The sequence below is a fragment of the Ailuropoda melanoleuca genome, chromosome 18, assembly GCF_002007445.2.
Source record: "Ailuropoda melanoleuca isolate Jingjing chromosome 18, ASM200744v2, whole genome shotgun sequence".
In the NCBI taxonomy this organism is placed as follows: domain Eukaryota; kingdom Metazoa; phylum Chordata; class Mammalia; order Carnivora; family Ursidae; genus Ailuropoda; species Ailuropoda melanoleuca.
In genome coordinates this window covers 24,561,749-24,633,837 of record NC_048235.1, presented here as the reverse complement: position 1 = coordinate 24,633,837, position 72,089 = coordinate 24,561,749, and the positions used below count along the sequence as shown (strand labels likewise).

Here is a 72,089-nt window from a genome sequence, read left to right as displayed (position 1 = left end):
GAGGACGACTCAGGTTTCCTGACTTATATTTCTGTATCCCTTCCATCACACAGCACATAAGATACTATTGTGGCAGAAACGACTTCTTTCCTTATTATTAGGCAGAAAATTTCAGCTGAGAAACAGATGACTGGTTGGGGAAGTTTGCCTATTGAAGGCACGAGGAAATCAAATGATTAATCAAAAATAGACAGTAGCTCTTTTCTTTGACTGCAAGGAGAATGAAAATTGCAAGGGGAAAGCCAGCTTAAGAATTAATTCCTACAAGTGACTCCATTATACTTTGCTGTGGTGTGCTAGCCTGAAGGGTACCCTATTCCTCACCACCTGTGTGACTTAGAGCAAGGCAGTTAACTTCTCTGGGCCTTGGTAGCTCTTGTCCCCTCTGAGAACACAGCAGGGGCACTGTGTGGGCCATTGGGCACCATGATGAGCTGTTGTCTTTTCCAGATAGCACCCAAAATCAGTCCGTCCCTCTTTCCCTCCCTCCTTCCCTCCCTCCTCCCTGCCTTCCTCTCCCCTCCCTTCTTCCCTTGTCTCAGTACTTCTTATAGAGCCAGAACATCCTTAATCTTATATTATGTGGGAGTTTTGGTAGGTATTTTGTGCATTGAGTAATTGTTTTCCCAGCTGGACATTAATGGCGGGGGGACGGCTGTGTCTTTTTGTATCTTTAGCAGGTGTTTTCCTTTTCCTCATCTTCTAAGTGTCATCTTCCAAGGTGCAGGAACCCAGACCCTACAAAGACTCTACCTCTGGAATTTCCAGAAGCCCTGGGTGGTCTCATATGTGCTTCCATATAATCTCTTCAGCCCTCCTTTTCTCCTTTCTTTGCTCCAGACCTCCCTAGATGGTACCACGTCCATTCGGCACCATCCTACCTGCCCAGCATCACTGGCGTCTCTACCGGGCACTGCCACGCCCTCTGTTGCTGCTCCTAATTAGCTGCAGAAATTGACTAGAGTAGCTGTCTATATGTTCTTCCTTTCTTGGATGCGTGTGTGTGTGTGTGTGTGTGTGTGTGTGTGTGTGTGTGTGACTGTGTATTAGTGTGCTTTTACAATCCCCCTCCCAACTACTTACTCAGTCCCCAGGCTACTGGATATCTAGATGGGATTGTGCCTGCACTACACAAGAAATAAACATCACGCAGAGGGGGAGGCCCTAACCAGAGAGTCTTCGAGTCTTCCCTTTTGAGGAGAGAGCGAGTGCATTTTCATGGGGATGAGAATGCTAGGTAGGCCCATACTGTGGTTGCTGCTGTTATCTAAATATTTAATTATTGCAAAAAAGGGTGTCTTCTCGTGGCAGTCTCAGCTTTCCAGTAGTAAGAGAGGGCAAGCTGCATTGTGCCATCACATGTCTGTTTTGGTTTGCACCTTGTTGCCTATGGTACACGCACCAAAGCACGTCACAGACCAAGCTCAGAGTCAAGAGGTGGAGAAATATTCTCCGCCTCTTGAGAAAGAGTTGCAAAGTCAGTTCCAAGGGTACAGCAATGGAAAGAATTGTGAATGTTCTTGCAAACAACCATGGAGAGGCACGACATCAGGAAACTCGACCTTTCCCCAAATCCCTGGCTGACTTCTATCAAAGTCAGAACTTCTATCTTGGTCAGAACTTTGCTTTGTCATATGGTCATCCGTAACAGCAAGGAAAGCTGTGAATGTAGTTTATGTGGGCTGTTCCTCCTCCTGGAACAAAACTGTAGTTCTCTGAGCAACAAAGGGTGAGAGAATGGGAATTGGGTTGGTGTGAAATAAGAAGATATATCTATATATGTATCTGCCTCTGGTTCTTGCTAATATTTGGTCTTTGACCCTGATTCCTGACACAGAGTTCCTAAAACCTTGCAATTTCCTGAGTGAGAGGAGTGTCACACAGAGATCTTAAATCCCTTGGCATTTATTTCCTGGGTGAGACGAATGTCTTTTGTTCAAATGAGGCAACTCTTGGTAAGCTCCTACATGGGGTCTGGCCCCTAGAAAGACCAAGGCACGATTAGAAGGTTGGCACTTTCAGCCCTGTCTCCCGTCTTGCGGAGAGGGGAGAGGGGTTTGGAAAATGAATTAATAATCAATCATGCCTACATGATGGAGCAGACATAAAAATCCCCTAAGTACAGAGTTTGGAGAGCTTCCGAGATGGGTTTGACGTGGAGATGGGTTTGATGAACGCATCTGGGTGTTGGGAGGGTGCTGCACCCCAACTCCATGAGGACAGGAGCTCCTGCACTCGGGACACTTCCAGCTCCATCCTATAGACTACTTCATCTGGCCGCTCATTTGTCTCCTTTGTCATATTCTTTATTATATAATAAAGCAGTGAACATTCAGGGTTTCCTTGAGTAGCGTGACCCATTCTAGCAAGTGATTGAACACGGGGGGGGGGGGCGGGTTATGGGAAACTTCCATTTGTGGAAATCAGGCAGAAGTTGTAGGTAACCTGGGGACATGCTATGCAATTGGTGTCTGAGGTTGGGGACAGTCTTAACCTGGGGGGTCTGCGCTAACCCCAGGCAATTGCAGAATTGCTTGGTGTGGAAAACCTGTACACCCGGTCGCAGAAGCATTCTTCTGTGTGAGGAAAGGAGCACAGTGTGTTTTTCTAGACAGTTGGATATTGGCGGTGCCTGCCACACTTCACACGAGGAGCCGTAATAGAGACAATTCTGTGATCCTGCATGTCCATTCTCTTTTCCGTGGAAGACCGGGTGGTGGACAGGCACCATCGCTTCTCCCACCGCTCAATGGCAAAGCCTTTGTAACTGTGCCACTCTCCCTGGGGCCTCTGGGATTTGGTCCAGCAGACAGGCTCAGGCATTGCAGATGATTGAGTTCGGTCCCTCTGTCCCCCAACTCACGCAACACACATCACAGGTCTACCTCCCCCTCCCCCAGCTAGTACCCACCACGGCCAAGCGCAGGGCACGTCCTTGGCCGAAGACCGCAGCCACACTGCAGTGCTGGGCCTTTCATGGCCCAGGCCCTGAGGCTGAGCGTGGCGAGGCCAGCGTGTTATTGTCCATCCCACTGTGTCATAGTCATGAGATACAAAGCCCAGACAACTAGCAACACACTGTCTCACATGGTCCTTATGACCTAGAGAATCTGTATTCTTTTGTACCAGCCTCCAGCCTCTTTATTGGTGTGCCCTTTTGAAAAATTGAAATGTTCTCGAAGTCTGGAGGCAAGCTTCCGAGTGAACTGCATCTGAACTTTTTAAATTCTTTTTTTTCTTTCCTCTTGGTGTAATCTCAGCGGAGCCGGAGATGATCATCATTTTCATGAACACAAACTAAAGGTTTTGTTGCCTGTTGAGCAAAGTAGCTGCTTCCTATTGCAAAAGAACTGATTCCTATTCTCGTTGTGTCGGCGTCTTCATTAAAATTTCCATTATCCTCTTCCTTCCAGGGCAGTTATAGACGAAATTGTCCTGACCATGTTTCTCAAGCAAAATCGCTCCTGACTCAAAATATATGAAAGGGATATAGGAGGAGAAGAGCCACATTTCCCTAAATATAGATCATCTTGGGTAGGGAAAAAAAATTTTTTTTTTTTGTCCAGGCTTTTATAGTTATTTTAGGTCAGTATTATTAGCTTCATCAGCTGTTCCAGGCCCAGAAAAACAAATCTAGAATGAGTCATGGTGGCAGGGGTGGAAGACAGGTAGATGTTACATAAAAATGCTTTGATAATAATGGTGACCTCTTTGCTGGGGGCCTACTCTGAGCCAGATCGTGACCCCAGAGCCCTTATCTTACCTGTGCAACCCACAGCACCCCACACACTACAAGCTGGCAGCCAACTGGCCTTCTTGGGGACCTGGATGGGTAGGCCTGTCCCAGCACAGAGTGCCCATTCAGGCTCTGTGTTGTGCTAGGAGACCTTGGCCAAGTACTTTGTGTCCTCTGGGTCTCAGTTTTGTTATATGGAAACCAACGCTCGTCTAGTGCTATGATACCTTCCCTTTCCTCCTGCTTCATAAGGTGTTGAATGAAACTGAAATTGCTCTGTCAGGGCACCTGGGTGGCTCAGTCAGTTAAGCAGCTGCCTTCAGCTCTGGTCATGATCTCAGGGCCCTGGGATGGAGCCCCAGATCAGGCACCTTGCTCAGCAGGAAGTCTGCTTCTCCCTCTCCCTCTGTCCCTCCTCCTCCCCCTGTGCATGCTCTCTCTCTCTCTCAAAAAAAAAAAACAACACTTTTTTTTTTTAATGCTTTGTAAACTGGAAAACTCTATCCCAACATAAGAAAGATGGATAGCCAAAGATCATAGACAACAAATGTGAACCAGCCATCCCCAGTATGACCAACGTCAAGTTTCTGTCCCTCTCCTCTCCTCGGAATGGTGCCAGCCTTGCGCTCCACACTTCTGTTGGAGGCATAAGGAAAAGAGGCATCAAGCCCTTTGCCTCATGCTGCCATAGCTATCACTTCTGAGCGCTGACACTGCGCCGGGGAAAATCATTCACAGGTATTACTCACATGACCCTCGAAACAAACTGTTGTGCCTCTTCTATAGACAGAGACACTGAGGCTCAGAGAAGTTAGGGAACGTGCCGTTATCGTAACACGAGGAAGGAGAGAGCCTGGTTTCCAGTCCTTGCTTGCCTCACCTCATAGCCTGTGTTCTTAAGGTAGTTACATTTACTGGGGAAGAGGAAGAAACTATTGGTTTTGGAGGAAGAAACTCAGAAGAGATCAGAGTCCAACTCATCGTAGCCCAGCAAGCTAACGTACTTTTCTATCACCCTCTGGAAACAAAGCCCCTACGGGATTTTTTTCTCTCAATACCACCTTCATCAGCCCCATTTTTGCAAACACTTATTGCTTCTTAAGGGTCAGGCACACATTTTGTGTGTGTATAAATCTACTTAACCCTCATGCCAGTCTATGGGGTAGATACCATTATTATCCCCACTTTAAGGATGACAAAACTGAGGTGCAGAAGGGTTGTGGAATTGGTCTAAGGTATCGTGGCTACTGAGTGACAGAGACAGACCTGAACCCGCACAGTCTGATCTCAGAGCCTTTGCCACTACATTCTGTGCCTAGTAAAAGTTTCAAAAGGATACACATCAAAGGAGTAGCGGCTATGTCTCAGGAATTGGATTTAAGCAGGAAATAGGGAGAGAACGACTTTGACTTTATTTTGTCTACGCTTAAATCCTTTTGAAGATTTTACAGCACATATATATATGGATAGTTTTTATAATTAAAAATATATCTTCAGAGATTTAAATATTTTTGTTCTCTGTACAGTCGGGGCATTAAGTGTACATTAATTATTTGTCATGAGGGAACTGGCATTTTCTGGGAGAGTCCGGAAATCTAGAACAGATGCCAAGAGTGGTGGGTCCTTATGAACCTGGAGCCTGCATCTGTGGGGTCATACGTTCTCCTCCTCCACAATTTATCCCAGTGCAAGGCCAGCAGACAGGGCCTCCACGGCTGCAGTACGTGGATTTATATCCACCCCGAATCAGAGGGCAAACAAAAAATGTAAATTTCGGCAGCTGCCTTTGTGGGCACTGACCTCACAGGGCTCATTCAGTCTCAGACCTCACCCTGGGAGTGATTTCCCCACATCCGCTATAATTTATTGACAAGACTTGTTTCTCTTCCTGACTCTGAAGGAATTGCCCAGCACAATTTTAAACAAAGCACCACGCGGGTCAACGCAATGAACTGAATCACCATTTCCTCACGGTACCAGCCCTGCCCCCGGTAATGTTTTTCCCTCCATCGTCTCTCATTTTTGAAGACACTGGCAGCACAAATCATCTCCAGACATTTCCCATTGTCCCTCTGTCATCCCCAAACAAAGGCAAGGCCCCCAGTCTCCCCAGGGTGACCCAGGAGGCCGGTTGAGACCTCACAGCATTTTTCCGTGATGCCTTGCTGCAAGAAATCTTTTTGAGATGTTCATTCCCAGTGTGACAAGGATGCTAATTCAGAAATATGTGGGTTTCAAATTTCCCTGCTGTCCCAAATGTCATAAAATTACACAGAGTATAGCTTTCTATGTTTTGGACAAAGTAATGATATCATCACAGGACATTACCATCATTATTATTCCCAGGGAACTTGGAGGTATGGCTTAGGAGTGGCTACTGTCCAGATTACAATTTTAAGTTCATTTTGTTCTAATGGGGACAAATGCTACTATTTGAATGCTTCTCTGAATGTCACTACGTGTTCTGTAAATCATGACATCTGATCAACTGAAACCCCATTATATCTCACTCAACCCTTTGGGAAGTCAGGGTCGTCACCACGATGATTATATTAATGATCAATACCATTCACTGGAAGCTTTCTAGGTGCCAGGCAGTGGACTAAGCCCTTCTGCCAGTAATCCCCCAATTCCCACAACAAACTTTCCAGCATCGAGTTCTTGTTTCCATGTCACAGAGGCAGAAGAAGGGATTCTGAGAGGTTAAGACCTCCCAAATAATAAATCCTAGCACTTATAGACCAAGTGGGAGTTACCCTCACACTGCGAAGAGTTTGGGATCAAGCAGTTAAGGGAACGGACTGTTCTCAGGTTCTGTTAGAATTCCAGGTATCCCACCATCTGACCCCTTCTGTCTGCCACTGTTCCTGGCCCGGGACACTCCAGCGTGTCCCACAGAGGCTCCACGGCTGTACTCACCCTGATCCAGCTGCTTGCAAGGCCCTTCTCTCGCCTTCTGTCTGGGAAGACATTTGTCTCAACACTTAGCTCCCGCACCACACCTGCTAGGAAGCCGTGTCACCGTCTCTCCCACCCACACACGCTGTCGACTTGGACCACGGGGCTGTTTTGTTCCACTATGCTCTGCACAAAGGTTTCTTACAAAACCCATGACATTTCATGTTGGTATTTGTTTTTACGTCTCTTTTTAGTCCTAAGCGGTCATCACTTTCAGGCCAGATCGTGTCATCTTCGTCTTCATCTTCCCACCTCCTAGACCCGTGTCTGGCAGTCACTAGGTGCTCGGCAAGTATCCGTTGCATCAGTGCATGAGTGGAGGAACGGACGAACGAATCAATACCTCTAAAACTTACAGGAATAAACATATCAGCACTGTAACGTGTGTTTGCTGTGTTATTTGAGAATATTCAATTCTGTTAGAAAAGACAAGAAAACAGCAAGATGAAGGAAAGTCCTAAGATGCACGAGATACGGATTATGAGTAGCAGGTCATTCATGGGACATAGATAAAAGTCACGAAATGTGTTAGATACAGGTTAAGTTAGTAACCCGCGAGACAGAGACACGGGTCAAGTTAGTAAAGCGTGTATTGCTGAACATGGATAGAAAAGGCCAGGAGGACCAAGAGACAACAGATATTCATGAACCTCTAAGAATACACGAGAAATATGAGATACCTCATATTTATGTGCTCTTAACCTGACCACCCAGTAGTGAAACCCCTTCTGGCATCATGTACCCTTTGCTTAAGAAATGCGGATAAAATCCATAGCTCCTCGTCAAGCTTAGTGGCAACCTGAGGCTCTTGGTCTCTGCCAGGGGACTTGCTCTGGGTCTCCCTGAGAGAGCAAAGCTGTGTTGGCTTTAGGCACCTTCAGGCTGAGCCCTGTTGCTTCAACCTTATCTCTGTCTGCATAACTCATGCTCAGTGGGGCCGGCTGATGAGGCACAGAGAGACAGAGACTGTGTATGGACATCACAGTGGTTCCCCCACCCCACCCGCACCCTCTCTCAGTTGCGTTTCCCTACCTTATCTGCCCTTGCTTGCTTCTAGCTGTGTGTTTAAACGAATTCAAGAACTGTTTCGAGAATATTCGTTTGGTGCGAGCCCTTCTGCTCTCTGACCTCTGGGATAGTTTGCGTGGTAGTACACTCGTAGGCTACCATCGCCTCGGAAATTTTCCAGTGAGGATGTACAGTTCCTATTAACACCAATAGAGCTTCCATCCTTTGGAAGCCAAACATGGCTACTCCCTGTCAGACTGACCAGTCTTTTCTCCAGCGACTAGAAGGAAAGAGAACACTGAAGGTACTAGAGATCTCTACATCTAGAGCGCACAGCAGAAATACTGAGATTATAGACACACTGAACATTCTTTCGAACTCGGGCTGGGGTTGTGGGCCTCTCTTTTTGTGCAAAACATTTATGACAAATCTTAAGGGAAAATTGTCTGGCCAAGAAGCTTTATGCTTAACTAATGTAGATCTGAGTCTCTGAGTCTTTTCTCCAAGAATAAGTAAGTAATTTTATTTTTATTTTTTTCTCAATGTCAGAGCAGCATAAGCCCACACAGATATGCCCTTGAAGAATTTCTCAATTGCACCCTGTATAGCCAGTTTGAATTCCTATGCATGTGGACCAATAAAGAATTATTATCTGCCTGAATGGGATATTGGCTGTCTGAGCTGGTTCCTAGCATGTGATGTTATTTCAGACTTTCATTCTTGTTTATTGGCCATTAGTAGTATTACAAGTCCTGTTTATTGCTGCTGGTTTCACACAGCTCAGATTCATGTGTAAAAAAAAAAAAAACGCCTTCTCTCCTGAGTCATATTTAAATTTATTCATATTGAGTTCCAGGACTTTTCCCTTCCTTGGACAAGATCTATGCTAAATGAACCTTTAGAGCCACTGATCTTCTCCTTCAAAATTCTATCAAATGGTCCCTTTAAAAGGGATTTTTTAAATTATGTTAATCACCATACAGTATTTCATTAGTTTTTGATGTAGTGTTCCATGCTTCATTGTTTGCGCATAACACCCAGTGCTCATTGCAATACGTGCCCTCCTTAATACCCCTCACTGGGCTAACCCATCCGCCCACCCCCCTCCACTCTAAAACCCTCAGTTTTTTTCCCTGGAGTCCATAGTCTCTCAGGGTCCATCTCCCCCTCTGATCCCCCCCACACACATTTTCCCCTTCCTTCTCCTAATGTCCTCCATGCTATTCCTTATGTTCCACATATAAGTGAAACCATATGATAATTGTCTTTCTGCTTGACTTATTTCACTTAGCATAATCTCCCCCATTCCATCCATGTCGATGCAAATGGTGGGTATTCATCCTTTCTGATGGCTGAGTAATATTCCATTGTATATATGGACCACAGCTTCTTTATCCAGTCATCTGTTGAAGGGCATCTCGGCTCCTTCCACAGTTGGGCTGTTGTGGGCATTGCTGCTATGAACATTGGGGTGCATGTACCCCTTCTTTTCATTACATCTGTATCTTTGGGGTAAATGCCCAGTAATGCAATTGCTGGGTCATAGGGTAGCTCTATTTTTAACATCTTGAGGAACCTCCACACTGTTTTCCAGAGTGGCTGTACCAGCTGGCATTCTCACCAACAGTGTAAGAGGGTTCCCCTTTCTCCACATCCTTGCCAACATTTGTTATTTTTTGCCTTGTCAGTTTTTACCATTCTAAGTGGTGTAAGGTGGTATCTCAATGTGGTTTTGATTTGAATTTCCCTGATGGCTAGTGATGTTGAACACTTTTCCATTTGTCTGTTAGCCATTCGTATATCTTCTTTGGAGGAGTGTCTGTTCATGTCTTCTGCCCATTTTTTGACTGGATTATTTGTTTTTTGGGTGTTGAGTTTGAGAAGTTCTTTATAGATCTCGGATACCAGCCCTTTATCTGTAATGTCATTTGCAAATATCTTCTCCCATTCCATGGGCTGCCTCTTAGTTTTGTGACTGTTTCCTTTGCTGTGCAGAAGGTTTTTATCTTGAGGAAGTCCCAAAAGTTCATTTTTGCTTTTGTTTCCCTTACCTTTGGGACATGTTTTGAAAGAATTTGCTGTGGCCGATATCGAAGAGGTTACTGCCTATGTTCTCCTCCAGGATTTTGATGGGTTCCTGTTTCACATTTAGGTCTTTCATCCGTTTTGAGTTTATCTTTGTGTGTGGTGTAAGAGAATGGTCCAGTTTCATTCTTCTGCATGTGGCTGTCCAATTTTCCTGGTGCCATTTGTTGAAGAGGCTGTCTTTTTTCCATTGGATATTTTTTCCTGCTTTGTCAAAGATTAGTTAACCATAGAATTGAGGGTCCATATGTGGGCTCTCTATTCTTTTCCATTGATCTATGTGTCTGTTTTTGTGCCAGTACCATGCTGTCTTGGTGATCACAGCTTTATAATATAGCTTGAAGTCAGGCAACATGATGCCCCCAGCTTTGTTTTTCTTTTTCAACATTTCCTTGGTGATTCAGGGTCTTCTCTGGTTCCATACTAATTTAAGGATTTTTTGTTCCAGCTCTTTGAAATATGCCATCAGTATTTTGATCGGGATGGTGTTGAAAGTATAGACTGCTCTGGGCAGCATAGACATTTTAACAGTGTTTATTCTTCCAAGCCATGAGCATGGAATATTTTTCCATCTTTTTGTGTCTTCTTCAATTTCTTTCATAAGTATTCTATAGTTTCTAGAAGTATAGATACTTTACCTCTTTGGTCAGGTTTATTCCAAGGTATCTTATGGTTTTTGGTGCTATTGTAAATGGAATCTATTCTCTAATTTCTCTTTCTACAGTATCACTGATGAATATGGACGCCAAAATTCTCAATAAGAGCCTAGCCAATAGGATCCAACAGTACATTAAAAGGATTATCCATCACGACCGGGTGGGATTTATTCCTGGGATCCAAGGGTGGTTCAACATTCACAAATCAATCAGTGTGATAGAACACATTGTAAGAGAAGAGACAAGAACCATATGATCCTCTCAATTGATGCAGAAAAAGCATTTGACAAAATACAGCATCCTTTCCTGATTATGCTCTTCAGAGTGTAGAGATAGAGGGAACATTCTTCAATTTCATAAACACTATCTATGAAAAGCCCACAACAAATATCATTCTCAATGGGGAAAAGCTGAGAGCTTTTCCCTTAAGATCAGGAACACGACAAGGATGCCCACTCTCGCCACTATTGTTCAACATAGTACTAGAAGTCCTTGCAACAGCAATCAGAAGACAAAAAGAAATAAAATGTATTCAAATTGGAAACGAAGAAGTCAAACTCTCTTTGCAGATGACATGATACTTTATGTGGAAAACCACCCCCAAATTACTAGAATTCATACAGCAATTCAGTAATGTGGCGGGATACAAAATCAATGCCCAGAAATCAGTTGCTTTTCTGAAGGGGTTTGTTGAGCATCACGTTGTGACCTTGCTTGTGAACGTTTAAAAGCTCCTCACAATCAAGATCTGGTTCAGTAACTGGAAGAAAGGAAGGAAGGAAGGAAGGAAGGATGGAAGAAAGGAAGGAAAGAAGGGAGGAAAGAAGGGAGGAAGGGAGGGAGGAAGGGAGGAAGGGAGGAAGCAAGGAAGGAAAGAAGGAAGGAAGGAGAAAAGGAAGGAAGGAAAGAAGGGAGGAAGGAAGGAAGGAAGGAAGGAAGGAAGGAAAGAAGGGAGGAAGGAAGGAAGGAATAAAAGAAAAAGAAACGCCTACATCTGATCTTGTGTATTGAATTTACTTTCTGTCTTCTTATAATGGGATGATATTCCATCATTCAGCCTCCACCAGAGCAGCACTGTGACATCTATGACTTGGAGAATGTATAATGCTAGGAAAATAGCCCTATGGGGCCTCAGGGCCGCTGATGTGTCTGTGACCCCATAGAGGTGCTCATTGGCAGTACGTAACAGAATCAGGCCCGGGGTTTTATATACTGGTGAAAATAAATAGCACTTGGTGTTCCTTGGGACTTTTCATCCTGAGATCTCCATGGATCTGTGATGGTATGATCATGCAGAATTTCCACTGGGAAGGTTTCTCCTTTGGTCTTGCGGTGGTCTATTTACAACCCAATTAAAATCTCTGCAGCTGAGAGGAAGACCTGTACTCTTGGTTCCCTGAGGCCGACTCCTGATATGATGTGGAGCCCCGGTGAGCTGGCTCTTCCATAGGCCACAGGACGGAAGACTGAGATAGAGGGACGTATTGGCTCACCCTGGACCAGAGTCTGGGCTCCCACACTCCAGGTGTGCTCCCCAAGAGGGCAGCATCCAGACCAAAGCCTGAACTTTCTGGGCTCCCATGACAGAACCAATGGCTGACCCCCAGGGCCTCCCTGGTACCTGGAAGCAGAAGTGGTGGCTCCCTGCTCAGCTTCCTGTGGCCACAGCCCCTTCCCCAGCATCTGTCCCATCTCTCCTCCCCAGCTTGAATTCCCTTGGAAGACTCAACCCTTGGAAATTAGCCTTAAAACTGAAATATGCTGAGGGAGGCAACCCATTGTCTTTGCATCACATTAAGATGCAAATGACTGGCATCAAATGCTTTCCTGACAGCTGGTTTTTGCTGGGTGCACTCTGGACTGTGCTGTGCCAGGGAAGGAAAATGCAGAAGTGCAAGTCAAGGTCCTCAACAGAGGTAGAAACCTGAAATGTTGCGCTCTTGGTCCAGAAAGTCTTTGAAGTGTGTGGGCAGTGCCGGCTGAGGAAAGATGGAGTCCATCGGTTACTTCTTCCGTGTATTGAATGCTCTGGTCCTGCTGTAAATGTTATAGAGTCCATGTGAATGTCTGCTATCCCTTGCCCTCCAAAACAGGTCAGTTAAATGGCCAGATCGAATGTGCCCAACTTGAGGCCCTTCCCCTTTGTATTCTGTCTCTGATGCCCTTTCTGTCTGCCTCTAGGGTTTCTCTTGCTGTGGAGATTCAGGGTTGGGATTTTTACTTTGTTTATAGAGGCCGACATGACTTCTCAGGAATTTGGCTAGGCCTCAGATCTTCCCTGTTCCAGCAGATTGTGGGGACTGGAATAAAGGAGGAGGGGTGAGCCGCTTCCCACTGCTCCAAGCAGGAAAGGGGTCTGTGGTCTCTGGGGTCAGCTCATTGTTGCATTTCTCAAGTGCAGGAAACACAGTGAATAGGGCACCTACTGTTTACCAGTTTCTTTTCCATTTACAACAGGGCTACCCCCAAAGACTTCAGCTCTCCCAGATCTTTGTGCATCTCCCTGCCACGCCCCTCATCCTTTCTCTCCTTCTGGAGCATTTCCCCTCCATCCTTCTCAGATACTCATTGCTCTGACTTTTCTTGTCACACTGTGCTCAGAGCATAGGACTTGAAACACGTTCCTGTTAAATTACAAATTACCAAGAAGAGCTTCGGCTCTTACCTCTCTGGGGGTATTGCGTTTTAATACGGAACAAAGGCTTACATTTAAAAAAATTAATTTCTCATTGGGAGATTTCAGCTGTGATATAGGAGGGGAGCACAGGAGGGGAGGTACCATCAGGCCTTCCCAATATCCCCAACGTCCTGGACTCAGGAGGTGACTTGGAAAAAGGAGAATCAAAGTCATTATTCATCACTCCCTGTATCTGCGGTGATGTGCCTGACCTGCAGTCACTTATAGTCCTTGCTTTCCTAAAGAAATAATCTAATCCACCTTCTCAGACAATGCCTGGAGTTCTTCTAGAACATTCCAGAATTATGCTTAATCAATAGTGCAAAAATCAGAGAATTCACTATCTTACTAGCCGGGCCGGCCATTGACAGTCATCCATAAATATGGATAAGCTCTCCTCTGACATTTACTCACCGGTTCTTAGTTCTGTGCTTGAAGTCTTGTGGGTTAACTCTCTTCTCTCTTGCATGTGCTTTCAAAAAGCTGAATTCAACAGTTATATCCTTGTTCCCCAGTTGTTTCTTCTACAAACTGTAAGTTATTCCGGAAGAGTGAATTGAGCTAAAAACCCAGAGGGAGGATATGCTTTTGGGGAGATATAATGGTTTTCAAATAAGGTCACAAATTCATTGACCTATCTCTTATCACAAGATAGGGTCTACGTTTCTTCCCCTTGAATCCAGGCAGGATTGTGGCTGCTTTGACCAATAGAATATGGTGAAGTGATACCAGGTGAACCTTGATTGCTAGAACTTGATCTTGGAGCTTCAAGCTGCCATATAAGAAACCCAACTATCCTCAGCTGCCATTCTGTGAAGAAGCCCAAACCCCACGGAAAAGCATCAATAGACAGTTCCAGCCTTCAGGTCATCCCAGTACGGACACTAGACATAGGAATGAAGATGCCTCGAGATGCTTCTGGCCCCCAGAAATCTGAGTCATCCCCAGCCATTCCTGTCCTATCAAATGAAGCCCCACACATATGGAGTAGAGATAAATTGTCCCTGACAAGCCTTCCTCAAATTCCTGACTCTCAGAATCTGTGAGTATAATAAAACTATTGTGTTTTCATATCATTGGATTTGGGGCTGGTTTACTACATAGCAAGAGATAGCTCGAACAGATTTCAGCCCCTAAATCACTTTGGCCATGGCAGCTTCTGCCCAAGAGGAACATTATCACTAAATCCCCTTATTCCTTAAACTTGGCTATTAAATTTATTAATCTTGCCTTTAAATGACAACTTCCTCCAGAGTACCAGGGAAAAGCAGAAATCTCATAAACTTCAGGAAGTAATCACAGAAATAGATAATGCTTCAAAAATAGTGCCGAGAGAATTCAAATCTCTAAATGTTGTGTCTTACTGCTTAATAGTACATCCCCAGTGCAAACTGTTAGTTTAAGCTCTTTTTTTTTTTTCAGATAATAGAGACTTCTGGAGTCCTTATTCTATCATCCAGTATTAATTATGCCATGCTCAGCCCAGCGTCTTCAGAGGGAGGGAAGCCCACTTGGCTGTGCCATGTGAATGAGTCCTGCAGGCTTCTGTGCTCTAGGGTGGAGGTGACGGTCATACCTGCCTCCCAAGATTGTGATGAGGATGAGAAATCAAGTCAGAAAACTGGTTGGCACCCAGTCCATGCTCACTATTGATCTCTGAAGAATTGATCATATGTCTTTTATGTCTTCAACTGAGTTGTTGAAAGAAACGCTGGACAGGACAGGGCCCATGGCAGGCCCACTACTGGCGGCCATCTCCAAGCCAGGGATCGACTCTTGGATTCCATAACCGACCGGCTTCAAACAGAAGCTCCACAGAAGCAGGGATCAGGCTCTAGGTTTTCTTGCTGACATCCCATGTGATTAGAACAGTGCCCAGCAGGCAGTAGGGACTCAGGAAAGATGTGTTGAATAAATGGATGTCATTCTGTGAGTGCTCTGTCCTTAGCCTCGTCCTGTGCCTGGGAAGTCCATGCTATGCAGCCCTCCAGCCCAAGGCGGGTCCTGCCTCCTTCAGAAGAGAGTTTCAGAGGTACGGAGTCCAAAAGGTCACGCATAGAGCTCACGAAAGTGACAGCTCCCTCTGCGACACCTATTTTCCACTTCCTAATTACCACGATGTTTAAGCTATAACACGAATAGCCGCATTAAAATCATTTGTTATATGTAAAGCAGGGGCATAACACATTGGTAATTAAGGTCTCCCTCTGTGCCAACCTACATGTTAGAGGTATAATTAAGTGTAAGAACCGCTTAGTTTGCTAGCCATTATTACTGGGCTTAAACATATATTCAGCCAGTTATTAGTGAAATTCTACAGTGTCCTGAGGAACTATTGTTTTAATAAATGGAGCGAGAGTTTTCCACCCAGTTCTAGGCTTGCTTCGGCGATCTTTGGCAGAGGACTGGTGGCATAATTTTCTGGTGTCTGCTTGCTCTCCATTTTCAGTATGGAAAACTCAGATCTGGGGCACTATAAGGACAGTAAGAACAACCTCTTAACACTCTTTCCTGGTTCACAATGGCCATAGAAGAGAATGTTCTTCCTTCTGAGATTTGCTGCTCAGAGACTCTCTGTTTCATGTAAAACAAGAAAGACGTAAGGATAATCCCAGTTCTCCTCACGTTTGCTCCAGGAATCAAGGGCTTATAACCAAGCGAACAACGTCTATTTATTTATTAAGGCCTTGCTTTGTCCATATCCCTAAGCTAGGGCTCTATTAAAATAGTATGTTTTTGAATTGTGCTAGCGTTATTAATTGCCATATTGAAATAATTGCATCTCCATTGTATTAAAAGGAGGCAGGAAAGCAAAGATGGTGAAGGAAGTGAGGTGGCTAATCCCCTCCTACTGGCTTCTTTCTTTTTTTTTTTTTAATTTTATTTATTTTATTTGAGACAGAGAGCAAGAGAGAGAGCAGGAGCAGGGGGGAGAGGGAGAAGCAGGCTCCCTGCTGAGCAGGGAGCCTGATATGGGGCTTGATCCCAGGACCCTGAGATCATGACCTGAGCCAAAGGCTGACACCTAACCAACAGAGACACCCAGGCGCCCCTCTCATACTGACCTCTATTGGCCTATGGGGAGGGTGAGCCTTTAACATGGAGGAAGATCCCAGAAAGGAATGGAGACCTCCCCCATTCTCTCTTGAGACCGGCTTTGCATGCTCTCTTCCCAGGTCCTCAAGCTACAGCTCCAAAAGTTTCCTGTAGGAGGGGCTCTACAGTGGTTATCAATAGAAAGATGTGTCTTGAAGCTTCAGTGGTATAGTGAGCCCCTGAATCATTTGTTCAAGATGACCTAATGGGGCCGAGAAGAAGTAATAGAGTATGAACGCATTAAAGGGTCTGAGGCCGTCTCTTAGAACAGCTTCTACAAGGGTGCCTGGGTGGCTCAGTTGGTTAAGGATCCCACTCTTGATTTCGGCTCATGTCATGATCTCAGGGTTTTGAGTTCAAGCCCTGGCGCCGGCCATGCACTGAGCATGGAGCTGCCTGGAATTCTCTCTTTCCTTCTCCCTCAGCCCCTCCTCACTCTCTTTCTCTCTCTCGGAAAAAAAGAAAAAAAGGTCCTGCAGATCTCTTGCTGGCTGGGGGCTAGTGGACCCTACTACCCATCCTTGGATACCTCTCTCTTCAGTGCCTGGCACTCAGGAAGGGCTCAATGCACGTTTGTGGAAGGAAATGCCTCCCATGAGAAAAGAAGGAGCATTTCTCCTATCCACCATGCAGTGTTTTCAGAGATGTGTGCGCGGATGATCTTTGGTCTCCCTTGATACTCTGTTGCTCTGACAGTTACAGGGAGAGAAAGGTGTTTGCCTCAAAATAGATACTATATGCGGTGTTATTGGCTGACAGAAAGGCCAAGGGAGAAGTGGTTTAGAGAATTGTGTTCAATAGGCATTGGAACGGGGAAATATGTTAGATTCTGGAACCACAAAGATGAAAAATACACACAGACGCATTGGCAACCCCCAGGAAGTGCTCACCAGAGGTCCCTTCATGCTGAGCCCCAAGCCTGCTGCGTTTGTCAAGGCTGCATCATAAAAATCGGAGTAGTGACCTGGAAGGATGGAGTTGGGGCTGCGTGCTTGCTCTAGGATTGGCTCCTACCCCCAGCACAATGTCTCCCACCCCTCTCTGAGACAGGCTATTGTCTGAAGTCTTAACTCCAAATGCTTCTGCAATGCTCTACCTCGCCAGGAAGCCCTCCCCAGTCACTTCTCTGTACCTGTAGCTTTCCTTCCTGGAGCGAACTGCACTGCTCCCAGGAAGGACAGGGGTCATCGTGAATTCTGCACTGAGAAATCAATCACTTACAGAGTGTGGGGTTGCAGGCGAGAGGACACCTCCATATTTGGCAGCTTCCATAATGGGAATATCACCTAAATCATTCTCTGTAATGCTCACACGATCCTGTGTGACCACTAGCGTCTTATTGATACATGAGAAAACTGAGAGTCCTAAAAGTAACTATTCTCATCCATGTTAGCTGCATGTCTAACATGTCTAGGGGAGGCATGGTCCCGGGGAGGCAAATTTGAAGAAGACAGGTACACTTTCGACCCCCACAAAGTGTGTGGTCTTGCTGGGGATATAGACAAGGAAGTGGCCATTTCACAGAGAGTAAGAGTGTAGCACGCTAGGGGAACACGCGAGAAGGAGCCTCTCGCCCACGGAAGAAGTGATATGGAAACAGACATATATGAGAGCAGAGTTTCAGGGATGTCAAGGGGAAAGCATGGAAAAGTGAAAAGAGAAAAGGGGAAAGGAAAGAAAGAGCTTTCTGGGCAAAGGAAACCTTATGTGTGGAAGATCTTAGGCTTGAAGGAAAGGCAGGGACAGTGTGGCTCAACCACACCTTCCTCCAGAAAAGATTGATAGTTCTCACAGGATGTAAAAGCTGGAATGAGAAGGCATAAATCAAAAAGAGGAAGTAAGAAGGAATCAAAACAAGGGTGGGGATTTTGAAGGGAGCCAAGAATAAGACTTTAAAGACTGCATTCCGTAATAATACGTGTGCTTCTCACAAGGGAGCCACTAATTTCACTCTAAACTATTTAAGAATCAACCCCGAAAGGAAAAGCTGGTGGCCTCTCCAGACGAGACTTCCTCAGGGGAATGTGACTCTGGACCACAGAGGCCCCCAGGCTCTAACTAAGCAGGTCACAATGCTCCGCTGAGGGTGGCCTTGAGGCATCCCCATGATGATGTCTGTCCATCCCTCCCAATGTACCCCTCAGGAAAACGATTCAGCCAGTGGCCATGCCAACGTCATCCAGGAGCCCCCCCCCTCTGTTCATGTGATTTAATCCTAAGAAAGATCTTAAAATAGCCAAGAGATCAGAAGATCTATTTGTCCTTCAAACAATTGTCCCTAGCATAGACTCATCCTGCCAAATTTTTGGAGGGTGCCAGTGATTAGCTGCAAGCTGTACTTCCTTACAGATAGTTGCCATTCAGCCTCTCTACACAGTCAGTTAAACACAGACCATGTGCTTTCACATACAACCAAGCTGAGGGGAGATGTACTCAGATGAAAAGCTACATCCCTCCTCTCTCAAGTCCTACCTGAATGTCATCTTCTCTACAGGAGCTTTGTATGTTTCCAAACCGAAAGTTGCTTCTCCCTCCCCTAAACTTGCAGCATGTTTTACCCTTTCGAAGGCACTTATCAGGTTGGGTCTCGTGCTGAATGTCTACAGTTCACCTCCTTTGATGTGCTCAGCACAATGCCGCCCTCACACTCACAGTCAAGAAAAGCTCATTGAATGAAAGCAATACCCTCCAAATCACAACTTCGAAAATAATTCCTGTTTTTCACGTGACGACCTTTTTATTGTGCATGTAGGTTCAGCCATTTGTTCAGAAGACGTACATGGTGGCCTTTAATTTCTTTGTGCAATGGTTTGTGTTCGATGTTGAGCCTCCTCGGTTTGCGTGAGACCTTTTGTGACCTCCCCGTCTACAATGTGAGGTCATGGGTAAAGGTCATATCCTCTGAGGGAATGTAAGAGCAGATGGGACAAGGAACTGGAAAAAAATGTAATGCAGGAAACAGCCTTGACCTCTGGCCCTGACACACAGACTTGCTGGATTAGAGATGCTTACAGGGCAACAGGGCCTAATTTGGTTTTAAAATACAAAGGCGAACATTCACCGAGCCCTTGATATGTAAGAGGGATTGTGCTAGGCTTCTTAAAACATTTTGGTAGGCGTGAGTTGTATCATTTCACCATCACAATGACCTGTGCATTACTATGATCATTTTTTTTAGCCGTGGACACTAAAGCTCAGAATAGTAAAGTCAACTACTCAAGGCAGCATCATTAGTAATTTGCAGAACAGGGATTTGACCTCAAATCCATCTGACTTCAAAGCCTAGGCCTTTTCCAGCTGAGAGGGGTGAAATCCAGTCCTGCCAATTGGGAGACTCAGGGCATGTCACTTAACCTCCGAGTCACATAAGGATCCATTTCCTCATTTAAAACCACAGGCATCTTTGGGGTAAATACCTAGTAGTGCAATTGCTGGGTCATAGGGTAGCTCTACTTTTAACTTTTTGAGGAACTTCCATGCTGTTTTCTGAGGTGTCTGCACCAGCTTGCATTCCCACCAACAGTGTAAGAGGGTTCCCCTTTTGCCACATCCTCGCCGACATTTGCTGTTTCCTCACTTGTTCATTTTAGCCATTCTCACTGGTGTGAGGTGGTATCTCATTGTGGTTTTTATTTGTATTTATTTCCCTGGCAGCAAGTGATATTGAGCAGTTCTTCATGTCTGTTGGCCATTTCTATGTCTTCTTTGAGAAATGTCTGCTCAAGTCTTCTGCCCATTTTTTGATTGGATCATTTGTTCTTTGAGTGTTGAGTTTGATAAATTCTTTATAGATTTTGATACTAGCCCTTTATCTGATAAAATATTTGCAAATATCCTCTCCTCTGTCCTTTGTCTTTTGGTTTTGTTGACCGTTTCCTTTGCTGTGCAAAAACTTTTTATCTTGATGAAGTCCCAATAGTTCATTTTTGCTTTTATTTCCCTTGCCTTTGGTAATGTGTCTAGCAAGAAGTTGCTGTGGCTGAGGTCACAGAGGTTGCTGCCTGCGTTCTCCTCTAGGATTCTGATGGATTCCTGTCTCACACTTAGGTCTTTCATCCACTTGGAGTTTATCTTTGTGTGTGGTGTAAGAGAATGGTCCAGTTTCATTCTTCTGCATGTGGCTGTCCAATTTTCCCAACACCGTTTGTTGAAGAGACTGTCCTTTTTCCATTGGATGTTTTTTCCTGCTTTGTCAAAGATTAGTTGACTGTAGAGTTGAGAGTCCATTTCTGGGTTCACTCTTCTGTTCCTTTGATGTATGTGTCTGATTTGTGATAGTACCATACTATCTTGATGATTACAGCTTTGTAATAGAGCTTGAAGTCCGGCATTGTGATTCCACTAGCTTTGATTTTCTTTTTCAGCATTCCTCTGGCTATTCGGGGTCTTTTCTGGTTCCATACAAATTTTAGGATTATTTATTCCAGCTCTGTGAAAAATGTTTTCAGTATTTTGATAGCGACTGCATTGAATGTGTAGATTGTTCTGGGCAGCATAGATTTTTAAACAATATTTGTTCTTTCAATCCATGAGCATGGAATGTTTTTCCATTTCTTTGTGTCTTCTTCAATTTCTTTCATAAGTGTTTTGTAGTTCTTAGAGTACAGGTCCTTTACCTCTTTGGTTAGGTTTATTCCTAGGTATGTTATGGTTTTGGGTGCAATTATAAATGGGACCAATTCCTTAATTTCTCTTTCTTCTGTCTCATTGTTAGTGTATAGAAATGCAACTGATTTCCATGCATTGATTTTATATCCTGCCACATTGCTGAGTTGCTGTAGGAGTTCTAGCAATTTTGGGATGGAGTCTTTTGGGTTTTCCACATAAAGTATCTTGTCATCTGTGAAAAGTGAGAGTTTGGCTTCTTTGCCCGTTTGAATGCTTTTTATTTCTTTTTGTATCTGATTGCTGGGGCTAAGACTTCTAGTTCTATGTTGAACAATAGTGGTGAGAGTGGGTATCCCTGTCTTGTTCCTGACCTCAGGGGAAAAGCTCTCAGTTTTTCCCCATTGAGAATGATATTCACTGGGGACTTTTTGTATATGCCCTTTATGATATTGAGGTGTGTTCCCTCTATCCCTACACTGTGGAGAGTTTTAATCAAGATAGCCTGCTGTGATGATCTGAAGGGGCACATGCACCCCAATGTTCATAGCAGCAATGTCCACAATAGCCAAACTATGGAAAGAGCCAAGATGTCCATTGACAGATGAATGAATAAAGAAGATGTGGTGTATATATACAATGGAATATTACTCAGCCATCAGAAAGGATGAATACTTACCATTTACATCAATGTAGATGGAACCGGAGGGTATTATGCTGAGCAAAATAAGCCAATCAGAGAAAGACAATTAGCATATGGTTTCACTGGTATGTGGACTTTAAGAAACAAAACAGAGGATCATAGAGGAAGGAGGGAAAACTGAATGGGAAGTAATCAGAGAGGGAGACAAACCGTGAGAGACTCTTAACCAAAGGAAACAAACCGAGGGCTGCTGGAGGGGAGGTGGGTGGGGCGATGGGGTAGTTGGGTGATGGGCATTTACGGAGGGTACATGAGCCATGAGCATTGGGTGTTATATGATGAATTTTTGAACTCTACATCTGAAACTAATGATGTACTATATGTTGGCTAATTGAATTTAAATAAAAATAAATAAAATAAAACCACAGGCACGTTATAGTACTTACAGGTTTGCCTTGAGGACAAAAGGAGAAAATACACATAAACACAGTACGTGGCAAATAGTAAGTACTCAACAAAATTCTGTTATTAATATTAGCAAGCTCTGCTATCTACTTGGACAAGGAAACTTGTGTACACCCAAAGTGAGCTAAGCTACCCAAAGAAGAACCCAAAGTCATCAACATCTTCGAGACTGTAATAGTTTGCTGGGGCTGCCATAACAAAGTGCCGCAGACTGGGGGGCTTAAACGGAAGAAATTTATTTCCTCACAATTCTGGAGGCTGGAAGTCTGAGACCAAGGTGTTGGCAAAATCGGTTTCTTCTGCCTTCTCTTTCCTGGGCTTGTGGATGGCTATCTTCTCTCCATATCTTCACACAGTCTTGCCTCTGTGTGTATCCGGATGCTAACCTTCTCTTCCTATAAGGACACCAGTCATATTAGATTAGAGACCACTGTAACATCCTCATCTTAACCTAATTACCTCCTTAAAGACCCTTTCTCCAAGGAAAGTCACATCCTTAAGTACTGGGGGTTAAGATTTCGGTGCATGGGGGCACCTGGGTGGCACAGCGGTTAAGCGTCTGCCTTCGGCTCAGGGCGTGATTCCAGCGTTGTGGGATCGAGCCCCACATCAGGCTCTTCCGCTATGAGCCTGCTTCTTCCTCTCCCACTCCCCCTGCTTGTGTTCCCTCTCTCGCTGGCTGTCTCTATCTCTGCCGAATAAATAAATAAAATCTTTAACAAAAAAAAAAAAAAAAAGATTTCGGTGCATGAATCTGGGGGATGCGGGGAGGAGGAGAGGGCACAATTCTGCCCAGAGCAGAGGGCATCAGTAACATTTTCCTAAAAATATTCAGTGTTTTAAATTTTCTCCACTGAAGGCATATTAGAGGCCCCTCACTTGGCTTTGAGTGGAAAGCCCATTTGACAGTTTTCTGAAGACAAATTATTGCTTTTTAAAGATGGTATCATCAACAGGGACCATAATGGTTTTTGTTTGTATTTTTATTTTGGAATCTCTGACATGCTACACTTCCCTAGGGCTGCAGGCTAATCACTTTATGTACATCATAATGAAAATCATGTTTGCCAGGATCCTTTTCTGCCAGGACCAGAATGGAGAAAAGCACAAGCTTGACGGAGGTGGGTGTATATTTGCCAGTAGACAATGCTTCTTTCTTTTAAGCTTGGAAATAGGAGCTAGGTCACAAGTATGCTGCTGGGCACATAGTAAGTGTATTCGATTACAAACTATGTTGCTATAACAAAGCACGGTGATTTAAATACAATAGATTCTCTCCCTGGAGTTGATTATGTTAATGGCCCCAATTAGTGGTCCCCTGTATCTCTGCTCTTTGCCTTACAACCTCCTAGTTTCTCTCCGAACAATTCAGGCTTGTGACTTGTTCTGTCCAATAGAATGCAGCAGAAGTGGGGAATGCCTGTTTCAAGCCTACACCTTGAAAGGACTTGTATACCTTTATTTGTTCTCTTGAATAATTGGGCTGATTGCCCTTGAACTTTGGCATTCCCATAAAAATAATCCCAGTAAGCATGCTGGAGGGATGTGGGAAAAAACCTAGAGAATGAGACATGTGAAGAAAGGTCACAGTACCCAGCCAACAGTCAGATTGATCTCTAGGAGCTGAGCCACCTAGGTCAATCCACAACTGACCACGGACAAGCGAAAGAGAGCAGCCAAGAAGAGAAGAACCATTTAGCTGAGCCCCATTCAAACTGCTGGTCTGCAGAATCACGAGCTTCAAAACTGGTTGCTGTTTTAAGCAAATAAGTTTGGGGGAGATTTGTTACACAGCAAGCTAACTGAAACTACAATTGTTACGTAGAACTGAGAAGCTGCAGCAACAAAATCCTAAAACATGTGGCATTGGTTTAGGGGCCAGACAATAAGCAGAAAACCGTAGGACTCTGGAAAAATGGTAGCCCATGTTAAATAGTGCGAAACAGTTGGTGAAACCATTGCCTATGGTAGGTTGAAAGAGAGAAATATACCCTGTGATTTTTAGATTCAAGGAATGAGAATTCCAGACAGAACTTGAAATTGTCTACTGCTAAAGAAAGAACTGGCCAGCTTGCAAGCTGAATTTAGGGGGGATACAGAGGGTACAGAACAAGATAGGAGGGAAAATAGAATCTGTTCATCTTTAGTGACTCAAACCAGTAAAGAAATCAAACCCAAGGCCCTGCCAGAAAGATGTAAGCTTAGAGTAAACCACAAATCGAGACTGTAGTTAAAAGACCCTTTGTTAAGACCTTGGAAAGAATAAAGGCAGTACCTAGTATATTCTCTCAGCTGGACAATAGGGCTCTTGGAGCCTTAAAGATGCCACCCCATTGCAGTCTGAATGCCAAAAGTAGCTGGGAATAAGTCTAGAGAGCTAGGCATGTCTCAGAAAGAATTTGTCAAATAGAGGGGATTCAAATCAGATCCAATGTAATCCCATGAAATTTTCAAAGGAATTGTAAAGGCAAAAGTGCCACCAGTTTGGACTAAAAGGTTCTGAATTAAAATTGTGCAAAAATTTCAAAGGTTTCTGGGTTCCCAGTGCTTTACAGACAGGTCCCCAATGCTTCACATGGCACATTTCCTATGTCCTCTTCAGAAGTGGCTAAGGAGGGTGATGGTAAAGGAAGGGTGTCCCAGAGGGCAGAGCCATGGAGAACAATGGGGTGACGAGCCACTACCATGACTGTTGCCCAACTCCATAGTGGGGGAAATGGGAATATGCGCACCAGGGGATTTCAGAATCGTCAAAGACTGGCACCTTCCAATCTTCCCTTGTTTAAAGGGCAATGTTTATCTTTTGCCTGTTTCATCATTGTATGCTGGGTGTGTCGGAGGCAGATAAGTTGTGTTTTTAGTTCATAGGTCTTTGGATCAAGAGGAGCCACATTTGGACCTGGTGTTAGTCACAAGACCCTGGATTTAGAACAATATCCAATGCCATAATGAGATGTAGATTTTGGAGATCTTTGGCGGGGTAGTCGTATATCTTGCACGTGAACACTTATAGCCAGATGCTGGACTGAGGTATACTGATTGCAAAAGTGGCCCCAATTCTCTTCCCATCTTTGTATGCAATGTAGACTTTGCAGCTCCATCCATTGAGAGGCGGAGTTTATTTCTCTGACCATGAGCCCTGGTCGGCCTTACGATTTGTTTTACACAGCATACTATGGTGGAAGCCATGGTTTGCTAGCTCCAAATCTAGGCCTCAAGAGACCGTTTATGCTTCTGCCCTCTCTGTCTTGATTTGCTGCCTTAGCTATGAGAACAAGCATAAACTAGCCTGTCGGAGGATAGGAGACTCTTTTGAGTAGAGCCTTGTCGTCCCTACCCCCAGAGATACGTCTACATGCTTAGCCAAGGTCGTATGAACCCACTCCAGATTAGCAGACCTCCCCACGAGAAATAGAAGATGGTTGTTATTTTACACCACTAAGTTTTGCAATGGTCTGTTATGTAGCAATAACCAACTGATACGCTCTCCCGTAGCAGTCCAGAGGTTGGCGGTCCATGGGTGGCAATATGGCTCTGCTGTCATCAACACATGATTTCCATCATGGAGTTCAAGGACATTCCTCCATTTGCCAATATTTTCCATCCAGAGAGAAGGAAGAAACACTGAGGGAGTGGTATGTGTGTGTGTATGCCTAGTAAGTTTTTTAAAAGGGTAAGATCCAAAAATTGCACAGATCACTTTCACTCACAATTCATTGCAAGGGGGGGTTAGGAAATATAACCATTAGCCAGGCAGACATGTGCCCTGACATAACTGATGGTTGTAGGTAGGAACGGTGTTCTATTACCCAAAGGAGAAAGAAAGAGAATGAGATCTTATGTAAGGACTCAATACCAATTATGAGCTTGTGCCATTTCATAAGTAAAACTACTTTATTGGGGCACCTGGGTGACTCAGTCGTTAGGCATCTGCCTTTGGCTCAGGGTGTGATCCCGGAGTCCTGGGATCGAGCTCCACATCGGGCTCCTCTGCTGAGAGCCTGCTTCTTCCTCTCCCACTCCCCCTGCTTGTGTTCCCTCTCTCACTGGCTGTCTCTCTCTCTGTCAAATAAATAAATAAAATCTTTAAAAAAAGAAAAAAACTACTTTATTGAAGGCCATGAATGACATGATCACTTGAGTGACTCAATTTCTACAAGAACCCATGAAAGAAATACATATTAGACTTAAAATCTAGAAATATGAGTTCAGATCCTGCCTCTGCTATCTGTGTAAACTTGAGTGAATTATTTAACCCTTCTAAGTTTTGTCCCTGACTTATTGGAAGGAAAAGCTTTTCCCAGGCCCCAGATCCAGTAACTGGATCAAAGTGGGAGCTTGATGAGTGTTAGTTGAAAGTGAACGGCAATGAGCAATCTGTATAGAGTAGGACCTATCCCCCTGAAAGATGATTTGTGAGAGCTACAGATCTTAACTGGAATGATCATTATACATTTTTATGCACCAGCTTTATATTTCACTTGATAAGGAATCAAGTGTGGTTTTGGTGATGGTATATCCGTCCTAAAGCCTTCTTCTTAAAGAGCAAGAAATATTCAGAGTTCCATTACACATAAAGTCAGACTACCCAGGGGAGTGGTGATGCCGCCCACCAAACTGTGAGCCAAAACAAGTCTTCACGATATGTGGCCCCACTCCCTGACCTCCTTGTAGGAAATCTGAGGCTGAGCTTCTAAAAAACTGTTCCCACTGAAGCCAACTGATTTATTTCCACCAGAGGTTGTTACAACACCTAGGACTTCTGGGTCTCTCTCCTCTGGCTTAAGGTCCTGGGGTGAACTAGTTTGACAGACATTTTCTAAGGACTCAGAGTCACCCTCAAAGGTCCCTAATGTTCCTGTGACATCGTGTTGACTCTACCTGGCCAAGGTGGAGGTGCGGTGCCCCAACAAGGAGAGAGTGTGCTGAGGAAGTGGAGACTGTGGGGAAATGTGGGGGACATTTGAAGAACCCCTTGCTGTTACAACAGAGACTCCCATTGTGTTCCTGGACCAGTTGTTTCTCTTCCCCACCTGTGTTTGGCTGAGAGAGCAGAGCTCTTCCTTCCATGGCTCCATTATCGTCCTGTGTTCCCGTCCTCAGTACTCTGCCCTGGCTCCCTGAGCTCACTCACGTCCGTACAAAGCCTCAACCAGTGCCACTCTCTTCCTGCTTCCTTTTCCTCTTGGTGCCTCTGTACCTGTTCTCAAAGCTGCTCTCACTGCCTGGATTCCTTCTACTCCTGCTGGCAAACTCCCACTTGGACTTAAGATGAAAGTCAGCTGTCATTCTGGTTCCTTCCTCTGTACCACATCACCTCTGTTCTAATATATACCAAGGGATAGGTCATTTTTCTGCTTCCATTTTGATCTCTACCCAGACACTGGCAGCTCCACAAAGACAGAAATTATTTCTTCATTTTTTTTTTAAATCTCCAGAGCCTAGCAGCATGTCTAAGATTGAGGAGGAGCTTGTCCAAGTTCACAAAACAACTGAAACAGAGTCCAGTCCAGGATTTACTGCTAAATCGTAACCATGCTAATCTCGTCCTACCACCCTCCCTCTCAACACCAATGGTGTATTGCCTCCCAAAAGCATATGAAATGGAAATAAACTTCGAAACAGGAAAAAAATTTCATAAGATGTACACTTTTCTTCCTTGCCGCCCCCCCAGCGAGCTACCTGTGTCGCAGGGAATCTGCAAGTGGCATAGTAAAGGGCAAGGGGAATACTCATTTAGTGCCCTGAAAACCCGGCTGAGACGCGAGAGGCGCTTGCCCATGCCCCGGCTTCATATCCAACCCTACTACGGCACCCTGCTTCTTCCACCAGCCAGACGGCATTTTGCAGCTTACTATGTGCTTTAACCCAAGCTCTTTGCACTTGATGAGAAGGCAGAGGAGACCAGAATTCTGAAGCCAAACAGGGTCTGAAGTCAAGTGACCGGCTTAGTGTTAAGGAACTCTAGACGGAGGGGTGCAGTTGGTGTTAAAGAGCCTGAGTCTAGGAAAAATATGTGTCAAAACTCATGGCCAGTCACATTCCAAACCAGCCTGCATGTAGGAGTTCCTGCTTTCCCTGCAAATCAGTGTCTTGAGCGGGAGCTAACATGCCACCTTCCACTGAATGCTGTGATAAGGGTGCTTATGGGAGCTTGGAAGCTCCTGACTCAGGCTTCAAGGATTGAAGAGGCCAGAGGCAGCTGAGTCTAACGGCCTAGCAGGGTCGGTCTAGCAGTGTAGACAGACGTGTGTGTGTGTGTGTGTGTGTGTGTGTGTGTGTGTATTTGGGGTCAGTTGGCAGGAGATAAGAATGGGCCAGATCCTGAAGGGCCTTGGGAACCATGTTCATTCATTCATTCCCTCAACCAATATTCATTGTGCTCCTATAATGTCATGCACCGTGACCAACACATGTGACAATAACTGGGTCTTTGTTCTGTGGTAGGCAGAATCTAAAATGGCCCCTAAGACTTTCACCCCCCTGGTCCCTTCTGTGTGGGCAGAGCCTGGGAATACGAGGGGATAGCACCCTTGTGTGATTGATTATATTATGTTACATGGCAAAAGAGACTTTGCAGATGGAATTAAGGCTGCTATTCGACTGGCTTTGAGTTCATCAAAAGGGAAATCATACAGAAGGGCCTGCATAATCACAGGAGCCCATGAAATCTGGGTCTAGAGACCCAGAGATTTGGTACATGAAAAGGGTTCAATAGAACCTTCTCCACTGCTGGCTTTGAAGATGGAGGGGAACTAAAAGTAGTCTGTAGGAGCTGAGAGTGGCTCTTGGCTGATAGCCAATGAGGAAACAGGGACCCAGACCTGTCATCCCAAAGAAATAAATCTGTCAACAACCTGCATGACCTTGGAATAGGACCCCCAAGCTTCAGATGAGAATGATTTTGGTCTTGATTTTGGTCTTGTGATATTCTGACCAGAGAAACCAAGCATACCAGGCCCAGACTCCTGACCCTTAAAACTGTGAGCTAATACGTGGTGTTGTTTTAAGCTGCTGAGTTTTTGATAAATTGCTATATAGTAACAGAAAACTAATATAGGACATTTCACCACAAACTCAGATTTAATTAATGTGAGAGCATCCCCTATGTACTGGGGATGGCATTGGGAATGTTCATATGTGCTAAATTATTTAATCCTCTCTTTAATCTTACATGGAGGGGCACCTGGGTGGCTCAGTTGGTTAAGTGTCTGACTTGATTTTGGCTCAGGTCGTAGATCACAGGGTCATGAGATCGAGCCCCACGTTGGGCTTTGCACTCAGCACAGAGTTCACTTGAGATTCTCTCTCCCTCTGCCTCCCCCCAACCTTTACTGTGCCCACTTACATGTGCTCTCCCTCTCAAATAAATAAATAAATAAATAAAATCTTAAAAAAAAAAAGTCCTTCAGGGATGATGCCACTTTTAGTTGATATCAGCTGCATGCTCTTTCTCTACCATGAAGCGGTTGTGCTGTCTGGCCGGTATCTTTAGAACAACCAGTGTAAATCAAACAGCAATATTCCATCCTTCTTGCTGTAGCGGTTGGTGTAGAGAGAGATGTATGGCCTAGGCCTGAGACAATTAGTGCATGGCATTTACAAGCCCAAATGATTGATTGGTTCAGGAATGAGCATGTGATGTAAGTCAGTCCAGTCGAAGTGAGGTCCAATAATTTTGTGCAGTGATTGAAGAAGAGAAATTTTCTACCTTATTCTGGGCATGGAGAAGTGCACAACTGGGAGGCATAGAACCATTGCTGCCATTTTTCTCTCAAGAGGAAAGCAAACAAAGAATGGCAGAAACAAGAGATTCAGAGATAAATGCATCTGGAACCCTGATCAAACCATGTCTGAAGGTTTTGCCACCCCTGGACATTTTAGTAGCTGTGAGCTAAATCATTTCTTCTAATATTTAACTCATTTTGAATTGGGTTGTTGGTTATTTGCAAGGACAACCATTCTGATACATGACTATTCCTACTGGATAGATGCCAAACAGATTCAAGGAAGTTATTCCCAGAGGTCACACTTGTTCGCAGCAGAGTTAGGATTTAAAATCCAATCCTTTAGCTCCAAATTCAGCACTCATTCCATTATACAAACTGTCTCACCCAATTTATCTTTGTCCCATCCTAACTGGTGAATAGCTTTACTTTCCTAGGAAAAAATCACTCTCATTCCCACTTCTCCTCATTGCTAGAAAGGACCCCCCAGCTTCACACTGTTTCCACTTCTCAATTTCCAGCACCAAGTTAAGTCTCAGTTTTTCCAACCACAACTTAAATCCAATAAGGCCAGAATAGATCCAAAGAGAACTTTTTTTTTTTTTTTTCCACCGGCTGAGCAGCAAAAGCACCTTGCTCAGTTGTCTCAAAGCACCAAGGTCGCCCATCTCAGTCTCGGAGGAAGGCCTCGGGAGGTGGGCAGTGAGTACACAAAAGAGAAAGCCCAGAGATAAATGAGGAGTCCCACTCTTTAGCAAACAAACGTTCCATTAATCAATGTCAAGACACCCCCACCTCCCATGGACCCGCCATCTAAAACAAAATCAAGTCACCTAATACAAGTTCCTTCCTGTCAGTTGAAGGCAGTATTATTAGCAAATATATCCATCCGTGGTAAAAAACAAATAATAAAAAAATGACTGGCTTAGATTTCATGAAAATGGGGAAAAGAATAGAACTAGCAGCAGAAAGGTGAGCTTGAGATTTCTCCCATAGAGATTATGGCACCGCCAGCTTCCCAGCCCCCACCCCCACTTCCTCATCCTGGGGAGGGGGTCTTGCCCCATTTTCAGATCCCACAATGGTTTCTTCCTATTCTCTGCTCCCAGGAAATGAGCCGAGAGTTTTGTCTTGGCCTGAATAATGGCTGGCCAGAGTGCCAGCGCCAGCGTGTGAGGGTGGGGAAGGGCAGAGGGGAGCGGGCGCATCTGTTTGGGACATCCCTTTGCCGTCGTTCTGGGATGTGCTTGGTGCAAGGTGGGCATGTATTGCTCTGAAGGCCCCTGCTGCTTTAATCTTCCAGAATTCTCCAACCTGAAAATGGATGGCTGCACAACCAAGAGAGAGCCTTCAAATGACCCGGAGAAGGAGGGGCGGTCCGGTTTCCCCCCTGGGAAGAAGTAGGTGGAACATTTGGGCTGTACGGAGAACGGTGACAGAACAGAGACAGAACAGGAATGGCCATTCCCGGCCCCTGCTTGGTGAGTCACTGGGGGACCTGGGGGAGGGGGTTTGGCATTGCGCTTCTCTCCTCCTTCTTTCTTTCTTTTTAAGAATATGATAAAAGTTTCGGGCCTTGTGGGGGAGGAGGAAACAACAGCACATTTTGCAGGGATTCACACATACTTGGGGGGGCTCAATTACTCCAGAGAACCCTTTGTCTTAAGAAAAATCACAATGCCTGGAGACAACCCCACCTGGCATCCTTCTGAATGGACTGTGGCTAAGGGCATGAACCTGGCACTTCGCATTAGGGCAGCCGAGGTCGCTTTGAACTAACAAAGGGGGCCTTAAATCAGGGGATGGAGCGCGGCCTCCTTCCGACATCTGGAATTTTAATGAGGTAGGGTCAGGCAGGCAGAGCCAGAAAGTATGCTTTAGGTCTCATAGTAAAGCTTTTTTTTTTTTTTTAAGAAGCACCTCGGTTGATTTTCCAAGTAGGCACTCGATAAGGATTTCTGAGAACTACTTTGTTTTGCTGAGTAACAGAGACCTTCAGCAATGGCCATTGCCAAAATGCCTTCTCCTCTGCAGATCTGGCGGATGTACTAAAAATGCCCCACACTTTCTGCTTCATCATCTCATTTTTTGCCTCTTTTAAAGCCCCGTGGAAGCTTCAGGGAAGCATGTGACTCTCAGAGGCTGACTGGTCCCCTTAGCTTCCTGGGGTGCTGACACAGGTAGAGGGGCGGGCACAGCCGAGAAAATGCTAGCCACTCACACACCCCTCCTCTGAGCCCACTTCTCGAATCTCATTCTGTCACAGGAGACAAATTGGAAGCAAGCCACTTGCCCTGACCCAGCCTCAAGGCACCGTAAAGGAAGGAAAGACTCGTAAGAACCCATATTTTCCCTTCTTGAGTTCAAGCTGTCACTGTGAGATGCCGCAAGCCCCCAATGTCAGCCCTCTCTTCCAGCTTTCATCTGCATCCCAGACTCCGAATGCAGTCAACTGCTTCCACCATGGGAGTACCTAGAACGGGGCTCTGCTGGGTGTCCCCTCACTGAACCTCCTCTCCGCTCAGAGCACGCCCTTTTCTGCCTTGCAGCCCAACTGGCTCACTCCTGCAGTCCAGGAGCACTCATCCTTAAAGGGATCTGGGGAGAGAGAAGGGGGCTGGCGGGGCAGGGGCAGCCCACCCCCTAGTGACGGTCCCTCAGGCCTGCAGGAGCGGGGAGCACCTCGGAGGGGCAAGTGCAGGAAGAACTGGCACATCTTTCTGGCTCCCCTCTGCACAGCCCCATCCCTGCTTTGACAGGGTGAGTCACACAAGGGGCAGTGTGCACAACCCTGTTCCCTAGGTCTGAGTCAGGACCTGCCTGGTCCTGGATGGGTTTTGGGCTCTGGGGACCTTTCAGCCCCTTCCCTGGTATGGGGTTCCCCACAGCAGGAACCTCATCCATTCTGACAGTGTTCGTACAAAGCTTAGGTCGATTCAAAACCATAAAAGCCTGAAAATAACTCTGGAAATTGCCTCCTTTGGAGCTTTCATTTGCTAGATGAGGACATTGAGGCCCAGGGTGGGTAGGAAAGAAAATGCGCTTGCAAGATTTCATGCAACCGTTCACCTGACATTCACATGCTTTCCAACCCTGGGCTCAGCTGCCGCATCTAGGACTTTCCATTAGAAAAAAAAAAAAATCATAACGAACAGATTTGTTGAGATGACTGGGGGTCTAAGTGGAGCAGTATAAAAAATTATCTAGCACAGAGAGGAGCCTGGCCCAGAAGGAGGGGAGACGTCTATCTCTCTACCACAGATAAAGTGTGGTGGACAAAAGCAGATATAATTGAGAGCATGTTAACGAGGGCAGCCAATTAAGCTAATTCTTGCGTGAGACACTCTCCTTCTGCCAGTGGAGTTTATCATAACATTTGTATGATTAAACCAAAATCGATGTCCTGGGCAGTTGCTGTGAATGTAGATCCTTTTCAAATGGAAATGATAACCTCTTAGACCTGAGCAGGAAATGAATGAGCAGGAAAAACTGGTCCCTTCCAACAAGGACCATGCAGGTGACTATGGCTCTTTGGGTGCCGGTAAAATTTCTAGCTGAATAAAACTAGTTCTAACGTACCAGTTAAATGTTGAAAACCAGCTTTAAAAAAAATGCTTGTGACTTCGTCCACAGAACAGTGTGATCAAGAACACAGAGGCTCCAGGAGCCCTCCAACTTTCCAAAGACGGCACCGCCACCACACCACCGCCCAGCCAACACCGGCACAGTGCCTTCTCCTTGCCCCCACACAGACGCTTCCTTTTCTTCTCACTCTAGCTACAAATATTGGTCTGGCTCCAGACTTTCCTAACTTCTCCTTTTTCCTGGTAAGAATTCGGCCCAAGATATGGCCCAGAGGTGCAGGGAAGGTGGTTCTCACTGCCCATCCGCTCGGCACACCAGCACACCGCTCCGCTCGGGGTGTGAACTTCGGGACGCGCTCTGGGGAGCCTGCAGCTTCCGCCCTGCAACAGCGTGGGCAGTAAGAGGGATGCAGCTGGGGCTGGGCCCTGGGCCTCCGCCTCCAGCCACACGTCCTCACGGATGGCGACTGTCTATCTCCTGACGAGGTTAACACTCTCACTGTCTCCAAAGGCCACCCCCAGGTCTTCACTAATACTGATGTTAGACATGCGAAGTCTGCCAATCTAATCGGAAGAAGCAAAGGTGGCTTGAATGAATGATTTGAGTCAGCCCTTTAGGAGATCAGTCGGCTAAACCCTGAGGCCACTTACTTAGGGATCAGTATTTACTGGATACCTGCCCTCTACCAGGCCCTGTGCGTAGGAGCGCATGAGTAGGACCGGACCCTGCTTTCTAAAAGCTTGAGCTCTAGCGGGGAAGACAGACAAGCACGCATTTTCCGCACAGATAATTGCAATTGCAAAGGATAAAAATCATCCTAGGGACGCAGAGGAAAGACCTTCTGCCTGTGTTGGGTGAGGGAGAGCTTCTGAAGGGGATGGAGCGGCCCCCAGAACGAAAGGGCGACTGAGTTCAGCAGGCAGAGGGGGTGGGGGCTTGGGCAGAGCAGCGTGTGGGGGGCATTCCCAGAGGCCCAGGACACAGCACGGGCTAACCCGCTGCGGCAGACCCACCACCGAAGCAAGTGAGCCCCCTTCCTTCTCCTCCTCCCCAGATGTCTGGCTTCTTCCTACTCATCCTCAGACTTTGGTTTAGAAAAGAGTTGCTCCGAGGCACCGTCTCTGACCATCCCCTCCCTACCTGTTGAGACACCCTTCCTTTTTTCTTTTTCTTTCTTTCTTTTTTTTTTTTTGAGAGTTTTGTTAAAAATTGAGATATAAGTGACATATTGAAACTGTATTAGTTTTAGTTGTACAACAATGATTTAATATATGTACATATTGCAAAATGGTTGTCACAGTAAGTCTAGTTAACATCTGTCATCACAGTTACAAAGTTTTTTCTTGTGATGAGAACTCTAAAGATTACTTTCTTAGTAATTTTTTTTTAAAGATTTTACTTATTTACTTGAAAGAGAGAGTGTGTGTGCACACATGAGTGGGGAGAGAGGCAGAAGGAAAGGGAGAAGCCGACTCCCCGCTGAGCAGGGCTGGATCCCAGGATCCGGGGATCTTGACCTGAGCTGAAGGCAGACCCTTAACCAACTGAGCCACCCAGGCGCCCCACATCCAGAATTTTTAATGCAACTGAAATCGTGTTCAACCACTAACACTTTAGGAATCTTCTTTTTTTGAAATACCTCCCTAAATCATAAGCTTTCTTTTTGCGTTTCAAATAAAAGCTTCATATTGGGCTCAGTTCTCTAAGAGAACTCAGGATGCATTCTCAGAGAGTGACATGGCATGGCTGAGGGTGTGGAGAGAACAGAAGTGGTAGAGATTGCTTGATTAGCTGGGAGCAGGGGGACATTTTGACTATGCCATTTCTTTCCTGAGACCTGGGTGGTACTGAGGGTGGTACGGAGCGTGTAGCCTACCAGCAAACTCTAGACTCAAGCAAGGCACGTTCCATGCACTCAATTCCACTATCAGCCAAGGAGTTCCGCTATATTTGAAATCAAACAAACAAACAAAACCAAAACACTCCTATATAACTGTAGTGTCTCCCACTTATTGGGGCAGGTGCCATTGCATGGGCCAAAACTATAAAAATGACCTCTTTGGCTATAGAGCCTACTGATGTTAGAACTCCATATTTGATAAATTTGGACTAGATTTGACAAATGGAAACTACTAGTTGAATGGAAAGCCTTTGCCTCTTGGTGAAATTAAGGTGCCTGCTAGATTCAGGTTTTTGAAGCTCTTACGTCCAAACAGGTACATCTGGAACATGGGATGGAGGTTAGACCAGAACACCAACAGGACTTGAGACTAAGAAGAATGGATATTTGCCACCTTCCCTCCAAAATATTACACCCCAAACACTGATCTTACTATGTTGCTAATGAAACTAGAGCATTTTCTCAATATTAGCCGAGGAGTTAGCGCACCTCCCCAAAAGGAAGATATTCCCTTAGAAAGGCTCATTTTCTGAAAGATATGGGTGCCTGGGGGGCTCAGTTGGTTAGGCATCTGCCTTTGGCTCAAGTTGTGATCTCCAGGCCATGGGTTCGAGCCCCGCATCTGGGCTTCCTGCCCAGTGGGGAGTCTGCTTCTCCCTCTCTCTCTCTCTCTCCCCCTCTGCCCCTCACCCCTGCTCATGATGTCTCTCTCTCTCAAATAAATAAATAGAAATCTAAAAAAAAGAGTCCATTTCATTTTATGAAAGATAAATTATAACCTTGGACACTGAAACATATCCACTATACGAGAATAATGCCACGATGGATGTTTTACGACTAGCCAAGAATATTGGAAAGGGAAAGAGGAACTGTCAGAATTTGTGGGTGTGTCACCAGTGCTGTCTGAGAGCGGAGCACTCTGCCCCTTCTGGTTTGCATTCCCTCTGGTGAAAATGGGAATACTAAACAATCATAGCTTGAACATCTAACTTCTTTATTCAACTCTATGCCCACTGGGCAACACTCTGATATTGATTTGGCTTTTCAAATAAATTTCCATATTGGAAAGAGAACGTACTAACCTGCCAACAAGAACTTTTAAGTACCTCTCTGGGAGATCTGTTTCTCAATGATGAAAACTGACGATTTGCCATTTTGGTCTGTTACACAACATCTTGGAAGTTGGGCATGAATGAACCAGGCCTCTATGAGGAAATAGATTATGCCTCAGTGAGCGGACAAAAGTTTCTGAATCTTGTGGTGACACCACCAGGAAGCAGGCATCCTGGGAAGCCAGGGTTGACACACTTCCTCATTGCAACACTGAGCTTCCAGTGGCCATGGGATGAATGGACCCTTGGCAGGATGTACATTCCAATGTGTTTTCTCTGAGAGGAAGTACATTTTCTAGAACATGAGCCAGGGGCATGGCTGAGAAAGAACCAAACTCTTTTTTGCACAGGAAAGACAATACCATGATGCTCTTTGACAGCTTTAGGCTTTCTCAAGCCATGGCAATCACCATGTAACTCATTCACGACGTATTTATGCAGTGCCCACCATGTGCAAGCTAGTGTGAGGGATATAGAGCAGGAATCAGGCACAAATTTCTTTTCCAGAACTTTCCATCTAAGAAAGAAGATAATTTGTAGAATATGAAAGTAGAAACTGGTCTGCATTACAGAAGATATTACTGAAGTGCCATTAATAGCTCAGAGGAGGAAATATTATTTATCTTATTTAGCAAACACATATACAGTACTTACTTTATGCTGGTGATATTTTTTTATTATTATTTTTTAATGATTTTTTTATTATATTATGTTAGTCACCATACAGTACATCCCTGGATTCTGATGCAAAGTTCGATGCTTCATTAGTTGCGTATAACACCCAGTGCACCATGCAATATGTGCCCTCCTTACTACCCATCACCAGTCTACCCCATTCCCCCACCCCCCACCCCTCTGAAGTCTTCAGTTTGTTTCTCATAGTCCATAGTCTCACGTGTTTCATTCCCCCTTCTGATTACCCCCCTTTTCTTTATCCCTTTCTTCCCCTACCGATCATCCTAGTTCTTATGTTCCATAGATGAGAGAAGTCATATGATAATTGTCTTTCTCTGCTTGACTTATTTCACTTAGCATTATCTCCTCCAGTGCCGTCCATGTTGCAGCAAATGTTGAGAATTCGTTCTTTCTGATAGCTGAGTAATATTCCATTGTATATATGGACCACAGCTTCTTAATCCAGTCATCTGTTGAAGGGCATCTCGGCTCCTTCCATGATTTGGCTATTGTGGACAATGCAGCTATGAACATTGGGGTGCATATGGCCCTTCTCTTTACTACGTCTGTATCTTTGGGGTAAACACCCAGTAGTGCAATGGCTGGGTCATAGGGTAGTTCAATTTTTAACTTTTTAAGGGACCTCCACACTGTTTTCCAGAGTGGCTGTACCAACTTGCATTCCCACCAACAATGTAGGAGGGATCCCCTTTCTCCACATCCTCTCCAACAATTGTTGTTTCTTGCCTTGTCTATCTTTGCCATTCTAACTGGCGTAAGGTGGTATCTCAGTGTGGTTTTGATTTGAATTTCCCTGATGGCTAATGATTTTGAACATTTTTTCATGTGTCTGTTAGCCATTTGTATGTCTTCATTGGAAAAGTGTCTGTTCATATCTTCTGCCCATTTTATGATTTGTTTATTTGTTTCTCGTGTATTGAGTTTGAGAAGTTCTTTGTAGATCTTGGATACCAGTCCTTTATCTGTGGTGTCCTTTGCAAATATATTCTCCCATTCCGTGGGCTGTCTCTTAGTTTTTTTGACTGTTTCCTTGGCTGTGCAGAAGCTCTTTATCCTGATAAAGTCCCATAAGTTCATTTTATCTTTTATTTCTCTTGCCTTTGGAGATGTGTCGTGAAAAAGGTTGCTCTGGCCGATGTCATAGAAGTTGTTGCCTATGTTCTCCTCTAGAATTTTGATGGATTCCTGTCTCACATTGAGGTCTTTCATCCATTTGGAGTTTATTTTTGTGTATGGTGTGAGAGAGTGGTCAAGTTTCATTCTTTTGCATGTAGCTGTCCAATTTTCCCAGCACCATTTATTGAAGAGACTGTCTTTTTTCCACCGGATGTTTTTTCCTGCTTTATCAAAGATTAGTTGCCCAAAGAGCCGAGGGTCCATTTCTGGGTTCTCTATTCTGTTCCATTGGTCGATGTGTCTGTTTTTGTGCCAGTACCATGCTGTCTTTGTGATCACAGCTTTGTAGTACAGCTCGAAATCCGGCATTGTGATGCCCCCAGCTTTGTTTTTCCTTTTCAACAGTTCCTTGGAGATTCGGGGCCTTTTCTGGTTCCATACAAATTTAAGGACTATTTGTTCCAGTTCTTTGAAAAATGTCCTCGGTATTTTGATCGGGATAGCATTGAAAGTGTAGATTGCTCTGGGTAGTATGGACATTTTAACTATGTTAATTCTTCCAATCCATGAGCATGGAATATTTTTCCATCTTTTTATGTCTTCCTCAATATCTTTCAAAAGTGATCTATAGTTTCTAGCATATAGGTCCTTTACGTCTCTGGTTAAGTTAATTCCAAGGTAACGCATGGTTTTTGGTGTTATTGTAAATGGGATGGATTCCCTAATTTCTCTTTCTTCAGTCTCGTTATTCGTGTATAGAAATGCAACTGATTTCTGGGCATTGATTTTGTATCCTGCCACCTTACTGAATTGTTCTATAACTTCTAATAGTTTGGGAGTGGATTCCTTTGGGTTTTCCATATAGAGTATCATGTCATCTGCAAAGAGAGACAGTTTGACTTCTTCTTTGCCGATTTGGATACCTTTGATCCCTTTTTGTCTTCTGATTGCTGTTGCAAGGACTTCTAGTACTATGTTGAATAATAGTGGCGAGAGTGGGCATCCTTGTCGTGTTCCTGATCTTAAGGGAAAGGCTTCCAGCTTTTCCCCATTGAGAATAATGCTTGCAGTAGGCTTTTCATAGATGGCTTTTATGAGATTGAGAAATGTACCCTCTATTCCTACACTCTGAAGGGTTTTAATCAGGAAAGGATGCTGTATTTTGTCAAATGCTTTTTCTGCATCAATTGAGAGGATCATATGGTTCTTGAGTCTTTTCTTGTTGATATGATGTATCACATTGATTGATTTGCGAGTGTTGAACCATGCTTGCATCCCAGGTATGAATCCCACTTGGTCATGATGGATAATCCTTTTAATGTACTGTTGGATTCTATTAGCAAGGATCTTGTTGAGGATTTTGGCATCCATATTCATTAGAGAAATCGGTCTGTAATTCTCCTTTTTGAGGGGGTCTTTGCCTGGTTTGGGGATCAAGGTAATATTAGCCTCATAGAATGAGTTTGGTAGCTTTCCTTCTGTTTCTATTTTTTGAAATAGCTTTAGGAGAATAGGTATTATTTCTTCTTTGAATGTTTGGTAGAATTCCCCAGGAAAACCGTCTGGGCCTGGAGTTTTATTATTTGGAAGGTTGTTTATCACTGACTCAATTTCTTCATAGTTAATTGGCCTATTTAAGAAATCTATTTCTTCCTGTTTCAGTCTTGGTAGTTTATAGGTTTCCAGGAAGGCCTCCATCTCTTCCAGATTGTTTAGTTTTTTGGCATATAGCTGTTGATAAAAGTTTCTAATAATCCTTGCAATTTCAATGGTGCTGGTCGTGACCTCTCCCTTTTCAGTCATAATTTTAATAATCTCAGTCCTTTCTCTTTGTTTTTGGACAAGTTTTGCCAGTGGTCTATCAATTTTATGGATTCTCTCAAAGAACCAGCTTCTAGTCCTGTTGATCTGCTCTACTGTGGTTCTGGTCTCTAATTCATTGATTTCTGCTCTAATCTTGGTCAACTCCTTCCTTGTCAGTGGGTTAGGCCTGTCCCTCTGTTGCTGTTCCAGTTTCTTGAGGTGAGAATATAGAAACTGCATTTTAGATTTTTCTATTCTTTTGAGTGAGGCTTGGATGGCTATGTATTTCCCCCTTAGGACTGCCTTTGCAGTATCCCATAGGTTTTGGACCGTTGTGTATTCATTCTCGTTGGTCTCCATAAATTGTTTAATTTGTTTTTTGATTTCCTGGTTTATCGAGTCATTCTTGAGCAGGATGGTTCTTAGCCTCCAAGTGTTTGAGTTTCTTCCAGGTTTTTCCTTGTGGTTGAGTTCCAATTTCAGAGCGTTGTGGTCTGAGAATATGCAGGGGATAATTTCAATCTTTTGGTATTGGCTGAGACCTGTTTTGTGTCCCAGAGCATGATCTATTCTTGAGAATGTTCCATGGGCATTTGAATAGAATGAGTATTCTTTGGTTCTGGGGTGTAGTGTTCTATATATATCTATGAGGTCCAACTCGTCGAGTATGGCATTCAAAGCCTTTGATTCTTTGCTTAGTTTTTGCCAGGGTGTTCTGTCTATTTCTGATAGTGGGGTGTTGAGGTCCCCTACTATTACTGTGTTCTTATCTATATGTCTCTTTATTTTGGTTAAGAGTTGGCTTGTGTATCTTGCTGCTCCCCTGTTGGGGGCATATATATTAATAATTGTCATATCCACTTGTTGAATACTTCCTTTAAGAATAATATAGTGCCCTTCTGTATCTCTCTCTATGGCCTCTAGTTTAAAATCCAGTCTATCTGATATGAGAATTGCTACTCCAGCTTTCTTTTGAGGTCCATTTGCGTGGAAGATGGTACTCCATCCCCTTACTCTAAGTCTGAATGCATCTTTGGGTTCAAAATGAGTCTCTTGTAGACAGCAAATGGATGGGTCATGTCTTTTTATCCAATCTGCAACCCTGTGGCGTTTTATGGGAGAGTTTAAGCCATTTAGATTGATAGAGATTATTGACAGATATGATTTTAATGATGCCATTTCTCTTTAAAGTCTTTGTATCGGTTGTGACTTGCTGCTCTGTATCACTCTTGGGGCCTTTTTACCTTTATAGAGCCCCCCTTAATATCTCCTGTAGGGCTGGTTTCGTGGTTACGAAATTGGTTAATGATTGGCGATTTTGGAACGTCTTTATTTCTCCATCAATTCTGAATGACAGCTTTGCTGGATAAAGGATCCTTGGCTGCATGTTTTTCTCTGAAAGAGCTTTAAAAATGCCCCCCCAAGCCTTTCTCTCATTCCAGGTCTCTGTAGACAGGTCTGACGTAATCCTGATACCTTTGCCTTGGTACGTGAGAAATTTCTTTGCCCTGGCCGCTTTCAATACTGTATCCTTGGATCTAATATTTGCGAATTGCACTATGACATGCCGTGGCGTAGGTTTGTCCTGGTTGAGCTTGGATGGGGTCCTCTCTGCCTCTTGGACACGAATGCTTGTTTCCCTTGCTAGATTAGGGAAGTTTTCAGCTACAATTTGTTCAAATATCTCTTCTAGACCTCTGTTTTTCTCCACCCCTTCAGGGATGCCGATGATTCTGACATTGGATCGTTTCATAGAGTCAGTAATCTCCCGTAATCTACATTCGTGGGCGTGGATTTTTTTAAGACCAGCTTCTATTTTCGTTTTTTCTTCTACTAACCCATCCTCCAATTCGCTAACGCGTTCCTCTGCCTCGGTGACCCTGGCCGTCAGAGCCTCTAGTTTTGACTGCATTTGGCTCATAGAATTTTTAATTTCTGTCAGATTCGCTCTCATTTCTGCCCTTAGGGATTCTATATTCTCAGCAACGCTTTCTCTGATGCTTTTTTCAAGTTTACTCATCATCTTGACCATTGTTGCTCTGAATTCCATTTCTGATAATTGGGATACATCCATATGTATTAATTCTGTGGCCGAGGCCAATTCTGTGGCAGAGGCCACAGACTCATTATCTTTTCTTTGCTGGGGGGGACTTCTCCTTCTCGTCATTCTGATGAAGAGAGATTGCAGGGTTGTCCAGAGCCCAAGTGTTGACTGGGACCCAGGCCGTGCGCCCTTGTTTTATAGAGATCTTAGGGATGTGGGCTTCTTCCTTAAAGAGTTTATTTATTTATTTGAGAGAGAGAGAGACAGTCAGCAAGAAAGGGAACCCAAGCAGAGGAGTGGGAGAGGAAGAAGCAGGTTCCCGGTGGAGAAGCCCGATGAAGGACTCCTTACGGAGCGTTGTGATCACACCCTAATCCGAAGACAGGTGCTTGGTGACTGCGCCACTCAGGCGCTCCGGGTTGTGGGCTTCTTGATTTTTCAGCCTGCCTTCTGGGGGAGGGGCCTGCCTGCAGGTACTCAGAAAACCCTGTTTGGGTAGAGTCTCTGTGTCCCTTGCGAGGGGGGATGGGGATGGGCACCCTGTGAGCCGGTATTTCCGGGCTTTTGTTCTCTGGCGGCTTTCCCTGGCGGTTTGCTATGCCTCTTCTGAGAGAGCAGCAGCGGCTGAAATTCAGCCTCTGTCTCAGAACAGAGGGATCGCGGATCATTCTCCACTGGTGTTCTGGCCACTTTAACTCTGTTTCTGTTGGTGCTGCTCAACCCTGCAGCACCCCAGGATGTGCGCCCCAGGTCCGGCGTCCCAGCCTTCACTTCCAGGGCCATTGCGTCTCTGTCCTTTGTGTTTCTAACCCCGCCAGCCGCCAGCCACCAGCCACCCCGCGCATGCTCCCAGAGCTCCCGGTCTCAGTCTGGACCCAGTGAGCACACTGGAGTTCCGGAGCTCCGTGAGATGCTTGGTAGCACGCATCCCCAGCTCACGGTCTCAGTCTGCTGTCTCAAGGGTGTGGGTCCGCGGTCCGTCCGCTCCCCCATGCAGGTGGCTACCGTTTCCGGGGCCCTGACACGACGGCTCCCACCCCTTCTGTTTATCTTCCGATATCTGTGCGCGGTTTCACGGTTCCCTGCTTCGTACCTCAACACTCAGCGCTGGAGATGTTCGTTTGTAGAGATCCAGATGTATCTTCCTGCGTCTCAGGATGATTCCGTGGATGTTCCTGCTGGTCTGGTACCTATCCAGCTCAACTCAGGGGACCGGCTGAAAAAGGGGTCCCCTACTCCTCTGCCATCTTAACCCTCTCTTCGCTGGTGGTATTTTAAGCATTTAATATATATTAACCCACTTTATGCTCCTAATAACTTATGAGATAGGTACTACTATCATCCCCGTTTTACAGATAGGGAAACTAAGGCCCAGACATATTAAGAAACTTTACGAAAGTCCTAGAGCTAGGAAGTGGCAGAGCTGGAATGTGAAATGTGGAGGTCCGGGTCCTGGCATCCTTGCTCTTGGCCACCATGCTGCTGTCTTCCCATTGGCAGCTGGAGGGACCCAAGGAAGCTTTCAAGAAGGTGAAGATATTTACATGGAGCCTTGAAGAGGGTGGGTGGCTTTTGGATATGCAGACACGGAAGGAAGCACATTCCAGCAAAGTAAACAGTGTGAAGGCAGGGAGTCTAGCATGTTTGGAGCTATTGTTTCCTGGTAAGCCAACAATGGTCCAACAGCCTTAGCTCAAGTTCATGTTCAGAAAGAATAAGTTATCAGAATAAAGGGCCTGAATAAAGGAACGGGCTGAGTATGAGGGTCACACAATGGTTGAGATTCTAGCTTTTTGAACTTCGATTTCCACAATTTCCATTGATTCTCTCTATCCCAATCCTTAGTTGAGTAATTGACTTGAAAAGAAGGCATGGGTTTGATAGAAGCAAGCCTACATTGGGGCACTGTAAGTAGAAGGGTCCAAATCATAGCCTGTCGTGGCATGGTCCCAGGGGTAGGGTTAACCATTGCCCCAGAACCAGGTGGGTATTTCCTGATCCACAGGGAGGGGCATACAGACCACGTTTATTTTTATAGACCCTACAACAAAGGAGAAGGCAATTCTGGAAGACCAGGAATAATGCTCTCTTTCTTAAGAAAAAGCCAACCCTACTTTGAAAGTAAGATCTCGTCTACTCCTACAAGGGCATCTCATGAGGCTTTAAATGCAGCTAAACCATAATGGCAGCACCCTTCAGGAGCAATGAGATTGCTCACTGAGTATCAGCGCCAAGTACTAGGCTTGAAGAAACTGCGTGGTATTTCCTTTAACTGGTACCTGATGGCTCCATATCCATCTCCTGAGTTGGGATCCTGGTTAAAAACCAGAAAGACTGAAGAAAAGGTACACAATCCCCCAAGAGCTGAGTGAAGACGAGTGTGCCAGGGTTCTGGAACCTTCTCTTCAAGGGTCACGTGGGTAGGCTCTGTAGCTTCTTCAGACGGGTTCACTGGCCTCTGGCTCAGGCCCACGGGCTCTGGTGGAAGGCAGGGGAGGTGGTGTGATGGTGACACATTTGGTGTGATAGTTCACATTTGAATATAACCCAGTCCAGACGTCAAATCCTTGGGTCTGTCATCTTCATCCCGAAGGGCCTGCCTGGTGAAGAGGAGGAGGTTGGAAGGTTGGCTCTAGACGGACCTTAGTGCAAATCCCCGCTGTATCACACACTAGCTGTGCAACCCAGGGGAAGTTGTTGAACTTCGGTGCGCCACGCTACGCTCACTTGGAAAATGGAGATTGTGACATTTTATTTAGGAAGACACCCAGGAGAATCGAATGCAGAGATGCAAAGCACAGAGCACAGTGCCTGATGCTTAGTAAATGTTCAGGAAGACTTTCATTTCCCTTGTCTCTCTTCCTTGATGACAGAGTCATCCACATTCTTGCAACACCAAACATTCTTTTTTGGGGGAGAGGAGGGGGAGAAGGAGAGAGAGAGAGAGAGAGAATCTTAAGCAGGCTCCAAGCTCAGCGAGGAGCCCATCTCAGGGCTTGATCTCATGACCCTGAGATCATGACCTGAACCCGAAATCAACAGTTGGAGGTTTCCTGACTGAGCCACCCAGGCATCCCTGTGACACCAAACATTCTGAGTGCAAATATTATATCCGCTCCTCATAGGGTTCAACAAGAAGGCCACCCTCAAAATCAGAGACTCAGTCCGTGGAGAAAAGAACTGGAACGAAGTGCCAAGAAGAGAACTGAAATCAGAGCCTGTTGGAGGCAGTGGCAAGAGAAAGGCATTAAGTTTAAAGGACGACATGAAGACAAAAGAGAAAAATATTCAGGTCTCGTGCGCTAAGTGTTCTAGAGTTACCTGTCTGCTGAAGTAACGCCTCTGGCCAACAGGATGTTCCCACGTGGGCCTTGAACTTGCCAATTCCTTCATCAAGCACCAGCCAAGGAGAGGGATGGGTTGCCTGATGCAGCAGGAGAGGGACTGGCTATTGACTACACACCTCCTAAAAAATATCTGAGAGGTTCGGGACAGGTTGCAAGTGGGAAGAGGCAGTCCGAGGCAGCCACCTCGAATTCTCAAAGGATTTGCTTGCACCATCCCAAACAGGGATGCCGTGCGCCCTCAGAGAATGAAGCATGAGAGCAGCAGCTGGTATGTGGCAGAACCTCCCTAACAGTCATCCTGCCCTCCCTCCCCTCCCACCACCTGGCCCTGCCCACCGTGAGAAAGTCCTGACCCTGGAAACAGGACTGCAGCTCAGCGTCCCCTGCAACCAGAGCCTCCTTTTCTTTTTTTTTAAATTATTATTATTTTTTTATAATAATATTCTTTATTATATTATGTTAGTCACCATACAGTACATCCCTGGTTTTTGATGTAAAGTTCGATGATTCATTAGTTGCGTATAATGCCCAGTGTGCCATGCAATACGTGCCCTCCTTACTAGCCATCGCCAGAGCCTCCTTTTCAAAAGGGGGGGAAGCTCACGGGGTGAGGAGGGTGGTTGGCCACCTCTCTGCTTCTGCAGCTTTGCCCAGCTATTCAATACCCAGGTATTCTCCAAGCGTGTCGATTACAAATTTGCAGAAGTTGGATCTGCTGTTTTCCCAGGAGCCGTTGGAACCAGGGAGTTTCTGATCAGTCACTGAGTTGTTGATCCATAACCCAAGATTAGGACTCGGGGTTATAATTCTTTCAAGGTTTCATACCCTCCTTCCTACTACCTACTAGGAGGGCAGCTTGGTTTAGGGGAAATCATGGCTTCATTGTTTATTGGCCTTAGGAATGATAACACTCTTTGTGAAAGTAGAGAAAACCCCAGTTATGTCCACTTGGGTGACAAACACATTTCAAGGGTATAAGGAACAAAGTGTAATGAAGGCTAAAATGAACTCAAAGTTAGTACAAGTGCATGAGCCTGGGAACAAAAACAGCAAATTTGAGACCTAAAAGATATTAATAAAATATTAGTGTAAGAAAAATAACAAGTCTAATGTCAACATCTTGATTTTCTACTGTTTATCAACTGCTCTTAGAGGAAAACTATCTATATTCCTGATTTTGAGAACCAAGAAAAACTTATGGTCAATTCTTAAGTGTGTCTTAAGTAATTTAGCTTTTCTTATAGAATAAAAATAAAGATAACAAAGAATTGTGTTTAAAACTTGGAAAACACAAAAACAAAAAAAGCACCATGAAGAAAATTAAAATCATCCTGAATTCTATAATATAGAGCTATTAGCATGTTACTCATTTACCTTCTGCTGCCCCAGGTATATATAGATGTATTTACATAATTGAGATAAATTATACATCAAATTCTATCACCTGAATTTTTAAATTACTATGTCATTAATAATTTTGCATGGTGTTTAAATAGTATCTGCTAGTACATATTCAAGTTGAAAATAACTGCCTTTTCCAATTTTAAATATACTGCATGCTTTTTTGAAACTATTTAAGAATAAAAACATGTATAATAAATGCAAGTAAAAATCATGTCATCAATTGGCGCTTGACAATAGTGGTGTTCCAAATGGGGAGACGGACAATGTATTCAGTTAATGGTATTAGATCAATTGGCTATTCATCTGGGAGTTTTCAAAATTAAATCTTTATCTCACACTTTAGACACAAATAAATACCAAATGTATTTTTAGAGTGCTAAATATATAAAGCAAAACCATGGAAACTATTAGAGGAACACATAGGGACCTATTTTTCTGATCTGGAGAAAGAGAGGTTCTTAAATATGTAACAAAAAATCAATAATCAGAATATATGTTGTTAAAAATCGTATAAATCTTTGACTAAAAGACAAGCAACCCAACAAGGAAATGAACAAAGAATATAGCCACGGATTTTTCAGAAAAAAAAAGTCTAATAAACATAGGTAAAAGAGGTCAATCTTGCCAGTTATCAGAGAAATGCAAATTAAAACAATATAAAGATATATTTTCCTCCCTGTCAAACCAGCCAAACATTAAAAGATTAGTACTACAGTTCAGGGTTGATAAGAGAGTAGAGAGAAGGCCTTCTTACCTAATATTAGTGGTGGAGTAAGTTAGTGTCACCTTTGGGAAAGACGGTTTAGCAGAAAATATCAATATTTAAAATACATAGTCTTTCATCTGGAAAGTTCACTTCAAAACACTTATCCCAAGAATACACACAGTGGTTACAAAGGCAGTCAAATTAGATGTCTTGCACAATAATAGTTTGAGATAGCAAAAGAGTGGGCCCAACCTAAATGCCCATCAGTGGGGGAGTGACAAAATAAACCAAAATACATCCATATAGGTAAGAAGGTAACACATGCATATACAGATTATTACAAAGCAGCTAAAAAGAACAAGAAAGAATTACATGTAGTGACATAGAAATCACTTCAATATATACTGTTCCATGAAAAGAGCAAATCGCAGGACAATATTACAGACTAGTCCCATTTTGTTTAGAGAATACACACCAAAAAAGCTGTGTCTGTCTATGTATGTATGTGGATATATGCACCAGTCTGGAAACATACAAACACAGCTGCTAGCAGTGCTGATCTCTGGGAAGAAGGCAGGAGTGGTGGGATGGCAGGAGGGCAGAATGAAAGGGAACTTCTGCTCTTTAGTTTTATCATTTTTCTCCATATTGTTGGAAGTTTATACACTGAGAATAGATTCATACATCATTTTGTAGTTATGGATATGTAGCTGGGGAGTAAGGAGTTGGGGAGGAGGGAGAGGCAGTCTCTATCACACAGAGCCAACCATGGCTAGCCTTTGGATGAACCATCTTTCCAGACGTTTCTCTCTTTTTTTCCTTTTTTAAAGATTTTGTTTATTTTAAATATATATTTTTATAAGATTTTATTTATTTGAGGGAGAGCAAGCGCGAGTGAGAGCATGAGTGGGGGGAAGGGGCAGAGAGAGAGGGAGAAACAGATTCCCCACTGAGCAGGTAGCTTGATTTGGGGCTCGATCCCAGGATCCTGGGATCACGACCTGAGCCGGAGGCAACCGCTTAACTGACTGAGCCACCCAGGTGCCCCGATTTTATTTATTTTAGAGAGAGAAAGCACGAAGCATGAGCAGGGGCAGGGGCAGGGGCAGAGGGAGAGAATCTCAGGCAGACTCCACACTAGGGCTGCAGCCCCATGTGGGGCTCAATCCCACGACCCCGAGGTCACAACCTGAGCTGAAACCAAGAGTTGAATGCTCAACCAACTAAACCACCCAGGGGCCCCAGACATTTCCCTTTAATACATATATAGATAGAGAAATAGAGATACATCATACACAGAAGTAGAATTCATTTATTCATTTGTTCATTCAACAAACACTTTTGAATGTCTACGATGTTCGAGATTCTGGGTATCGCAGTAAACTTGAATTCCCTGATCTTATGTTACTGAGAGTGACAGATAATAAGCAAGCCAAAATATATAATTTTAAGTGGATATAAGGTCTGTGAAGAAAACAAATGAATGCTCATACTGTACACGCAACCAGTGTAAGCTCTCCAATGATATGGAATCTTTCCCTTGTGTTCAGTGTAGATCCACAGTCATATGTGTAACGGCTGAAGGAATATTGGATAGAGGAGCCATGGTTTATCTAAACAATTGGCCACTGATGAGCACTTGAGTTGTTTTTACTATTACGAGTGTCTGTGTGTACTTGTAATTATAACTTTCAGATAATTCCTAGAAGTGAAAACGTTGCATGTTTCAGTGGTAAAAGAATTTCTTAGTTCCGGGGGCGCCTGGGTGGCACAGCGGTTAAGCGTCTGCCTTTGGCTCAGGGCATGATCCCGGCGTTCTGGGATCGAGCCCCACATCAGGCTCCTCCACTATGAGCCTGCTTCTTCCTCTCCCACTCCCCCTGCTTGTGTTCCCTCTCTCGCTGGCTGTCTCTATCTCCGTAGAATAAATAAATAAATCTTTAAAAAAAAAAAAGAATTTCTTAGTTCCAAAAGTGCTACCAAGGGCAAATTCCCTTTGTCTGGTCACATGGGTCCTTACTTGCAGGTCCCTCAGGAGTCTTGTGTCGCCATCATTCAGAAGAGTGACAGCAGTTCTATCAGCGTCTTTCAGCAGACGTAACAGGGTTGGCACAGAATGGAAGGCAGGGCCTATCACACTGGGTCGGCCCTGTGGCAAGACCAGAGGGCTCTTTCATCTAGGGTGTAGTTGGACATCTAGAACATTGTCATGGCTCTTAGGGAAAGCGTCCAGGCATTTGTGGGCTGAGATGCAAATAAACCATCAATCCTCAAATGTCAAATGCACTTATACAATTCAAACAACTTTGCACCTAAGTTCAAACTGCTAATCTATTAAAATATCACATCATCTTACTTAAAATTTAGGACCTCCAGGTTCAACTAATTTAAGCTATCAGCTGGTAGTCAACAGAAAAAAAAAAAATTCCAAAAGGTGATTTTTGCTTGGATGATCCAAGGATTTCAAGGAGGATTTTCACGAAGACTGATATATTAATAGTAAATATTCATATCGATGTAGATTCAACCTATGCCATTCACCGTTCAAATTGCTTTATAGGTGTTCATTTATTAAATCCCCATGATAACCTAATGAAGTAGGTATTTGATATCCTTGATTGACAGACAATAAAAGTAAAACAGAGAGCTTATGTAAATTGCCCAGTATCACACAGCAAGTATGTGACAGTACCAGGATTAGAACCCAGATAGTCTGACGCTAAATCCCATGTGCTTAACCACCGCTCTGTGCTGCCTCTCAGCATGTTGGGTCGAAGGGAGGTATGCAGAATTTTGTATTTGTATTCATTTTGCCAACTGGCCCTTCCAGAAAGATTTTATCAGTTTAAAAACTCACGAAAGGAAGTCTTGTGAGGGTCTGTTTTCCTAAGCCCTCTTCAACATCGAGTACTGTGTTATTGTTTAATCTTTGCCAATCTGATAGGGTTTAAAAAAGGATATTTTTTATTAGCATTCTCTGTAACAAAAACAAACAATTTTTCAAAGGTTTATTTGCTTTTTATTTCTGGGATTCCTTCTTCATATATTCTATCTTTTATTTCATTGCTCATCTTTTCCTAGTTAATACTGATATTCTTTAATATATAAACAAATCTTTTGTTTGGCATATAAGTGACAAAATTTGCCATGTGTTGTCCTTAACTTTTCAGCTTGTTTATAGCCTTCTGTTTTGATATTGGCTCATAGAAGTTTAAAGCCCGATGTGTCAAAATTTTTCAATATCTTTATGATGTCTGAATTCTATATCATTCTATATCATGCTCATAAATATTTTTCCCACCCCAAATTTTATTTTTTTCTTTAAAAAATTTTTTTCTTTTGTTCAGTTAGCCACTGCATAGTACATCATTAGTTTCTGATGTAACGCTCAATGATTCGTTCGAGCCATAGAACAGCCAGTGTTCATCACAACGCACGCCTTCCTTAACACCCATCACCCGGCTACCTCATCCCCCACCCCCCCCAAAACCCTCAGTTTGTTTCCTGGAGTCCATAATCTCTCAGGGTTTGTCTCCCTCTCTCTGCTTTCTCCCCCTTCAGTTTTCCCTCCCTTCCCATGTGGTCCTCCATGCTATTCCTCATGTTCCACATATGAGTGAAACCATATAATTGTCTTTCTCTGCTTGACTTATTTCACTTAGCATAATCCCCTCCAGTTCCATCCATGTTGATGCGAATGATGGGTATTCAGGCTTTCTGATGGCTGAGTAATATTCCATTGTATATATGGACCACATCTTGTTTATCCATTCATCTGCTGAAGGGGATCTTGGCTCCTTCCACAGTTTGGCTATTGTGGACATTGCTGCTATGAACATTGGGGTACATGTGCCCCTTTTTTACACTACATCTGTATCTTGGGGTAAATACCTAGTAGTGCAATTGCTGGGTCATAGGGTAGCTGTATTTTAACATCCATTGGAAAAAAGACGGTCTCTTCAATAAATGTTGCTGGGAAAATTGGACAGCCACATGTAGAAGAATGAAACTGGACCATTCTCTCACACCACACACAAAGATAAACTCAAAATGAATGAAAGACCTCAATGTGAGACAGGATTCCATCAAAATCCTGGAGGAGAGCATAGACGGTAACCTCTTCGACATTGGCCACAGCAATTTCTTTCAAGACAAGTCTCCAAAGGCAAGGGAAACAAAAGTGAAAATGAACTTCTGGGACTTCATCAAGATAAAAACCTTCTGCATAGCAAAGGAAACAGTCAACAAAACTAAGAGGCAGCCCATGGAATGGAAGAAGATATTTGCAAATGACATTACAGATAAAGGGCTGGTATCCAAGATCTACAAAGAACTTCTCAAATTCGACACCCGAAAACAAATAATCCAGTCAAAAAATGGGCAGAAGACAAGAACAGACACTTCTCCAAAGAAGATATACGAATGGCTAACAGACACATGAAAAGTGTTCAACATCACTAGCCATCAGGGAAATTCAAATCAAAACCACATTGAGATACCACCTTACACCAGTTAGAATGGCAAAAAGTAACAAACCAGGAAACAACAAATGTTGGAGAGGATGTGGAGAAAGGGGAACCCTCTTACGCTGCTGGTGGGAACGCAAGCTGGTACAGGCACTCTGGAAAACAGTGTGGAGGTTCCCACCCCAAATTTTAAAAAAAATCCATATTTTCTTCTAGTGGTTTTATAGTTCCATGTTTTTTCTGCATTGAAACTTTTATCTATCTGGAATTTATTTTGATGTAAAGAGTAAAGCAGAGATTCAGCTTTTATTACAAAATTGCAAGATAGATGACCCAATGTCAACTTATGTATAAAAGAAAAAGAAAATTATGAAGACAAGCAGAAAAAGACACACTATATAAAGGGAAACAAAGATAAGAATTACAGAAGACTTTCCATAAGAAACTGTGCAAGCCAAAAAGATACTAGAGGGACATCTTGAAATACCGAAAGAGAAAAGTAAAAATTGTTAACCTAGAATTCTACATTTAGCAAAAATATCTTTCAAAAAATAAGATACAATAAAGACTTTCCCAGAAAAGCAAAATCTGAGATTACTCTTTGCCGGCAAACTGCACTACGGAAAATATTAAAGGAAGTTCTTCAGGCAGAAGGAATATAATATTAGATAGAAACTTGGGTGTACGGGCACCTGGGTGGCTCAGTCATTAAGCACCTGCCTTCAGCTCAGGGTGTGATCCCAGGGTCCTGGGATCCAGCCCCACATCAGACTCCCTGCTGGGAGCCTGCTTCTTCCTCTCCCACTCTCCCTGCTTGTGTTCCCTCTCTCGCTGGCTGTCTTTCTCTCTCTCTGTCAAATAAATAAATAAAATCTTAAAAAAAAAAAAAAAAGAAACTTGGGTCTACACAAAGAAATAGTGTGCCAGAAAATGTAAAAGCAAATGTAAAATACATTTTCCTTATTTTTAATTGCTGTAAAATATTGATTGGATAAGGCAAACATAGAAACATTATATTACAGGGTTTACAATGTATGTAAAAGTATAGTGTATGACAACAATAACACAAAAAATGGTAGAAAGGAATTTGAACATAAACTGTTGTCAGGTTTTTTATGTTTTTGTTGTCAGGTTCTTACGTGATGCAGTAAATGAAGTAATATTATTTGAAGGTACACTGTGATAAGTAATGATGCCTATTATAAGCCCTAGGGCAGCCACCAAAAAGCTTTAGAGAGATGTCACAAAGCTAATAATTAGGATGAAATGAAATCATAAAAAATCCAATTACTACAAAAGAAGGCAGGAAAACAGGGATAAAGGAATAAGGGACAAATAGAAAACAAAGTAGTAAGATGATAAATTTAAATTCAACCTTGTTAATAATTACATTATTTGTAAATAGTCTAAGCACACTAATTAAAAGAGATTGGTTGGAAAAGCAAGACTCAAATATATGCTGTCCAAAGGAAGCTACCTTTAAATATAAAGACAAAGATAGGTTAAAAGTAAAAGGATGAGGAGTGTCTGGGTTCCTCAGCCAGTTAAGTGTCCGACTCTTGGTTTCGGCTCAGATCATGATCTCAGGGTCGTGGGATTGAGCCCTGCATCAGGCTCTGCACTCAGCACAGAATCTGCTTAAGTGTCTCCCTCTGCCCCTCTCCACCCCCCTCTCACTCTCTCCCTCTCTCTCTAAATAAATAAATCTTAAAAAAAAAAAAAAAGTAAAAGGATGAAAAAAGATACACAATGCATAAGGAAGCTGGAATCACTATATTAATTATCACAAAGTAGATTTCAGAATAAAGAATATTCCTAGAGATGAACAGAGACATTACTTAATGATAAAGAAGTCAAGTCACCAAGAAGATATGCGTGTTTGAAGCTCTGTTGTTAGGCACATACACGTCTAGGATTGTTATACTTCCTTGGTGAATGCACCAAACAACAGACCTTCAAAATATGCAAGGCAAAAAGTGACAGCATTGAAAGGAGACATAGATCCACAATTACAGTTGGAGATTTCAACCTTCCTCTCTCAATCATTGATAGAATGGGTAGACAGAAAATCAGCAAAGCTGTAGAGAACTTGAACAATTTGACCAAATTAACATTTAGAGAGCATTCTCTTCTATAAGAGCGGTATGCACATAATTTTCAAGTGCACATAGAACATTCCCATAAGCCCTTTTCCCTGCTATGAATTAAACCTTAACAAATTTAAGAGAATTGAAATCATCTAAATCATGCCTGCTGCCTACAATGCAATTAGAAATCAGTATCAGAGTATCGGAAAATCCCCCAAACAATATTAATTTGCCCATCTGAGAACAAGATATGTCATTATTTAACCAGGCCTTATTTTATGTCTCTTGGGTGGGTTTTACTACTCTCTTCATCTGTCTTGTACATATTTTTAAAGTTTATCCTGGGTATTTCATTTTTATTTTTTTATTTTATTTTATTTTTATTGTTGCAATTGCTTTTGTGAATGGGGTCTATTACATTTTATTTTCTCATGGGTTATTATTTCTTCTGAGGACATGGATTTTGCCTTTAAAAAAAAATCTGGCCATCTTATTGAACTCAATTTTTGAATAATTTTATTTTATCATGTTTTTCAACTATATGATCAGATCATCTATAAATAATAATATTTTCCCTTCTTTTAAAATATTTAGATTAGATTCTTTCATTCTGTTGTCTAATTGTATTGACTGGCCCTTTTGGAACGATGTCAAATAAGGAAGTGGTCCTGGGGCATTGTTTTGTCCCCCGTCTGGAAGGCCATGCTGCTGGTATGGCCCTGTTCATCCGTCTGGCTTCTAAGGGCTACAGTGAACTGATGGGCTAGAGGCAGACACAAGGCAGGTGCGCTGTGCAAAGGAAGCCGAAGAGCCTAGCTTCGTGCAGGAAACAAACGTTGGGGGAAAGGCTGTTCTCAAAGCCTCAGGCTTCAGCCCAGGAGCAGGACTGTTCAATCACATACACGTATGACGTCAGCCGGTTTCCGGTGGGCTTTGGAGAAGGGGCGGGGCTGAGTGTGATGTAAGCAATGGGCATACGCTGCGTGTCTTGGAGCCTGAAATTCCTCCAGGAGAGGCTCATTTGAGATCTGAGGCTTTTTGGTCTCGGAGTGTCCTCCCCAAAAGATACCACCGTTTGCCTTTTTGGCTTTCGGAGCTTAGCTGAGGGCGGCCCTGGGGGTTTGAGAGGAGGCGCAGAAAGGCCTGGAAAGGCACTGGTTGCTGGCTGTCAGGAGGGGGGTTGCTATAAGGAGCCAAATACAAACTTCCTTCATTTCACAATGTTGTTTGAAGCTCTCCAAACCCCTTCCCAGGGCCCTAGAAGTTTATCAAACCTTAGTAAGGGAAGTTCACACCTCTGGTGATGGCTGGGGAGCTTGACGAAAGAGCCCACCACAGTCTTCGGTGCCAGAAAATCCTGGCTCCTTCTTCACAGGTGTGAGCCTGAAGGTCGCTGTCTAGTGGGAATCAGGAAATCTGCTTCACAAAGGCGGCGTGAAAGTGATTCAATAACACGCATGAAATCCCTAGCCCAGTGCTAGGGACCTAAAAGCCGACTGCCTTGCCCTCCCCTCCTAGTAAGGACAGGGGAAGGAAGCATTTGCCTAATTCCTATTTTGTGGGTGTGGAAGTTCTCGGGTAACTCAGGGCCCCTGTGTCTCTATGCATGTGTCTATTTGTCTCCTTTGGAGTTCCTCGAGTGGTTAGTGGGGGGCCAGCCTGGCGGAATTGCTACAGAACAAAGAAGTATTCCAAAATGCCACTACCATTGCTACCCCACACGATACAGGCTGTGATAAAAACGCTGTGGGCAAACCGAGTCCTCTGAAATGACGGGACAATCCTAAATCCCGCCTTCATGTTTCCCTATTAACGTACATACTGTCCAGAAGGATTCTGGGGCAGATTCTCTCTCGAGTATAGCGACGCCAAAAATACATGACTGAACAGAAAAAGCGCGTGCTTTGGGTCAGACGGTTGCTGCATCTGACCTTGGCCTGGTCGTGTTTACAATGAGACCCAAAATGTACTCAGTAAGAGCAACTCTTATAGCTGTCCCCATGTGATGACATAAATCTTTAGCAAAAGGTCATAAACATCATCCCTATTTTCTTTCTAAGGAACTTTTCTTAGGAGGAAAAAGCATAATGAATGCAAAGAGGAGAATCACTTAAGGGTGCTGAGTGATATGGTAGGTCTTTTGGACCTTGTCCCATTTTGGATCTGAAAAATAGGAAGTCAGCTGCGTGAGGAAGAAAGTTCTCCTTTGTGACCCCCCTGTGCTGTGATAACAGCAGGGAAGGGGGCAGAAGGACGGCCTCAGTGCAGAGGAGGAGGACCCCACTGGTGATGGCCAGAAGGGGAGACGGAAGCCGACACAGCGACTCGGGGTGCAAAGGAGCAGAGAGGGTGTGACCACAAACCAGAACGCGCTCAGAGGAGCAGCTCTGAGGCAGCCCTGACCTGCAGCTCAAGACAGAGGCTCCTCTGAGCATCTCTTACACTCACGTCGGGCCGGCTGGACGTAGAAACGCCTGGCTTACACTCCTTCCAGGAAAGGACTTCTTGATGCCATGCAGAAATTCTGTCTTATAACTTCCCTGTGAAACACGCTCCCACTAGAGTTACTGTTCTGTTACTCCCTCAGTTAAATGTTGGGGGGCTTGAAATTGGAAGAGACAAACTCTCAGATATTTTCTTGCATACCCGAAACCATCCACACAGGAAAGCAAAACTCCGAACCAGCCAAGATGTCACATGAAACGGGGCCGCACCTTTCTGACTCGGTTCCTTCAGCAGGTGAACCCCAGAGTCGAGAATCTGTGGGGTCAGCAGGCCTCCCTCTACCGAATAAGAAATATGCAGATAGGAGGAGGCAACGAACGCAAACCGCAGAGTTCGAACTGTGTCTGGAGGCTGAGGGGCCCTGTCACTTGCTGGTCTCATCTTTAGTCCTATGGCCAAGCCTCCCTGTAGCAGGTGCAAAGGAGTGGCTGTTTGACATGTGGAGGAAGTCGTACATGTCAGAGCACTAGGCAGGCAGTTCCATAAAAAAAAAGGCTTTTGCCTTTTACAGAAAGCAGCCACCTCTATGCCTGGAATGAGAGCTGTCCTCGGGGTAAGCTGCAAGGAAAAGGCTGAAATGCAAAGAAAAACTTAGTCCTGCGATTAAAAAAAAAAAAAATAGAAGACAGTATAAACTCCCTCTCTTCCCCATGCAAACAATTTTTTCTGCATGGTGACCCAAAGGCCTGTCCTGCATCTGACAACCGTTTAGTGGTTTAGCCTGGAGGCCAGGCCCAGGGAAGGCCCGTGGGTGCCCTTCAGAACAGCCCGAGCCAATCCAGCCGCAGTGAGTGTGGAGACCCCCAACCCAGGCGGATCAAGTCCCCTGCGCTGGGCATCTGGCACTGCAAAGCGGAGCAGTTAGCCTCACAGGCAACCTGGAAGCTGGAAGCTGCCAGCCCAGCCACGAAGAGAGAAGGAGAGGCAGACCTGACCTGAAGACAGGTCCAGACCCCCAGGGATCTCCCAGCCCCTGGATTCAGCTCACGCTCTGACCTGGATTCTGAGGCACCCCTGAACATCCCACCCCTCTCCATGTTAGGCAATATCAATTTTTTAAAACCCAAATAACCCCCTGTTAAATCTGAACTGGGCTTCTCCTGTTTGCCACCCACAGGGTCTTAACTCAGAAGGGAAAGTCCTTCTTTGGGCAGCTTACCCAAATGCGTCTGACTTCATTTCCCTTGTTTGTGACGTTGGCCGCCTCCACCGGCCACTTCCACTTTTTGATGATGGGGGTTCCTTACAGCTGAGTCACCTCTGATTCTGTAGGACCTGGGAAGGCCGCCTGGCATCTCTGCTGCTGAGCCCGCAAGACTGTGGATGGCTCGGTTGCCACACAACACTGGTGGGAACACTTGATAAGACCTTGGGGTCAGTGAAACACATGCCGTCTAGGCAGGGCTGTTGTGCAAATGAGCCCAGCGCTTGTGAAGTTAGCCATAGAATCTGTTCTTTCACCACCACATGTTTGGGACCCTCTGTAATCCTGTTCCTTTCTCAGCACCCTGCTCCCACTCAACAAAAGCCTCCTTGTAGGAGGGAAGTCTCATGACCCGAGAAGTAGGTGGAGGGTCCTGCCCTCTGCGGTGGCATGGGGCCCATTTACAGGAGGGATGGTGTTCAAAGAAAAGGAGATTTGGAGTCAGGAGTCCTGGATTTCAGAGCTGGCTCCAACATTTGCTGGAAGCATGACCTTGGGTGAGCCTGTCAAACCCACTGAGTTTTGGTTTCTAGATCTGCAGGATTAGAATAGAAATGATCTTCCACGCTGTGGCATTATTGAGAGGATTCAAGGGGCAATATTTGAAAGTGCTTTGTAAACCACAAATCCCTACTCATATTGTGTTGTTATTAAGTGTTACGGTAGCAAAAAAAAAAAAAAATTCACACTACACTCTGATGTGCAAAATAAATGTAACATTCTCCATCACTGACCTAGCTGTCGCCAGGAGCGCCACATCTCTAGAGAACAAGTCGCGTCAAGGACACTGATTACAACCTGCCAGACTGCAAAAGCTCTTGACATAGTTCTTATTTAACTCTCCTAGCAACCCTGTGATGTAGGGGCCAATGCCAGCCCCAGTTTAAGGAGTGGAAGGGAAACTCAAATATGCTTGGTAGCAATATCTGAGTCTCTTTGATTCGGCCCCATCTGGTCTCACCGGTGCAGTGTCCCCCTGACAGTGGCTGACGACACTATCGCCCGTCCAGTCGAAAGGGCTTCTTTACAGCTTATGGTACATGCAAGCTCATGTGAGCAAGCTCACCGTCCAGCCACCTCCGCTCATCCATCTGCCCCCCATGGGGCTCCTAGTGGATACCTCCCAGCCACATGGGGAGCTCTGCCCGGAGGCAGCCTCCAATCACTTTTAGGCTAACGTAGTCACCCCTATGCTATTGAGCACCTACTGTGTTCCAGGCACAGTTGTAAGTTCATAAGATCAGTGAACAAAGATCCGTGTCCTCGTGGAAATGACATTCTAGCAGCTCCGTGACAATGGAGACAGGACCCTTGGAGGAACTGCCTCCCAGAGTCCCAACAAGAAGTGGAACAAAAGCCCCTCTCATCTGGGCCTCCCTCTCAATATCTTCCCTCTTCTAGACAGGGAAGTCTGGGCATACTGTTCCGAGGCCCACATTCCATCCCACATTCCAGAAAGCCAGAAGATGGTGGCATTTCACTTTCTCATCCTCCTCAACAAGGACTTCTCTGCCCCAAATCTGTCCCCTTCTGGGCAATGGACTGGGAAGGGCTCAGGGGATATGTCCTCTCTCCACTGCTCTTTGACAGAGGCACAGTCTATCTTGGTTCCTGTTGTGCCAAAGGGAGATACTGAGTATTCAGAAAAAATTTCTCTCTCTCTACAAAGAGACAAATACTGACTTTCAAGAACATTGTCCTGATGGCAAAGAAAGTCAATTGTAAGACTCGAAGTCAAGTTGGACCCCTCTGTTCTAGGGGTCCTGCTCTCTTCATCCCTGGGTGTGTTCAGCCTCAGGGTTCAGTGTTGGAGGTACAGTGTTGACAGGGAACAAAAGATTTAGGGGGAAAGTGAAAGTACATGAGCAACCTCAGGGACTAACCGGGACAGAGACATCATCAGATAAGAGTGTCATATTCTGACACACATGTTGAAGGGCAGTTACTTCTATTTTATTTTATTTTATTTTATTTTATTTTATTTTATTTTATTTTATTTTATTTTATTTTATTTTATTTTATTATTTTATTTGTTGGGGGGAGGGGCAAAAGGAGAGAAAGAATCCCAAGCTGGCTCCACGCTGAGCATGGAGTCCAATGCGGGGCTCAATCTCATGACCCTGAGCTCATGACCTGAGCTGAAATCAACAGTCCGATGCTTAACCGACTGAGCCACCCAGGCGCCCCAAGGTCAGTAACTTCTTAATGTGTTCCCTGTAGCTTTCACCGTAGCCCTTTATAACAATGTCTACATTCTGTAAATCTTTTGCTGAATGAACAAATGATTTATTAAAGAACATACCCCATGTTATTCATGGCAAGGGATAAAGTCTGAGGACCCTAAATGATAATCAAGTCACACAGACACACACACATACAAAAGAGTATTTAACTCCTACTTTATACTCAGCCTTGAAAGTAGATACAAAGACAGTTCTTGCCTGTGAGGAGGAAGAGAAAGTAGCACATCTGAAGCAATTACTGACCTATTAATTCCGGGACGGGAGAGATGAGTGTGGGATAGGATTGACTGAGGCTCTTCCTGGAAGAGCGAGGTTGAGATACGCAGAGGAAAGCAGGCAGGGGACAGGAGGAACAGCAGGCACAGAGCAGGAAGGCTCAGGGCCAGCAGAGATGGAGAAACCAGAATGGGGAAGGCAGAGGAGGAAGCAGCGGGAAATGAAACGAGATGGGGGACGGGGCAATGCCTGGAGGACCTTAAAAATTCAGTAGAGGACTTTGGACTTAAGTGGGCTTTGTCAGGCTAGGCTAGCTGTAATAATAAATGGGCCCAAATGTTTCCAAACACAGTACAGGTTTAACTTTTGCTGATGTGGATAGAAGTCCAATCTCCTTGGTGGGTGGCTTTCCTCCTCACAGTAATTCAGGGACCCAGGCATCTTCCATTCCTGTTGATGACATCTCCCAAGCCTCATTGTTGTCTAATTACAGCTAGTGCTTTTCTTTTTTTTTTAATAAAAATTTTAAAGATTTATTTATTTATTCTAGAGAGAGAAAGAGCATGCACAAGCAGGGAGGGGCAGAGGGAGAGAGAGAATCTCAAGCAGACTCCATGCCCAGCACAGAGCCTGACATGGGGCTTGATCTCACGGCCCTGAGATCATGACCTGAGCTGAAATCAAGAGTCAGATGCTTGACCGATGGAGCCACCCAGGTGCCCCCAGTGCTTTTCTTAAAGTGTTAGCCATTTTGCTCACTTTCCTCTGCCTAGAACTCAGTGATATGAGACCTTTAAACACAGAGGAGACTGGTAAATGTAGGCTAGCCGTGGTCCCAGCAAGAGGAAATGGATTTTGGGGGTGCAGGTAGCTGTCACTGCCATATGTGAAAATCCCAAAGAGCTGCGTACAGCAGTTTGGACCAAGGCCATTATTTCATCACCCAGCAGGACTAGGGAGGTTTGGGGAAAGAAGCGCCAGCCGCAGATCGACAGGAGACCATAGGTGAGAGGGCCCGAAGCTGTCTGGTGCAGTAGAATGAAGAAGAGAAGAAGGCTGAAGCGAGAACCGTGGGATAGCGAAAGGCACGGGGGCAAGATTGACATCAGGAAGTGGATGAAAGAGGGCTCAGTGAATTTACTACAGCCAAGGTGACTCCAGGGTCTGTGACCTCAGGGAGCAGAGAGAGATAGCATGTGTCACAGAAATGTGGATGGTCAATATTAGATTGAGGGAGCCAGTCTGGAGAAAAGAAGGCTACTGAGGTGTCTTGCAAAAGCAGCAAGAGGGAATTTCAGTGAAACAGATGAATGCTCATTGACTCATGTTCTTTCAGGACTGAGACCTCAACCCCTTGGGACTACATCCTCCTGTCCTCAGATAACAAATCGAGAGGCCACAGGTCCACAGATCTTCGAGGGCCATACCGGACAAATTGGTGACCCAACCTTCAGATTGGCCCTTGACCATTTAGACACAGCAGGTAGCCATGCTCTTTCTGAAAATGTTCCAGAAAAATAGATGCTTTTTCTACCATGATGTCTGATAACACTTCCCCGACCTGCAAATGTCAGCCTCTTCCCATGTATCTTTTCCAAAGGCAACAGTACCGAACACCAGCTGGGGGGACAAGACACCCAGAGCTGTCCACAGTGGAGGCCCTCACTGGTGCAGACTGATGATCCCTCAGGAATCTGAATAACCCAGTAAACTGAATGACCCCAGTTTACTCTCTGACTACAGTCAGTCAGTGGCCCCTGAAGTGGTAGGTCCCATTGTTCTCCCAGACCTCTTCTCCCCACCAATGCCCCGTACACACACAGCCCCTCTCAGAGAGGGTGTCCTTCTCCCTGGGCTCAGTGACTAATGCCTGATTCAGCTGTGCTCTTCTCTTGAGTGTCAGTATTTTCCTACCAGGACATCCACTCATTCTTTTCCCGCCACATCAACCTGGGGAGGTGACTCACCTGCTGTTAGCTATGCCCCAAGTCCTCCCACCTCCTCCACCCCCAAGCGATGACTAGACTGGAATGAGGAACAGAGGGGAAGCTTATCAGGGGGGACACACTCCCTAAAGATGAGGAAGCCCACAGCCAGACACCTAAGATGAAGAGAGGCCTAAGCCTGAAGCAGGAGTTCCTGGGGGTGGGTCTGGAACAGGAAGGGCGTGGATGACAGGGTCAAGAAGGGCCAAAGCAAGGAGAGGACGGTAGTCTGACTAAACCTTGAGTATGTGAGATGGTATGAGCATCCTTCAGTCCCCACCAGGGTCTCTTTGTAACACCCAGAACATTCTGGTACGCTCCGTCCCCTGATTCATTGTTTGCATTCCCACCATGTCATTGAGATCTGGAACAAAGGGAAAGCCAGAGGGAGAAGCTTCTAAAGCAGCCGTGTAAGGATGACTTGGCCGCAGGAAGTTACATAGAAGTGACTTAGTAGTCACAGATACATGAGAGATATCCAGTCCGTCAGAACTCTGGTGTGACCTGCCCGAGGGTAAACCCACAGCCCGGGACCAAGGTATACAGGAACAATGCTGTAAGTTCATCAGGCAGGGGTGGTGGCTTAGCCTGGTCCCAAAATAGAGCCCTTACTTTGCCACGGAGCAACTGGGGGAGACTCAGGCCAACCTACTCGATAACTCAGCGTGTTTGNTGTGGGATAGGATTGACTGAGGCTCTTCCTGGAAGAGCGAGGTTGAGATACGCAGAGGAAAGCAGGCAGGGGACAGGAGGAACAGCAGGCACAGAGCAGGAAGGCTCAGGGCCAGCAGAGATGGAGAAACCAGAATGGGGAAGGCAGAGGAGGAAGCAGCGGGAAATGAAACGAGATGGGGGACGGGGCAATGCCTGGAGGACCTTAAAAATTCAGTAGAGGACTTTGGACTTAAGTGGGCTTTGTCAGGCTAGGCTAGCTGTAATAATAAATGGGCCCAAATGTTTCCAAACACAGTACAGGTTTAACTTTTGCTGATGTGGATAGAAGTCCAATCTCCTTGGTGGGTGGCTTTCCTCCTCACAGTAATTCAGGGACCCAGGCATCTTCCATTCCTGTTGATGACATCTCCCAAGCCTCATTGTTGTCTAATTACAGCTAGTGCTTTTCTTTTTTTTTTAATAAAAATTTTAAAGATTTATTTATTTATTCTAGAGAGAGAAAGAGCATGCACAAGCAGGGAGGGGCAGAGGGAGAGAGAGAATCTCAAGCAGACTCCATGCCCAGCACAGAGCCTGACATGGGGCTTGATCTCACGGCCCTGAGATCATGACCTGAGCTGAAATCAAGAGTCAGATGCTTGACCGATGGAGCCACCCATGTGCCCCCAGTGCTTTTCTTAAAGTGTTAGCCATTTTGCTCACTTTCCTCTGCCTAGAACTCAGTGATATGAGACCTTTAAACACAGAGGAGACTGGTAAATGTAGGCTAGCCGTGGTCCCAGCAAGAGGAAATGGATTTTGGGGGTGCAGGTAGCTGTCACTGCCATATGTGAAAATCCCAAAGAGCTGCGTACAGCAGTTTGGACCAAGGCCATCATTTCATCACCCAGCAGGACTAGGGAGGTTTGGGGAAAGAAGCGCCAGCCGCAGATCGACAGGAGACCATAGGTGAGAGGGCCCGAAGCTGTCTGGTGCAGTAGAATGAAGAAGAGAAGAAGGCTGAAGCGAGAACCGTGGGATAGCGAAAGGCACGGGGGCAAGATTGACATCAGGAAGTGGATGAAAGAGGGCTCAGTGAATTTACTACAGCCAAGGTGACTCCAGGGTCTGTGACCTCAGGGAGCAGAGAGAGATAGCATGTGTCACAGAAATGTGGATGGTCAATATTAGATTGAGGGAGCCAGTCTGGAGAAAAGAAGGCTACTGAGGTGTCTTGCAAAAGCAGCAAGAGGGAATTTCAGTGAAACAGATGAATGCTCATTGACTCATGTTCTTTCAGGACTGAGACCTCAACCCCTTGGGACTACATCCTCCTGTCCTCAGATAACAAATCGAGAGGCCACAGGTCCACAGATCTTCGAGGGCCATACCGGACAAATTGGTGACCCAACCTTCAGATTGGCCCTTGACCATTTAGACACAGCAGGTAGCCATGCTCTTTCTGAAAATGTTCCAGAAAAATAGATGCTCTTTCTACCATGATGTCTGATACCACTTCCCCGACCTGCAAATGTCAGCCTCTTCCCATGTATCCTTTCCAAAGGCAACAGTACCGAACACCAGCTGGGGGGACAAGACACCCAGAGCTGTCCACAGTGGAGGCCCTCACTGGTGCAGACTGATGATCCCTCAGGAATCTGAATAACCCAGTAAACTGAATGACCCCAGTTTACTCTCTGACTACAGTCAGTCAGTGGCCCCTGAAGTGGTAGGTCCCATTGTTCTCCCAGACCTCTTCTCCCCACCAATGCCCCGTACACACACAGCCCCTCTCAGAGAGGGTGTCCTTCTCCCTGGGCTCAGTGACTAATGCCTGATTCAGCTGTGCTCTTCTCTTGAGTGTCAGTATTTTCCTACCAGGACATCCACTCATTCTTTTCCCGCCACATCAACCTGGGGAGGTGACTCACCTGCTGTTAGCTATGCCCCAAGTCCTCCCACCTCCTCCACCCCCAAGCGATGACTAGACTGGAATTGAGGAACAGAGGGGAAGCTTATCAGGGGGGACACACTCCCTAAAGATGAGGAAGCCCACAGCCAGACACCTAAGATGAAGAGAGGCCTAAGCCTGAAGCAGGAGTTCCTGGGGGTGGGTCTGGAACAGGAAGGGCGTGGATGACAGGGTCAAGAAGGGCCAAAGCAAGGAGAGGACGGTAGTCTGACTAAACCTTGAGTATGTGAGATGGTATGAGCATCCTTCAGTCCCCACCAGGGTCTCTTTGTAACACCCAGAACATTCTGGTACGCTCCGTCCCCTGATTCATTGTTTGCATTCCCACCATGTCATTGAGATCTGGAACAAAGGGAAAGCCAGAGGGAGAAGCTTCTAAAGCAGCCGTGTAAGGATGACTTGGCCGCAGGAAGTTACATAGAAGTGACTTAGTAGTCACAGATACATGAGAGATATCCAGTCCGTCAGAACTCTGGTGTGACCTGCCCGAGGGTAAACCCACAGCCCGGGACCAAGGTATACAGGAACAATGCTGTAAGTTCATCAGGCAGGGGTGGTGGCTTAGCCTGGTCCCAAAATAGAGCCCTTACTTTGCCACGGAGCAACTGGGGGAGACTCAGGCCAACCTACTCGATAACTCAGCGTGTTTGAGCGTTTAGTTTTTACCGGACACAGTGCTGGAGGAGAGACCCACATCTCGGAGCTAGAAGGCGTCTGGAGACCATGTACTCACTGCGGGCCCCAGGAAGAGAAGTGACTTTCCTAGAACACCAACTAGCCGTGACCGGGCCAGAACAGAGTTCCTGTTCCCTGTTTCTCTTCACCATCCACTCTCTCTGGCTTTCTCCCAAGGAATTATGTTATAAGAAATAAAAAGTTTTCTCAGGGAACCTGAAAACTGAGAGCAGGAGAGAGAAAACATCTAGCGCTGTGCTGTGATACCCAGGCCCATGCAGGTTGACCATGTCCATGAGCAGAGGCGAGCCATCCTTGGCCCTGACGCTTGTCTTTCTCATCCAACACAATCATTACTCATTTTCTCGGCAAGTCCACCTCCTGCCCAAATTCACTGATATTCCTAGAACTGGGGCAGCCTCCCCCATCTCTTTGTCCCTTAAAGGTGAATAGCCACTAAGAACTGCAGGAAGGAAGTCTGATTTCTCTTTCCCCCACTTCCTTCTTATTGCTGCTTCCTCATAGCAACCTCACTTCCCCATTCCCTGCCACCCCCCCCCAGTTAGAGGGATTCTGATAGAGGGCAATGAACGTATAGTGAAATGAGCCATTGGAGTCCAACAGACATTGTTTGAATCCAGCCTATATCACTCACTGACTGTATGATCACCGCACATTATTTGATTTCTCTCTCTCTCTCTCTCTCTCTCTCAATGTCTTCATTTAAACTTTGAAACAGGTAATATCCTACCCTCAGAAGTTGACTCCCTGAGGGACACGAGCTGAACAGCTGGACGGCGCCCAGACTCAGGACGTCGAACAAAGCAATGCTGTTCTTTCAGCTACTGTTCGGTGCCTGTTGCCCCGTGGGAGTGAGGGTGCCACCCTGGACCTGGGTCCCCACCTTCGCTTCTGAAACTCCCGCTGGCCGCAGAGCGAGGGGAGAAATGCAGTGTTTCCTTGGATGTCGTCAGCCCCCAGTGTACATCTCCCGCCGAGGAGAGATGACAGAGAAAAATGTTTTACGTCCTCGTTGTCGGCCAGCTTTTATGTCCAGTCAGAACATTCCAATCCAGGCAGGCCGACACAGAGACCAGAGGAGACAGACAGACAGACAGAGGGAAGCAGGGAGTGAGAGTCCCCGGAGATGCGTTTGGCTCAGCCAGTGTTGACACAGGGCCTGCAGTTTGCCAGCCCTGCTCTGCACTGAGGGTAAAAAGACAGAGGAGCCCCTGGCCTGCCCTGGAGGCACTTAGATTCTGGTGGGCTTTGGGATGCAGCCATAAATCAAGTCAAAACAACACCATGGAACAACTAAGCCAAGGATGGTCAAGGAGGCAGAGGTGAGGGACTGAGCCCGCTGGTTCAGAGCTCCGGAGAAGGGTCCTAAGAGAGGAGACTCTGAACTGAGTTCTGAAGTTCTGTGAAACGCCTTTTTCCACTCTGTCCTTCATCGTTCTAACATGTTCCTGAACCCTTGCTATGTGTCAGGCACCATTCTGTACCCTTTGCTCATTTGACATTTATTCATTAATAAGCCTACACGATCAATATTCTTATGATGTCCATTACACAGGTGAGAAAACAGAGGCATAGGGAGGCACGACTGCCAGGGTCAATCTCAGAGGCAGGATTTGAACATAGGCATTCAGCCTCCTGGGCTGCGGCTGTCGCCACTGCCCTACTCCCCGTCTGGAGGCTGTCACAGGACAGAGGCCGAGGAGGCCGTGCAGAAATCCTCTGCTTGTTTCCCACACCGTCTGACCCTTCAGATCACAGCAGGGCTTACCAGAAACGGAGACAGCCACGTCCTTCCGCGGACGGTCAGATTCAGGTGCTCAGTTGTGAGGCCCAGAGAGCTGGATTTCTACTGATCTTTCTGGTCAGACACTGACCTAATTCCACCCGGTTAACTACTAAATTTGACAGGTGAGGAAAGCAACTCAGAAGAGTTAAGGGAAGGGCCCAGGATCCCACGGCCGGTTGGTGGCTGAGCCATCCCCAGAAGCAGCCACCCGGTTCTCTCCGCCTCCCCGACACCTGCGCTCCTACCTGCTCTCTGAGGGAAGCCTTCGTCAGGAGAAGCTTGAGCAAACATTTCTTTTCCTGAGGTGAAGCCGAAAACTGTGCTCCTGCGTGAACAGGGTCACTTTCTCTGTTGGCCTTGGGGCCGCTGGGGCCGCCGGTGCAGCCAGTGGTCACATATGTCCCGTGATTCGAGGGGCCTCTGAGGGACACTTCCCCATTGCCCAGCCCACCATGGCTCTGCAATCGTCACCCACAGATTCAAGAAGGTCGCTAATATGCAAATGTCTTATCTGGAAGGAGAAGGATGCTAATAGCTGTTGGGACTTTTGTTCATTTGCAGATCCAAACTTTAAAGGGTTGAGGCAAAGGGCAGCTGTGCTTTCATACAGAAGGGGGGGAGGACTAGAGTGGAAAGAGAGTGAATGAGCCCCTCCAGGATCTGCGGGTGAATCTCAGCAATGTAGCTCCCTTTTTCTAATTTCTGAGAGTAATTTCCATCCATATTTGTTGTTTTACCCTTGTTAGCTGAGTCTCTCCTTAAAACTTCTGCATGACCTCAGTGGTAGGCACGTGCTAACTAGGAATCCAGACAACTTTGAACTGCTATGATCTTGACTCACATTCTTTGATTCTGGCAGCTCTCATCACTTTTCTTTTTCCTGGAGTCCCTCCTGCCTTCCTCTCCCCCAATCCAGGACAGTTTCTCCCTCATTCCAGAAGTGCTCCTTTCGGAAAGGAGGGTGCCTCCGGATCATTGGGAGGTCTCCTTGGAGTGCAGATGACTGGGCTCCACCCTCACGGCTCCTGATTCAGTAGGTCTGTGGTGGGGCTTAGCGTTGGCATTTTAACCCGGGAGGCACGGATGCTGCCAGTCCCGGGGCCACAAGGAGAAGCCCTGCTCTCACTCAGTACCATTCTCCTTCCTCTTCTAGTGGTGTTCTCTTATGAGGATCGCTCCATTACTGCATCTGCCTGCCTCGGCCCCTCTGGTCACCAACTCAGTCCCATCTATTGGGGTTACCACCAAACGGCTGGAGCCACAATGGATCTCGTTGCCAGCGTATACCCGCAGACCTCCCACCTAACCATTCATACCCTGGATGTCGATCAAAAACCTCTCTGCCATTCCTCTCCCCCCTTCTCTAATCTAAACTGAGGAAACCTAAGTAACTGGGGCTTATCAGAAAAAAACAAAAAACAAAAAACCCCAGGGAGATCTGGTCCCAAGCAGGGGAGGCAGCCGCCTTGGTGACAAGGCTGACTTTAGATATTCTCAATAGACCAAGAAAGTGGGCAGTCTGGAGCTGGCTCCAGCCAGGTCTGGGATGATTACAGAGAAAACATCCAGCCCAATCTCCACCCACCCATCCACCCATGCCCCGCTGTCCTCACCAGACCCGCATGCCCCGGCGTCCTGCAACCCCTCTCCAGGGTAAGGAGTCCAGATGCCAGCAGACTGTCTTCCCAGGACATTGAGCAACACTTGGGGAAGTATTTCCAGCATTCATGCACTCCCCAACAGCCTGCAAGACATTTTCTCTAAGGAATTTCCACACATATAACTAGTGCTTTGTTCTGATGTGAATGAGGGTTTGTCTAGATGCCAGGGTTTCACCATACAGGAGATGAGCAAACATGAGCTGAAGCCTCCAACAGCCACATCTCGGTCTTCACGATCTTTCTTCATAGTATGCACAAATGTCAAACCACTCTAGAAAAAAAAAATGGGGAGGGTGTCAGTCCTATCCTACTTGAAGATCTAACCAGTCTAGACAATCTGTTGTCATAGACCTTTTTAATGTCAGGTACCCCTGTCGGTTTTGATAAAGATGGTCGGAGCTAAGCATGGCCATGCACTCTAGTCAGAATCCTGCTAATAGTGTGTTGATATGCAGAAGCTCCTTACGCTTTTCCCTTCTGCCTCCATAAATGGAATTGGAAAAAAAAAAAAAAGAGGTCAGTTGCTAACAGTGCTGGTTCACAGACAGCTCTTCTGTCCCAAGTGAACAGTTGACTTCGCAATGAATTGAGACCCAAGCGGAGGGAAGATCTAAGCTGGTACTGAGTTCGTTGAATACAAGGGACCAGCTGAGGTTGGCCTGGCATGTCTCCTGCTAGGTCAGGACTGTCCCAGATCTCAGTTCCTTGTCCTGTGGTCTTAGACAGCTTTATGGAGGGGGTATGCATTCGTGGACTCGGGCTTCCATAACAGAGTGTCACAGACTGGGTGGCTAAACCAAAGAAATGTATTTCCTCGCAGTTCTGGATCCTGAAAGTCCAATATCATGGTGTCCGCAGAACTGGTTTCTTTGGGGGCCTCTCTCCTTGGCTTACAGATAGTTGTCATCTCCCTGTATCTTCATGTGGTCTTCCTTCTATGTGTGTCTGTGTCCTAGTCTCTTCTCATAAGGACACCAGTTATATTGAATTAGGGCCCATCTATATGAATAATGTTACACAGTCACCTCTGTAAAGACCTTATCTCCAAATACAGTCATATTCTGAGGTATTAGGGGTTAGGACTCCAACATATGAATTTGGAGGGGGGAGACAATTCAGCCTATAACAGTATCATCATTCATTTAAATTATTTACCCTATTTCACTGATTTTAAGACACATGTTTTTCCATATTTTAATGTCTAACACAGGCTGCATCTAACGATCTATGGTATTCAGGGTTTCATTGGCAGAAGGATGTCTTCTATCAGGGGTACATAAAGTATGGTGCACTTACAATGGATGACACCTTGGATTTGATTTAGCATAATAGTCCTTGCAACACCCCACTGGATTAGCTACTATTTTAAGTCCCATTTTACAAATCAGGAAACTGAGGTACACAGGTTAAGCAACTTTTACAAGGAAACCACCTTGTCAACGTTGGGGCTGAGTTTCCAACCCAGTGAGTCTAACTCCATGTCCCCCCTGGGATTGCTTTGAGGCCAAGTGACTTAGTGCATATGAAGCGCTCAGAACCTGGAATGGAGTACATTCTCAGTAAATGTTGGCACAATTATTCCTAATTTTGGAGAAATGTTAATGTCATGTGTGTACCTTGTAAGTCCCAGTGAACTTGACATGTATTCCTGGGAGCAGGGCCATCCCCACAGTGATGTGTGACCCTAATGCCTTCCCCCTTCATGAGCAAACATTTCCCGTCTATAAAGTAGAGTGAACGTTTACCTATTTCTTCTTCAACCTGAGTGAATGTATGCTTTCTTTTTTTTTTTTTACTTTTATTTTTTTTAAATATTTTTTATTATATTATGTTAGTCACCATACAGTACATCCCTGGTTTTTGATGTAAAGTTCAATGACATTAGTTGCGTATAACACCCAGTGCACCATGCAATACGTGCCCTCCTTACTACCCATCACCAGCCTATCCCATTCCCCCACCCCCCTCCCCTCTGAAGCCCTCAGTTTGTTTCTCAGAGTCCATAGTCTCTCATGCTTCACTTCCCCTTCTGATTACTCCCCCTTTCTTTATCCCTTTCTTCCCCTACCGATCTTCCTAGTTCTCATGTTCCATAGATGAGAGAAATCATATGATAATTGTCTTTCTCTGCTTGACTTATTTCACTTAGCATTATCTCCTCCAGTGCCGTCCATGTTGCAGCAAATGTTGAGAATTCGTTCTTTCTGATAGCTGAGTAATATTCCATTGTATATATGGACCACAGCTTCTTAATCCAGTCATCTGTTGAAGGGCATCTCGGCTCCTTCCACGATTTAGCTATTGTGGACAAAGTTGCTATGAACATTGGGGTGCATATGGCCCTTCTCTTCACTACGTCTGTATCTTTGGGGTAAATACCCAGTGGTGCAATGGCTGGATCATAGGGTAGCTCAATTTTTAACTTTTTAAGGGACCTCCACACTGTTTTCCAGAGTGGCTGTACCAACTTGCATTCCCACCAACAATGTAGGAGGGATCCCCTTTCTCCACATCCTCTCCAAAAATTGTTGTTTCCTGCCTTGTCAATTTTTGCCATTCTAACTGGCGTAAGGTGGTATCTCAGTGTGGTTTTGATTTGAATGTATGCTTTCTAATCATCTACCGTATACAAAGTTCAGTGAGCTTTGGAAGGATAAGACACGAATGTGGAAGTTTCCTGTTCTGAGAGACAGAGGGTCAAGTAGGGGTAAAAGATAGGTAACAAGTAGGTATATATCAAGGCTGTGTGTGACAAATGCCACTGGGGTGGTATTAGGGAGTCATGATGAGAGTTGAAAGGATAGACATTGCCTCTGGCTGGCTGACTAGACATGTGGTGTCCCAGAAGTGGAGCCGTTTGAGCTGGGAATTAAATGATTGGTAAGATTTCAGATGGGTGAAAATGGGCCAAAAAAAAAAAATTGGTTGGAGCCAGAAAACAACGTAAACAAAGGCCCAGAAGTGAGATAGTTTCTTGGGAAGTGCCGGCTCTGTTGAACAAAGGTTATTATGTATAGGGGAAGATGAAACTAGTAAGCAGGTAAGGCCAGATAGCTGGGGGCCTTGGACAGCACAGTAATTAATTTAAACAAATTAGGAAGCAAGCTAAGTACTTGAGAGTGAAAGATTTGGGGGGTCGGGGACAATTATGCATGGTGAAATTCAGTCCACGGGAGCGCAGGGGTGATGTGTGGAGAGGAGAGACTGTGTGTGTGGGGAGGGGGCTCACCTCGTCCTTGCTGCAA

The 72,089-nt window shown here is 45.1% G+C and overlaps 1 long non-coding RNA gene across 1 annotated transcript; it reads right to left on the bottom strand.

Moving 5' to 3' along the window:
- Positions 1–42,809: 42,809 nt before the first annotated feature.
- On the bottom strand, positions 42,810–68,950 carry LOC117797100. Its single transcript, XR_004621981.1, has 4 exons — positions 68,797–68,950; positions 67,429–67,694; positions 45,234–45,389; positions 42,810–44,512 (listed from the first exon to the last, which is right to left on the bottom strand). It is a non-coding gene; the product is annotated as an uncharacterized LOC117797100 (long non-coding RNA).
- Between the last annotated feature and the right edge of the window lie 3,139 nt (positions 68,951–72,089).